Source organism: Crocuta crocuta, unplaced genomic scaffold (assembly GCF_008692635.1).
Source record: "Crocuta crocuta isolate KB4526 unplaced genomic scaffold, BGI_CrCroc_1.0 scaffold644, whole genome shotgun sequence".
In the NCBI taxonomy this organism is placed as follows: Eukaryota; Metazoa; Chordata; class Mammalia; order Carnivora; family Hyaenidae; genus Crocuta; species Crocuta crocuta.
The window spans coordinates 13,521-85,609 of NW_027529450.1; the positions used below are offsets into that span (position 1 = coordinate 13,521).

The 72,089-nt window shown below is 40.6% G+C and overlaps 2 long non-coding RNA genes across 3 annotated transcripts; both read left to right on the forward strand.

Moving 5' to 3' along the window:
* The first annotated feature begins 20,005 nt into the window (after positions 1 to 20,005).
* Positions 20,006 to 28,261, forward strand: LOC144228788 (uncharacterized). Its single transcript, XR_013334268.1, has 3 exons — positions 20,006 to 20,147; positions 25,348 to 25,471; positions 28,152 to 28,261. It is a non-coding gene; the product is annotated as an uncharacterized LOC144228788 (long non-coding RNA).
* Positions 28,262 to 38,887: 10,626 nt separating this feature from the next.
* Positions 38,888 to 44,841, forward strand: LOC144228789 (uncharacterized). 2 transcript variants are annotated; one of them, XR_013334269.1, is made up of 3 exons: positions 38,888 to 38,962; positions 39,952 to 40,083; positions 43,474 to 44,841. It is a non-coding gene; the product is annotated as an uncharacterized LOC144228789 (long non-coding RNA). The 2 variants fall into 2 exon arrangements; XR_013334270.1 differs by lacking the exon at positions 43,474 to 44,841 and adding an exon at positions 42,710 to 43,394.
* The last annotated feature ends 27,248 nt before the right edge of the window (positions 44,842 to 72,089 follow it).

Sequence of the window (72,089 nt, forward strand, 5' to 3'; positions counted from 1 at the left end):
TACGATTTCAGGTGTTATGTTTTCATCTTAACCCATTTCAAGTCAATTGTTGTGAGTGGCATAATATAGGGTTCCAATTTCATCTCTATGCATACAGTTATCCAGTTTTCTCAGTACCATTTATTAAACAGACCATCTTTCCCCAGGAGTTTTCTTAACTGAGAGTGACAGACAGACAGAGAGCAGGGTGGGAGGGGCAGAAGAAGGAGGAGGAGGAGGAGGAGGAGAGAAGAAGAAGAAGAAGCAGAAGCAGAAGCAGAAGCAGAAGAAGAAAGAGAGAGAGAGAGAGAGAGGGAGAGAGAGAATATCTACACTCTGTGCAAAGCCGATGCAGGGCATAATCCCACACCCTGGGATCAGGACCTGAACAGAACTCAAGGGTGGGATGCTCAACAGACTGAGCTACCCAGGTGCTCCATCCCCATGAATATTTGTTTATTCCTTTGTCAAATATCAGTTCGTTTATTTAGTTGGTGTGTATAGGTTTATCTCCCAGGTCTCCATTCTGTTCTTTTAGTATATGTATTTATTTATTTAAGTAGCCAGTAACATACGATTTTGATTACTAGACCTTATAATATACCTTGAATCAAGAAGTGGAATGTCTCTATCTTTATTCTTCTTTCTGAGGGTGACTTTGGCAATTGAAGACATTTGTGGCTCCACACTAATTTTAGGACTGTTCTTCCTGTAACTGTGAAAAATGCCACTCAATTTTTTTAAAAAAAATTTATGTTTGTTTTTGGGAGAGAGACAGAGTATGAGCAGGGGAGGGGCAAAGAGAGAGGGAGAGACAGAATCTGAAGCAGGNGGGAGTGGGGCAGTGTGAAAAACAGACATTAAAAAAATCCAAAGCAGGATCCATGCTCACTGTGGAATCCTCCTTGGATTGTGATCTAACGACCTTGGGATCATAATCTGAGTCCAAATCAAGAGTTGAACTTTTATTTGACTAAGCCACCCAGATGCCCTGAAGTTTCTATTTTAAATTTATATTTTAGGCAACTATGGGTGGTAGGTCAGTNTATAGAGGCTCTGAGCTGTCAGCACAGAGCCCGACACGGGGCCCGAACCCACAGACTGTGAGATCATGACCTGAGCTGGAGTCGGACACTTAACAGATTGGGCCAGCCAGGTGCCCCAAATGCCACTCAAATTTTGATAGAGATTACATTGAATCTATAGACAGTTTTGAGTAGTGTAGACACTTTAGCAGTATTAATTCTTTCAATTTATGAACACAAGATGCATTTTCTAATTTTAATTCCAGCATAGTTAACATACAGTGTGATATTAGTTTCAAGTATACAATGTAGTGATTCAACAATACCATACATTGCTCAGTACTCATCACGACAAATGAACTCCGAAATTTCCATTGCCTGTTTCAACCATCCTCCCACCACTTCTCCTTTGGAAACCATCCGTTTGTCCTCTATAGTTAACAGTTTGTTTCTTGGCTTCTCTCTCTCTCTCTCTCTCTCTGTGTGTGTGTATGTGTTTCCTTTGCTTTTGATTTGTTCCTTATATTCCACATGAGTGATATCATATGGTATTTGCTTTCTCTGTCTTATTTCACATAGTATCATAACTTTACGTCCATCCATTTTGTTGCAAGTGGCAAGATTTCATTCTTTTATATGGCTGAGTTATATAGTCATCTATGAATGGACTTTGTATTGCTTCCATAATTTGGCTACAGTAAATAATACTGCTGTGAACTAGTGGTCCACGTATCTTTTGAAGTACTGCTTTTGTAGTTTTTTATAGTTTATTTTAGAGACAGAGAGAGACAGAGCATGAGCAGGGGAGAGGCAGAGAGCGAGCGAGACACGGAATCTGAAACAGGCTCCAGGCTCTGAGCTGCCAGCACAGAACCCGATGCGGGCACAAACCCACAAATCGCAAGATCATGACCTGAGCTGAAGTCGGACGCTTAACTGACTGAGCCCCCCAGGCGCCTCCTGTTTTTGTAGTTTTTAGGTGAACACCCAAAGGTGTCATTACTGCATTGTAGGGTAGTCCTACTTTTAACTTCCTGGGAAACATCTATACTGCTTCCCACAGTGGGTTTACCACTTTCTTACTTGGTTCTTAACGTCAGAGAAAAGCTATTAGTCTACTTCTATTAAGCATGATCCAAGATGTAGGATTATTTGTAGTTGCTCTTTATCAAAGTAAGAAATATTCCTTCCGCTCCTCCTGGTTTGGTGAATGTTTTTGTCGTGAATGACTTAAATCTTGTTAAAACTTTTCTTGAAGACAGGAGAAAAGCAGAGCCAGGTGATGAATTTGGTTATCTTCCTTCCTCCAAGCAGAAGAAAAGGTCTTAAGATTCACAAAGGTAACCTGTGGATGGGAAAAAAAAAAAAAAAAAGTTAAAATTTCAGTTTCTCTCTCCTCCAACAGTAATGGTAAAAATAAATCAATTCCCTGACCTGGAGTAAACCTTTAGATAACACAGAAGGGAAAAAGGGGAAAACTTTCAAGCCTTTACTTCAGCTTTGCTGCTGCTGCTGCTGAGGCTACACCTATAGCATTCCAGACAGGATCTGCATTGGCAGCTGTCATCTTAATACTGGAATCGTAATGAGACAAAGAAGATAATAAGATTTAATAGTAGGGTTTTTTTTTGTTTTGTTTTAAGGCTATTGCATCTGGTTGTATGTTGAAATTGATATAAAATATTATCTACTAGCAGTATCATAAATGGTATAAGAACCATCCTTATCAGAGAAAGTTGAAATAAAAGGATATTAATGGGAGACAACTCCCTTGTGTTTTGATTCAGGTGAGCAGATTGGAATTTTAACTCTGTGAATATGAAAAAGGAAAACATGTTCCTATAGCTGATTATTTTTTCTCAGATTGTTGCCTTTGGAAAAACGGAAGCAGCATAAAAAGGAGGCAACATACAGATGGAGATAAAATTTCGGGGTTCAAAGCAGTTTTCTGTTTGTAATGAGCTCTTTTAAGATGAGTTATCTCGTCCACATAGAATCATGATTTGTCAGCCAAATGTGCATAGTTTTGGGTGAGTCCATTGGATTCTATGTGTAACAGGATAAATGGGGCTCAGGATAGCCTTGCTTGCTACTTGGACCTGGAGTAGAGCAGTCTAGGCTTGAAGGGTGTTTTGGCCTGGTGTTGCTACCAAAGAAAACCTTCTGGCTTCTTTGGAACCCTAACGTCACAAATCCTAATATCCTGATCTGACTGGATCCTGAAACCTGATGTGCCTCTTGTGGGCTCTTTCAGCATGAGCAGGAGCTGTGCTACCCAGAAAGCAGGCACAGGCTGAGCGAGCAGGACTGAGACTCTGCGACTGTTGCAGTTCTAAGACACCCAAGTCTGAGTCCAAAATGTAGGGAAACATCACACAACTGCCTGAAGTGTCCAAGCCACTGTACAAGGCAAAGGGGTGCTTTTCTGATGGGAGCATCTAAAATCAAGCTTTATGTCAACCCTATATTTCTGATGCAGATGCTAGCTGCATTCCTAATTTTTGATTCCTTCCAGAAGCTACAAGATGTGGGAGCACACATTACTATGTGTGAGAGTTTCACCCGCTGCTGACAGATCGGGATATCTCACTGCTATTGACTTGGGTTCCATTTTCCAGGTTAACAGCAGTTTGCAACAACGAACTGATTTTCCTGACTCTACTTCCCTCACCTTTTTCTTGCTGCACACTCCTTAGTAAGGAAGTTTGTTCATTCAATGCAGATGTCTCCAGCAATTGATTAATCCTACGGTTTATTCACTAAATAAAGGCTAGAGACAAGGGGGCCATGAAGTTATGTATGCTCATTCAAATGGTTTTCAAACTAGGATTCTAATCTATATCCATTCCTGAACCTAATGGGTTTTTCTGGTTGAGTTTAATAAAAAATATTTTTTAATAAAAATCCTTTTGTCCCTATTTCATACAATTTTTTCATTCAAAATGTCTAGAGGGGAGTACGAGATAATCAAAGAGATGTAGAATATTGATTTCAGGACAAGCCGCACTGATTTTCTAACAGTAAGAAATATATAAATCATGGCAGCTGGGGAGAAGCAACGGCAGAAAGCAAGGACACTAATGAGCTCTGTGTTACACAACGATTCTTGGAAACATGTCTTCCTGAAGAAGTATTCCCAGTGAAGCCTTTCCAATGTGCTGTGAACACTTTCAGTGCAAACAGACTGCTGAGGCTTCAGCCACACCTGTCAGAACTCTGACTTTGGGACAAAAGGTGTGGCCCCAGCTCCTGGACTCGCACACAGAGCACCTCCACATGTCTTCCACCCTTAGAAAGTAGATGGTCTAGGATCATGGGCAGATCAAAGTGCTTGGAACTGACTGTTTCCCACAGCCCCTCTGAAACCGAGGGCTCAAATGATTATTCCAACTGGGCTGGGAGTCCGAGAGAGGAAGGCCCCATAGTGGACGGCCACATGGGGCCCAGTGACCTGTATTGCATGATTCATGTATATCTAGCTCTTGGCTCTCTAAACATTGTACACACTGCTTCAGGAGTACCATCTGTGTCCTGTGGGACTGCATTTCTTGTGTGGTGCCCTGACTAACCCAAAACTGCCTCATCCTGGAAGGCTTTCAGGTGAGCTTACTTCCTGTCCAAAGTATGCTCTGCCGAATAATGATGGACCAGCTAAAAGAGTTTCATTCTCAAAAAAAAAGGTTTATTCAGAAACTTACAGAGAAATGCATTTCTAAGGTAGTCTTTTGTAATTAATGAGATTGGTTTAGCTAGCTGTAATGGTTAATTTTGTGTCCATTTGGCTACGCCATGCTACACAAATACCTATTCGATCCCTATTCTTGATGTCGTCATGAAGCTAATTTTCAGATGAAATTAAGATTTTTAAATCTAAAATTGAAATTTCTCTTCCATTTTAATGTGAGAGAGAGAAAGAGAGAGAGAGAGAGAGAGAGAGAGAGAGAGAGAATGTGGAAGCAGGGGAGTGGGGCAGTGTGAAAAACAGACATTAAAAAAATCCAAAGCAGGATCCATGCTCACTGTGGAATCCTCCTTGGATTGTGATCTAACGACCTTGGGATCATAATCTGAGTCCAAATCAAGAGTTGAACTTTTATTTGACTAAGCCACCCAGATGCCCTGAAGTTTCTATTTTAAATTTATATTTTAGGCAACTATGGGTGGTAGGTCAGTTAAGCATCCAACTGTTGATTTGGGCTCAGGTCATGCATGATCTTGCAGTTTGTGCAATTGAACCCTAAGTAGGGCTCTGCACTGATAGCCAGTTGCCTGGTTAGGACTTTCTCTTTCCCTCTCTCTCTGCCCCCCTTCCCACCTCTTTCTCAAAGTAAATTAATAAATGCCACAAAATTTAAAAGAAATGTAACATTTAAAAATGTAATTGCACAGGTGTGTTTGTGTGTATATATATTCATATGAACATACACATGCCATGGGTCCTATTTCTCTGGAGAACCTGAGTAATAAACAGGCTCAATTGTGGACTCTTAAAGGGCATAACTGATATGAATCCTGCAGTGTAGGCTGGTCTCACCCTGTTGCATGGGTTCTAAGACAAAGAGACCGGTAGCATTTCTCTCCCGTCCTCTGTAGACTGTCGACCATATGGTTCAGCATGATGACACAGGGTATGGTTATCTAACTTGTTAGGGTTTACTTTAATTCCACAAATGTGGAGTGGCCTCCAATGTGTGTCAGGTCCACTACTCAGCCCCGAGGACGCCAGGATGAGCTGGGTGGTTCCAACCTTCCAGGAAGGAGTTAAGGGTCTGGTGAAGGAAATAAACAGGAAAACAAAACTTCAGTGCAGTAAGGCAATGAGCATAGCTGGTTTTGCTAACTCAGGGCAGATGGCACTAGCAATATCTCACACTTAATTCTCCCCATCCATTAACAGTATACCCTCAGGAAAATCTGTCTGGTAGGTGTAGTTTCATTTCGCTCACTTTGCTTTTGCCAGGCCCGCACAGCTACACATGTCAACCAATATTGGTGTGTCATACCAGACTCAGATCCTAAAAAGAATTACCTTCACTGATGTGCTTTCCAAACCAGTCAGGGTTCTTTGTCCATTGCTAGACAAAGCAATATGCAAGCTTCCCTCGCTGTTCCCTCAGTGTCTAGGAAGTCACATTTATAAAGAATCCAGTTTATTTAAGTTTCTAGAGGGAAAGGTTTGTATCCCTGCCATGTTCAGCCTTTAAGGGGCAGTAACCATCTCCAGTCTTTTCAACAACCCAAACTACCCTCTCATTCACCTATATACCAATCCCATTTCATGAGGTGTGCTGCTGTACACACCCAACTTTTTGGTCAGCAAACACCAGTTCATGATGGAGAGCTCAGGTTCCTGACAGCTTGGTGGCCTATGGGCATGTTTTCAGTCTCTACTAAAGCCCACTAGAGGGCAAAAGCAGTTTCTCAAAAGGAGAGTAATTATCGGATAATGAAGGCATATCTCAACATGAACATGGAACATTGGGCACCTAAAAAATTCACTGACGTAGAAAACCCTTGAATTTTTGCCAGGTTTAGTTCACTCCCTCTGACACACAAGAATGTTACCAAAAAAGTCTCGAGTGACTGCAACCTCTCCCTTACTACGCCCCATCACCATAATGCCATCCATGTAATGGACTGGTATGATATATTGTGGAAGGGAATATTAAGTTCCTGTGAACTAAATTATAACACGAGGGAGACACTGATATACCAATGAGGTATGACTTTGAAGGTGTATTGTGAACCTTAGCAGCTGACAGTCCTACTACCTCTGGTGACACTTATGGACAGAAGTGGATAAAAAGGCATTTTCCAGATCGATAGCTGCATACCAGGTTCTAGGGCATGTGTTCATTTGCTCAAGCCATGAAAGCACATCTGGTACAGCCGCTTCAATTGGACTCAACACCTGGTTCAGCTCACAATAATGCACTTTCATTCTCCAAGTTCCATCTGTCTTATGTATGGGCCAAGTTTGAGACCGGTACAGGGATAGGTTGGAAATTACCAATGGTGTACTTTCACGTCTTTTGATCTCTGCAGTCCATCCTGGGATGAAACACTGCTATAGGTTTACTCTGTTCCTAGGAAGAACCAGTTATAATGGCTTCCTTTCAAACTTCCGCACCATAATAGCCTTCACCCCATAGGTTAGGAAATCAATTACAAACGTAGGAACTGAGTATACATATCCAATTATGAATTCCAGACTGGGAAAATAAAAACAAGACGGGATCGGGAGCTCACTGTGTTACTGTTTACTCGAACAGAACTACAACTCCATTGATCATCAGACCTCAAGAAGGCTCTCCTCAGACTGGAGGGTCACAGTGTCATTTTGGGTCCTCTGGAATCAGTGTCTGCTCAGAACCAGTGTCCAATAGGCCCTAAAAGCTGACTATTTCCTTATCCCCAGTATATAACTACCCAAGTATAATGTCCTTTTGAGAAGACTAGAAGAAACGTTTAAAGTCACAATTTCCAGAAGTTTATGTTGAGCTTCAAAAAACAAAAGAGCCCACTATTTTACCAGCAAAATGACTTTCTTCAGGAAAACCAGAGGACTTGCACTACTGGACAACAAAACTGTTGTAACCCATGCTCAAGTGCAGACAACACTCTTACAGTAGGCAAGAAGAAGCTGGGAGGGGCTGCTGCAGCTTCTCATTGCCTGAGCCCGGTGGGTTTCATTGGATGGACTATTGGTGGGCAAAGGAAAAATCTTCCTTCCCCCTGCTAGGGTTTGTAAACTAAACTCCTGATGGAGAATGAGAAGTGTGTTTATTAGACAGTGGTGGTGTGTGCAAGCCCCCTTTGGGGGATTCCTGACTCTATTTTTATGAAGTTTCTTTCACATGGAACAGTCTCCTTCCTCAAGGGATCTCAGTCTCCCCTTATTTTAAAGTGTTCCAAGTAGGTTAAAAGGAACTCAAGTGTGAGAATTGATTGAGGGCTCGTGACTCTCTTCTTACGATTTGAATTCGATTTCTTCACTGGCCTTAGTAGTTTTCTGCTTATAGAGACCAAAGGTCTGCATGAGTCAGACTACTACTTTCCACTTAGAGAGACGTTAGGACTGCATGAGTTAGACTGCTCTGATTGCTGCTTTGAATCTTTTGAATCTCCTGTATTCAAGGTAACAACAACAACCTTGCCTTTGGCAATGGAGTGCTGCCACATGGACATTGCCACCTCAGGATCTAAACACTGCCACTTTGGAACGTGAATACATACATTTAGAGTTTCCAAATGAGTGGCTCAGGGTCTCGCTGTAAAGTATGAACTATGCAGAAGAGCAATCACTGAGCTTCTCGGGGTTGCTGGGCCCCCCCCACACAAATGTTTTTTTCTCACCGTAGTGAGCAATGATATGTCTTCTCTACTTCCCAGNCTCACAACCCCCACTTCATTATTTCAGAACAACTAATATCATTGCATTCCTTACTTTTCTGAAAATGTTCAAAAGTATCACATACACACTCAGGTGTCTCCTTGCTTCTTATCAGTGGCGGATGACAGGTATCAAATGCACATACTTTGGGTATCTCTATAAACACGTCATGGACTCTCGGTGCTCTTTTCAGTACTGGAAATCGAGCCATTAGTTTCTTCAAATGGAATCATAGTAGACACTCAATTCCAACAACCAGCAATCAATTCAGAAAACTCATTCTTAAAATTTTGTTCCTCTAGAAACACTCTCAGCACCAAAATCTTCATTAGTCACCATTCTTCAGAGAAACAGTACCTACCAGATTTCATAGAGATATATAGAAGTGGATATTTATTATAGGAGCTGGATTATGTGATTATGAGGGTGAGAAGTCCCAAGATTTGCTCTCTACCAACTAGCCAACAAGAAAAGTCTGTGATGTAGTTAAGTCCAAGGATAAAGACCTGGTTACTGGGGGGTGTTAGTCCCACTCTGAGACCAAAACCATAGAACCAAAGGCATTGATGTCAGAAGACATGAGGAGGTAGGTGAATGCCACGCACTCTGTGCTATAGCAAAAGGACCCATCACCTATTGTACTCCCATCATGTGAGGCAACGTGAGAATTACATTTCAAATGATTAGTGATAACCATTTTGACCTCAATCAGCAGGAATCTGAGGTTAGTTACTAGCCATTTACAGTACACTGGAAAATGGCAGATGCCCAGAATCTGTAGAACTTGTTCCATCCCCACTCATCCTTGTTCCTAGAAAATCTGAATTTCTTCCTAGGTTCTACTGCTTGAAATAAGAGAAGCTCTGGTCACGCAGACAACTGAAGCATTCCCACAGGTACAGGAGTCGCTGGCACTCTCAGCTCTAACTCCTTGCTTAGCAGCTCAGACAGAACTCCCGGGGGCACGTACTACACAATTCGACCTGCCTCTTCAGTGTCTTTTTGACTTGCTGCTGCCTCCTGTGTGTCACCAGAGCTTCTTCACAACTTACTGTCATCTGAATCAACTTTAGGGCCCTACAACAAGCTGGCCAACAGTTATCTCCAACAGTAATGGTGGGAAAAGCTAAATATTTGTACCAGGTTGAAGTCTGCCCTTTGAAGTGGACTGTAACAATTCAGGAATCATCAAAACCCAGGTCCCAAATGTGCCCACGTATCTGATGGCAGGAATCTGAATGTTTGTCATTAAGGTGCTCACAGAAAGTCGAAATCCAGAAATCACTATGTCCAAAACTTTGAGCACTATGAGTGCACTACAAACAAAGAAACACACACACACACACACACACACAAGGGTTAAAAGTAAAAAAGTGAGTAAAATCTGGTAATCATAGTCTTGCTGATAAAGACCTTTAAAATTTATTTTCGTGTTTATTTATTTTTGTGAGAAAGAAACAGAGCATGAGCAGGAGAGGGGAAGAGAAAGAGGGGGACACAGAATCTGAAGCAGGCTCCAGGCTCTGAGCTGTCAGCACGTCGCTTGACACGGGGCTCGAACTCATGAGCGGTGAGATCATGACCTGAGCCAAAGCCAGACACTTAACGGATTGAGCTACCCAGGTGTCCCATTGTTGATAAAGATTTTAAAGATAAAAGATACAGTAAAACATTGAGAATTATGACTCTTCTTACTCTCAAATATTTTTGAAGAAAAACATTGCATATTCAAGTTGCTTTTTAAGAAACCAGAAACAGGGGCGCCTGGGTGGCTTAGTCGGTTGAGCGTCCGACTTTCGCTTAGGTCNCAGAAACAGAAAGACTGAGAAACTCTCTTGCCTAGGTCAAGGTATTTCCTTAAAGAAAAAAACAAAACCAACTAGAAGGAACATATTAGTTTCATAATATATCCTACAATTAGTTCACCAATGTACCTTAATTTATTTAGAAAAAGATACTTCCTGATTAGTTCACCCTTCTTGTCCTTCCCTTCCATATACTACCGACCACACAAAACTGAAAGGTTATATAAAACTAATAAAAATGGACAACTGCACTAGCTGTCTACGCTAACAAGGGTTTATATTCCACTGGTTTCATCAACATAACTTCCCTAATCTAGGAATGTCTTGCCTAAGAACAGAAAAGTCACAAATAACTTCTTGTTCATTCCAGGAATGACCTAAAAACACCATTATCCCTTCCATAAAAATGGCCAAATGAAATTTTCAACCACAAGAATCTTTGAAGCTTTGTTCTTAAAGCTCCTGCTCTGTCGTGTCTTCCAATCCTAAGTCATTCGATCACGATTCTTACCCAATCCTAATCACACCCTCCCCCAGTTTGAAAGACCTGCTGTATACCAGACTTCAAAATCTGAATAAATCTCTCTCCTGCCCTGCCACCTCCAAGACTCTACTAAGGCTCTCTCCAGGTAGTGCTCTCTCTTGATGTGATAAAGTCAGCTTTGCATATAAGATGTTGGCTGATATTTCGAAGTACAGAATTTGAGGAGTATAGTCACCACTGCTGTATGCCATGTGACCGTGGACTGAGCCTAAATCCTGGGCTCAGTATGTACGGATGTTTCTAAAATAGACCTAAGAATGACCGGTTATATAGAGAAATCAGTTATCAATGCAGAGATTTCTATTTTTTAATGTTTTATTTATATATTTTTGAAAAAGAGCGAGAGCACACAAGCAAGGAAGGGGCATGGAGAGAGGTAGACACACAAACCTACAAACCATCAGAACACGACGTGAGGCAAATTGGTCGCTCAACCGACAAAGACCCCCAGGTGTCCCACCAGTGCAGAGATTTAAATGTGCAGTAGCGCCAGAAAAAAATTAAACAGATGTAACAGATGAACATGGGGAAGGAAAGAGAAAATAAGATAAAAACTGAGAGGGAGGCAAAGAATAAGAGACACTTCAATCAGAGAACAAAAGTGGGGATTGTTAGAAAGGAGGGGGGTGATGGGACGGGCTAAATGGGTGATGGGCATCAATGAGAGAGCACTTGTTCCGAGGATCACTGGGTGTTGTATGTAAGTGCTGAATTACTGGGTTCTACTCCTGGTACCCATACTACGCTAGACGTTAACTACCTTGAATTAAAAGAAATAATCAATCTATAGAAAAGAAGATATTAGTTGAACCAAAAAGTAAACACGTGTTAATATGATTCTATATGAATGAGCAAATGGATTCAAGGATGACAGAAAATTAAAGCAAAGGAGGAACTGATTAATCAAAACAGGTATAAAAATAGGATTCTAATACTTAACAGGTATTTCTGTCTCAGCGTCTTTCTGAGCCCTATATTCCTCTAAAGGTACCTGGGGCTGTGTGTCCCTAAAGACTCTGGGTCCAGATGTGGGATGGGTGAGGTCTAAAAACAGACTCTTCAAGCCCTTTTCTTTTCCTCGGCACATCGTGTGCTTGGACGCCTCAGCCTCCCAGGCCTGACAACCTCACACTTCCCTGCAGGTGCCCAACCCTGTGCGCATGCCCGTTGCTAGGAAGGCCGGTGCCTGGGCGCGCGCCTTCAGGCCTGCGTTCGGCAGCCGAACTGGGCATGCGCCGTGCTGCCCACCTTCCATGAGTGGAGCTGAGGCGGTGGTGGTCATGTTCGCTCTTCTCTAATCGTTCTCGCTACCGGAACTCAGCTGGAGGCCCATGAATTCGTCCTTCCGGGACTGGAAGTGTGAGTGACTCTGAGGATCGTGGCAGTGGGGCTCGGGCGGTTCGGAGCAGTAGGTCTGTGGCCTCCGAGGTGTCATCAGGGGGACCCTGTGTGGGAGGCGGGCCAGGCAGTAGAGAACAGGTGTGGAAGGGGCGCCTGGGTGGGCCAGTTGGAAAGGGCCGACGGGCGATCTCAGCGCAGGTCTGATCTCGGGGTGGTGAGTTCAAGCCCCGCCTGGCCTCCGGGATGGGCGTGACGTCTACTTTAAAAAGGGGGGTGGGCTGGAAACGGGGACCACAGCGGGGTTGGAACTGTGTCCCCGAGATTTGTATCGCACTGTGCCTGGTGGCAAGGGAGGAGCTGCCCAAGGATCAGTTTTGAAACTAGACACGTGATCCCTAGGTTTGGGAAGACAGCCACCGGCAGTACGCAAATATTAAGACCTCTGTGTTCCAAGAAAATCTTTTTCAAGGGTGTAAAATGGGCCCATCAAATGGGAATGTGCAAAGCAATAGTGCCTCGGGTTGAAATTTCCAGCACTGTTTTCTCACATGCCTCTATGATGGGGAGTCTAGCTGTGGAAGTAAACCTCGTGTTTGATCCTGTCCGTAAGGTGATTTGCTTGCCAGTTTGGCTGATGTAAATGAGCTTTTACATTGATTTGGGCATTTATTTGGTGCAACCACAACATGTACAGTATCCTTAATGCAAGGTTGATTTTGAAAGTATTTTCCAAGTAAAAACAAATGAACACGTTTCGCCTTGGAAGTGGTATACCTAGCCTTGAGAGTACATTTTCCAAATACAGATATCCTACTTTCTGAGTGAAATATGAGTGGGCGAGTGAGAGCAAGATCTGAATCTAAAGAAAGAAAGGGTAATCCAAAGGCTAACCGGCCGGCTGCACCTTTGGCTGTGAGTCTTTCGATATCTGATGTTTTCAATACCATCAGTTTATTTTTCTGAAAATGTTGTTGAAGTACAAACATACAGGTTCAGTGATAAACGTTTCTCTGCCGATAAGGAGCAGGAAACGTTGAACCTGAAGGCGTCCATCCTTGTGTTGCCTGAGGAAATGTACCCTATGACTCCTTTGTTATGCTTATTAACAACAGGTTGTACATACCCGCCCCAGCACAGTGTAAAATAGCCTCCCAAGTGCTTGTGGGTACCTCTTCTGGAGTATCGAGGCTGTGGGAAGAGTAACTTTTTTTAACATTAAATGTCACTTAGAGTACAGTGCAAATTGGTTTCAGGAGTAGATTTCAGTGACTCATGACTTTCATACAACACCCAGTGCTCATCAGCAGTGGCGTCTTTCTCTCTGAGTCCCATTTATACTGAGAACAAGAAAACACGCTGTTTGATGTGGGTTTTTCTCTATGGAGATCCGGATACCTGTTGTTAAATTTGTCAAATTCTAAATCATTGTGGCTCTTACAAAACACATGCAGTTTGAAACCTTTCCCCCATGAAGGCTCAAATGACTGAGTAATAAAATGGCAAGAGATCGTTTAGTTTCTAGTTTCTGTGGCACATCAAGTAGGGAGAGCGCATGGGTGTTCTATGTAAGTGATGAATCCCTAAATTCGACTCCTGAAACCAGTACTACTGGTTACAGGTTCAGTATCTGGAAACTAAATTTAAAAATAAAAAATAAAACGACCTTTTAATAGGTTCATTTCGTTTCATCTGTTCTGACCTGAAGTGCCTTTTTCACTTCTTGTATCCATAGAAAGTGTGGAGTGTTCAAGAAATGTGGGTAAAGTATATGCTCTCATTTAGGAAGGATACTTCAGCATTAAAAATCTCTCCATAAAATCTTACAACTTTCTCCAAAGACTCTTGCAGTCCCTTGTTGGACTGACTCTAAGTACTAGGTGCTGTTAACAATTGTGTCGTGTTTTGAAACGTTATATTCTGATTCAGCTGGTAAGTGCAGATAGCTCTGTACATCGACACTCTCTCCAGCAGCCTTGCTGCATACGATTGAATGCCAGAGGTGTATGTCAGCATCCATTATGAGTTTCAACACACGCAATTCTATTATCTGTGAATACTAACAGTTTGTTTCTGTTGTTTTAATCATTATCTCCCGTCTTTGTTTTCTCACTCTACAATATTGGACAGACCCACCCAGCACAGTGCTGGAAAGAACTGATAATAGACATCCTTCTCTTATTCCTGATGGGAGTTAGACAATTTTAAACATTTGACTATATTTACTGTGACTTTAAGGAAGTTCCATTCTCCGTTTAGTGTACTACACTATTTATGTGGAATATATGTTGACNTTCCATAAAAAATGGCCACATGAAATTTTCAACCACAAGAATCTTTGAAGCTTTGTTCTTAAAGCTCCTGCTCTGTCGTGTCTTCCAATCCTAAGTCATTCGATCACGATTCTTACCCAATCCTAATCACACCCTCCCCCAGTTTGAAAGACCTGCTGTATACCAGACTTCAAAATCTGAATAAATCTCTCTCCTGCCCTGCCACCTCCAAGACTCTACTAAGGCTCTCTCCAGGTAGTGCTCTCTCTTGATGTGATAAAGTCAGCTTTGCATATAAGATGTTGGCTGATATTTCGAAGTACAGAATTTGAGGAGTATAGTCACCACTGCTGTATGCCATGTGACCGTGGACTGAGCCTAAATCCTGGGCTCAGTATGTATGGATGTTTCTAAAATAGACCTAAGAATGACCGGTTATATAGAGAAATCAGTTATCAATGCAGAGATTTCTATTTTTTAATGTTTTATTTATATATTTTTGAAAAAGAGAGAGAGCACGCAAGCAAGGAAGGGGCACGGAGAGAGGTAGACACACAGACCCACAAACCATGAGATCACGACCTGAGGCAAACTGGTCGCTCAACCGACAAAGACCCCCAGGTGCCCCACCAGTGCAGAGATTTGAATGTGCAGTAGCACCAGAAAAAAATTAAACAGGTGTAACAGATGAACATGGGGAAGGAAAGAGAAAATAAGATAAAAACTGAGAGGGAGGCAAAGCATAAGAGACACTTCAATCAGAGAACAAAAGTGGGGATTGTTAGAAAGGAGGGGGGTGATGGGATGGGCTAAATGGGTGATGGGCATCAATGAGAGAGCACTTGTTCCGATGATCACTGGGTGTTGTATGTAAGTGGTGAATTACTGGGTTCTACTCCTGGTACCGACACTACACTAGACGTTAGCTACCTTGAATTAAAAGAAATAATCAATCTATAGAAAAGAAGATATTAGTTGAACCAAAAAGTAAACACGTGTTAATATGATTCTATATGAATGAGCAAATGGATTCAAGGATGACAGAAAATTAAAGCAAAGGAGGAACTGATTAATCAAAACAGGTATAAAAATAGGATTCTAATACTTAACAGGTATTTCTGTCTCAGCGTCTTTCTGAGCCCTATATTCCTCTAAAGGTACCTGGGGCTGTGTGTCCCTAAAGACTCTGGGTCCAGATGTGGGATGGGTGAGGTCTAAAAACAGACTCTTCAAGCCCTTTTCTTTTCCTCGGCACATCGTGTGCTTGGACGCCTCAGCCTCCCAGGCCTGACAACCTCACACTTCCCTGCAGGTGCCCAACCCTGTGCGCATGCCCGTTGCTAGGAAGGCCGGTGCCTGGGCGCGCGCCTTCAGGCCTGCGTTCGGCAGCCGAACTGGGCATGCGCCGTGCTGCCCACCTTCCATGAGTGGAGCTGAGGCGGTGGTGGTCATGTTCGCTCTTCTCTAATCGTTCTCGCTACCGGAACTCAGCTGGAGGCCCATGAATTCGTCCTTCCGGGACTGGAAGTGTGAGTGACTCTGAGGATCGTGGCAGTGGGGCTCGGGCGGTTCGGAGCAGTAGGTCTGTGGCCTCCGAGGTGTCATCAGGGGGACCCTGTGTGGGAGGCGGGCCAGGCAGTAGAGAACAGGTGTGGAAGGGGCGCCTGGGTGGGCCAGTTGGAAAGGGCCGACGGGCGATCTCAGCGCAGGTCTGATCTCGGGGTGGTGAGTTCAAGCCCCGCCTGGCCTCCGGGATGGGCGTGACGTCTACTTTAAAAAGGGGGGTGGGCTGGAAACGGGGACCACAGCGGGGTTGGAACTGTGTCCCCGAGATTTGTATCGCACTGTGCCTGGTGGCAAGGGAGGAGCTGCCCAAGGATCAGTTTTGAAACTAGACACGTGATCCCTAGGTTTGGGAAGACAGCCACCGGCAGTACGCAAATATTAAGACCTCTGTGTTCCAAGAAAATCTTTTTCAAGGGTGTAAAATGGGCCCATCAAATGGGAATGTGCAAAGCAATAGTGCCTCGGGTTGAAATTTCCAGCACTGTTTTCTCACGTGCCTTTATGACAGGGAATCTAGCTGTGGAAGTAAGCTTCGTGCTTGATCCTGTCCTTCAGGTGATTTGATTGCCAGTTTGGCTGATGTAAATGATCTTTTACATTGATTTGGGCATTTATTTGGTGCAACCACAACATGTACAGCATCCTTAATGCAAGGTTGATTTTGAAAGTATTTTCAAAGTAAAAACAAATGAAAACGTTTCGCCTTGGAAGTGGTATACCTAGCCTTGATATCCTACTTTTAGGGTGAAATATGAGTGGGCGAGTGAGAGCAAGATCTAAGTCTAAACAAAGAAAGGGTAATCGAGAGGCTAAGCAGCCGGCTGCACCTGTGGCTGTGAGTACTTCGGTATTTGATGTTTTCTATACCATCAGTTTATTTTTCTGAAAATATTGTTGAACTGCAAATATACAGGTACAGTGATAAACGTTTCTCTGCTGATAAGGAGCAGGAAACGTTGAACCAGAAGGCGTCCATCCTTGTGTTGCCTGTGGAAATGTACCCTATGACTCCTTTGTTATGCTTATTATCAACAGGTTATACATATTTGTCCCAGCAGAGTATAAAATAACCTCCAAAGTGCTTGTGGGTGCCTCTTCTGGAGTAGCCAGGCTGTGGGAAGAGTACCTTTTTTTAAAATTTAAATTTTACTTAGTGTACAGTGCAATATTGGTTTCAGGAGTAGACTCTATTGATGTATGACTTTCATACAACACCCAGTGCTCATCAGCAGTGCCGTCTTTCTTGCCCATCACCCATCAATTGATGCCATCCCCCACCCACCTACCTCCATCAACCTTCACTTTGTTCTCTAAAGTTAAGAGTCTCTTGTGATTTCTTCCCCTCTCTCCTCTTTTTTTTTTCCTTCTCTCCCCATGTGTTCCTCTGTTTTTTTCTTAAATTCCGCAGATGAGTGAAATCAAACGGTGATTGTTCTTCTCTCATTGACTTCTTTCACTCAGCATAATACATTCTAATCCCTGTCCACATCGTTGCAAATGGCAAGATTTTATTCTTTTTCATGACTAATATTCCATTATATGTATACACAGCCATCTTCATTTTATGAATAAATATATACAATCATGTGTTATAAGTGTTTTTATACTTATTATTTGATGTAAAATGTGTAGTGTATGTTTACATTATTGGTATGTATTAACAATGCAATTTTTATTTGGACACACACACACACTCTAGGTAAGGCAGCCGAGTAATGAGCAACCTCAACAAAAGGAGGCACCCCCTGAGAGTCAGGATATTGTTCCTGATAAAGAGAAAGCAGTTGCAGAAGCGCCTATGGATCACGGTGAAGGTAAAGGGGGAATGAATGCTTACTGGAGGACAGGGTACATATTTGCATCATGCATTATGATATAACAGGTCGAAACAATTCATTAGAAGAGAATCTCTGTCATTTCCTGAAAACTCTTTGAGAATGTGAATAGAGTATAATTTGCAGCTCTGTTCACTCTACTTAATTTGCCCTCGTTCTTCCAATGCAGGCCTTCCTAAATCAGAGGAAACTGTTGACTACTAAAGTATACATTTCTTCATGAGTTTAGTGTGTTCTTCTCAGGACATTTTTGGGTGGCCTTTTTCTCAGTGCATCAAAAGTGTAAGCAATTTTTAATAGTATGTGCAGAGAGCCAAGTCAGCATATCTTATAACATCTGGAATAAAGATGATTTGCATAAGGATGGTAGCCTTGTTTTATAAATAAGAAAACTAAGGTTCAGGGATTGTCGCTTGCTAAAGACTGTTTGACACATGGAGACATAATTAAATTTCATTTCATGTTTTTTTTTTGTTTTTACTTCCTACCATCTGAGTTTTTATACCAAAACGTGAATGGTTTGTACAAAATGCGCAATACTAAAAAATGTGTACTGTAAAATTAGCTAAGTACAGCCACAGGATAAGTGAGGTTCAGTGGAGCAGGAGATAGACTCCAGAAAAAGGCTCAAGGAATGATAGCCACTGTTTCCTTTGCTGAATCATTTGATATGGTATATTTGGGAAAAGCTTGAGGCTTCAGGAAACTGGCATATAGGTAAACTATAGTAGTGTGGTTTGTAAGCGGCTTTACAGGGTGTTTAAATACTTTTCTGATTAGGAAAATCAAAAGAATCTTAAAATGATCATGAAATGGAAATTAACAGCTTCCAATGCAGCATTTTCCTCAAATACTTGTAGTGAACTATGGGCATCATTCAGGCCATGGATTATTTTAGGGATTTGCTGGGAAGAGATTTCTACAATAGGATTGATGACAAAGTCTCTTGGCTTTCTTTCCAGTCTGCTCCCTTTATTCTCACTGTTAAGATTGAAGTTTGACTATGATTCACTCATGTTTTGCTGTCATTTTTGATATTTTGTCATCTACATGACTCATGTATCGTAAGTTATAGAGACAGATTTGGCAACAAAATCTAACTGGTTAATTTTCACAAAAGAACTTTCAGGTGCCACAATAAGGCATGGATCTCACTAGTTTCGGATTTGTCGTAGGCCCACAAATGCACTCAGTTCATGCTTCAAGAAATTAAATTTTAATTTTCATTAAAATCGTATCCAACGTGCAGGCCCTCGGTGGCTCAGGCACTTAAGTGTCTGACTCTGGCTATGGGCTCAGGTCTGGATTTTGGCTCACAGTTTGTGATTGACCTACGTGTAGGACTCTGCACTGGCAAGCAGACGTGTTTGTGATTCTCTCTCTCTTTATCTCTCTCTCTCCCTCTCCCTCTCTCATCGCCTTCCCCTAGCTCTCCCCTCCATCCTTCCTCCCAGCCCCTACCCTGTTGGCTCACTCTTTCTCTCTCTCTAAAAATAAATAAATAATCTTTATAAACTCCTGTCCATGGTGTTAATTTAAGATTTCTTTGCTGATACTCTCTACTCTCAGTACACTGTGGTAATATAATGCCAGTATAGATTCAGTGTGGTTTCTTCTTAGATTGCTATTTGAAATGAGGTTTCATAATGCAGAAAAACAAAGATGTGAAGTCCTCTTGCCATCATTACTTTTTTGATTACATGAATTGTACAGGCTTGTATTACATATAATGGAAACAATAAATGTGGGAGCCCGACAGTGACCCCAAGAAAGCGTGGTTAGGGACGCGGGGATGTGCCTGTACACGGGGCTCCCTGCCTGGGCAAAGCATGCCTGCAAACAGGATGCTCTGCCAGGAGGCCTGCACACAATATCCAAGTTTAATGGTCCGCTCGTAAACAGGGGAACATGCCCTCCTTAGAAATAGGGAGGAGGCTGGAATTGTGAGCAGGCCTCTTAGTAAACATGTTGTGGTCGCTTCCTCCCTTTGCTCACCCCTTGTCCTTGAAATGTGTTTGGCAACTTGCCCTTAATTGGTAAAGGAATGCATCTTGTAGATTTCAGTTTGTATCCAGTTACCGGGGTATAAAATAAACCGCAAGAGGGGCTTGCGTAGAATTGTTCCTCCCGCCGGAGTTGTGTCTGTGTCTGTCTTTTGTGTGTGTCTTGTCCTTTGTGTTATTTCATCCGCAACAATAAATATTATCATCTTGTTCCTTAGATTTTAAGTTCACCCTTTCAAGTGATAATCTTTGTCTTGAAGCACTGGAACTGGAAGCTGGTATCCAGAAATTGCCTCTGCCAAAGAATGAGGATATTAGTGAAGATGACACTGATGTGAAGGGGGCAGATTTCCCAAATGTGGAGCCCATGCAAATGCCTGAAGCAGGTATGGTATCCATTGGGAATGCGAAGTATGCGGATCTTTTCCTGAATATTATAGTTTTCATTATGTAGATGTACCTTCACCGATAGATACTTTAATAACAGACTTTACACAGAAAGGTACTTTCACAAGTAGTTCAGACCCTAACTTCCTGACTGCCTGACTCACACCCTATGAGATACAGAATTAAATTGGGTCAAAGCCTTATTAAATTATGAAATAAGAAAGCATTTCCTTTTTGATAAAGTATAAATACTGGGGCACCAGGGTGGCTCAGTCAGTGAAGCATGTGACTCTTGATATGGCTCAGGTCAGGATCTCACAGTGTGTGAGAACGAGCCACATTTTCGACTCTGCGCTGACAGCATGGAGCCTGCTTGGGACTCTCTCTTCCTCTCTCTCTGTCCCTCTCCCATTTGTGCTCTCGCTTTCTCTCTCTCTCTCTCTCTCTCAAAATATGTAAATAACCTTTTAAATAGAATAAACAGTAAATACTTTAACTGATAGGTGATTAAATTCAGAATCTTCTGTAATTCCCTCTTTTATGAAGCACAGAATGCATTTGGAGTAAATACCAGTTGCATGAAATATGGTGAGGCACTGGAGTAGCATCCAGTACCAGCTCTAACATAAGTTGTGTGACTCTGAGAGAATCCCTTGACTTCTGAACCCATCTTGACGCATGTACTTAGTGATTTCAAATCGGATATATTGCATTCATTTTTTTGTATTCTGTGGTTCTCTTGGATAACATATATGGAATACAAAAATCGTCCATTTTGTTTGATTTAATTATCATCAAATAGCTTCTTTGATCAAATTTTAACATCTGAATTGAGATTTTTGTGTCGCTGAGAACAAGAAAACATACTGTTGTGGGTTTTTCTCTTTGAAGACGTTGATACCTGTTCTTAAATTTCGTCAAATTCTACATCATTGTGGCTCTTACAAAACACGTGCAATTTGAGGGGCGCCTGGGTGGCTTAGTCGGTTAAGCGTCCGACTTTCGCTTAGGTCATGATCTCGCGGTTCGTGGGTTCGAGCCCCGCGTCAGGCTCTGTGCTGACTGCCAGCTCAGAGCCTGGAGCCTGTTTCAGTCTGTGACTCCCTCTCTCTCTGACCCTCCCCTGCTCACGCTGTCTCTCTCTCTCTCTCTCCTAGAAATAAATAAAAACATTAAAAAAAAAAAAACACGTGCAATTTGAAACCTTTCCCCAATGAAGGCTCAAATGACTGAGTAATAAAATGGCAAGAGATGGTTTAGTTTCTAGTTTCTGTGGCACATCAGTTAGGGAGAGTGCATGGGTGTTCTCTGTAAGTGATGAATCCCTAGATTCGACTCCTGAAACCTGGTTTCAGGTTCAGTAACTGAAATCTAAATTTAAAAATAAAAAATAAAACTACCTTTTAATAGGTTCATTTCGTTTCATCTGTTCTGACCTGAAGTGTCGTTTTCACTTCTTGTATCAATAGTAAGTGTGGAGTGTTCAAGAAATCTTGATAAAGTATATGCTCTCATATAGGAAAGTTACTTCAGCGTTAAAAATCTCTCAATAACATCTTACACCTTTCTCCACAGACTCTTTCAGTCCTTTGTTAGACTTACTCTAAGTACTAGGTGCTGTTAACAATTGTGTCGTTTTTTGAAATGTTATATTCTGATTCACCTGGTAAGTGCAGATAGCTCTGTACATGGACACTCTCTCCAGCAGCCTTGCTACATACGACTGAATGCCAGAGGTGTACGTCAAAATCCATTATGAGTTTCAACACATGCAGTTGTATCATCTTTGAATACTAACAGTTTCTTTCTGCTGTTTTAATCATTATCTCCCCTCTTTGTTTTCTCACTTTACAATATTGGACAGACCCACCCAGGACAGTGCTGGAAGGACCTGATGATAGACATCCCTCTCTTATTTCTGATGGGAGTTAGACAATTTTGAACATTTGACTATATTTACTGTGACTTTAAGGAAGTTCCATTCTCAGTTTAGTGTACTACACTGTTTATGTTGAATATATGTTGACTTTCATCAAACACGTGTAGTACATTGATTCAGATGACCGTAGGATTTTTCTCCCATTAATGTGATAATGCAATGAATTTCATACATACATTCCTATGTTTAAATCAACCATACACTCCTGGCAGGGAATGTTCATGATACATTATCTTTGTGAATAATCTACATCATATTAGTTGGGTTAGAATTTTTATTACTATCTTCATGAGTGATATTAGTGTCTACATTTAGTTCATATACTCTCTTGGATTTTAGTATCAAGGATATATTGGCTTCATAGAATGAATTGGTATGTAGAATCTCTTTTTCTTTTCTCTGGAACTGAAGACTCTGAAAGGCTGTGAGTGACATAGGACTAGACTTTCCCGTGTTCAGCTGTGTCTGGATTGCACCTCGTTCCTTGGGAACTGGACCCTGCAGAAATGGCAGGGAACCTCCAGGTCCCCATCATTTCAAATTTGGTGAGGTGCCCAGCTTCCCTGCAAGTAGTCTATACTGATGCCATCACTCTGACAGCTACCTGCTGCAGGATCTATGGTGTCATTCATCTTTTGTACCCAGAAAGTTAAAAGTCACGGACCTATTAACTAGATACTTTGATCTGTGCTCTATCATTGTGAATAGCTGGCCTTCCACTAGGTGTGTGCACTTAGGACAATACCTCCATTTGTTGAGTTTTTAGAGAATAAGTTAGTATAACAACTCCTCTATTGATAGCATGTATACTCTATGTTAGCAACTGCTTTCTCCAGGGTTCCTTACATTTATAACTTCATTTAGTCTTCCCAAAAAGGGGTGTCAGAGTGTACCCACGCTTACATTTGACTCTGATAAGCAGTAGATTTCGGGATTCAGTTCTAAGTTAGAGCCCTTACTGTTCCTCAAAGTAAATACATCTGAAAATGTGGGCCAGGAAACCTGATGGTGTCCATGATACCCTGGGCCAGGCTCTGTGCTGAGAGCTCAGAGCCTGGAGCCTGCTTCAGATTCTGTGTCTCCCTCTCTCTCTGCCCCTCCCCTGCTCATGCTCTGTCTCTCTGTCTTTCAAAAATAAATAAACGTTTAAAAATATTTAGATAAGGGATTAAATAAAACTTCGTTTTTAATAAAAAATTAAATATAAAAATAAATAATTAAAGCTATTTGGAACAATTTATACAAACAAAGACAAAGAATTGCGTATCAGTCCCATGGTAACAAAAAATCTCAGCTCCCCTGCAAAACTTCTTTTTCAAACGTTATTTAAAGGCATGGATATTAGAAATTCTTACAGGTGTGAAGTTATGTCTCATTGTAGTTTTGTATTACCCTAATAACAAGTGATGTTCAGCATCTTTTCATGTGTCTGTTGGCAATTTGGAGGTCTTCTTTACAAAAATGTCCATTCATGTCTTCTACTCATGTTTCAAATTGGGTTATTTGGGGGGTTTTGAGTGTTGAGGTTTATACATTTTTCCTCTATTTTGGATACTGACTCGTTATCAGATATGCCAGTTACACATATCTTCTCCCATTCTGTAGGTTGCCATTTCGTTTTGTTCATGGTTTCCTTCCCTGTGCGGAAGGTTTTTATTTTAATAAAGTCCCAGTNTGATTGTTTTCAGTGCGATTGTCAATGGGGTTGATCCCTTAATTTCCCGTTCCGCTGCTTCACTATTGCCGCATCGAAATGCAACAGATTTCTCTATGTTGATTTTGTATCCTGAGGCTTTATTAAATTCATGTATCCGTTCTAGCAATCTGGTGTGAAGTGCATTTTGGGTTTTCTTAAACAGAGTATCATGCCGACTGTCCAGAGAGAGTTAGGGAGGGCTAGAGAGAGAGGGAGAGAGGGGGAATCTAGCACAGAGCCAGACGCAGCGCTGGATCTCACAAACCTTCAGATCATGACCTTAGTCCAATGTTTAACCATCTGAGCTACTCGGGCACTCCGGAAGAGTCAGTTTTAAGAATAAATAGATAGAGTCATGTCTCATTTGTGGGCTTATACTTTCTTAGTATTTGGCATAAAAATCTGTAATATATATTTATAGTGCTGGCATGTATTAAGAGTACTATAATTTGTGCACACACACACCCACATCCCTAGGCCCAGCAGCCCAGCGATGAGCAACCTCAACGAGAGGAGGCACCAACTGAGAGTCTGAATATTAAGGCTGATCAGAAGAAAGAAGTCAAACACATACTTGTGGCTCAAGGTGAAGGGAAAGAGGGAAGGAATGCCTATGGGGCTCGGGGTATATGTGTGCATCGTCATTATGACATACCATGAGAAGACAAAACAAAACATTACAAGAGAATCTCAGTCATTTCCTGCAAATCGCTGGAAAATATGAAGACAGCACGGTCAGCATGGACCCTGACTTGGGGCTCAATCCCACAACCGTGAAATCATGACCTGAGCCAAAATCGAGTCAGACGCCTAAGTCAGTGAGCAAAACAGGCGCCCCAAATACTTCTATGATTTGGAAAATCAAAAATATCTGAAAATGATTATGAAATGGAAATTGGCAGCTTCCAAACACAGTATTTTCACCAGATATTTGTAATGAATTATTGACATCAGTCAGGCCATGGATTATTTTAGGACTTCACCTTAAGAAGTTTCTCCAGTACGACTGACAACAAAGTCCATTCACTCCTTTCCACCCTACTCCCTTTATTCTCACTCTAAGACAGAAGTTTGGCCTTTATTACTAACCTTTTGCTGTTTTTTTTTTTTTTTTTGTTATTTGTTTTCTTCATGACTTATTTATCACAAGTGACATAGAGGGACATCGCACCTCCAGGTCACTAGGTAATTTTCACACAACCTTAAGCCTGACCCAGTAGGGGATGCATCTCCCTAGTATAGGATTTGTCATAGGCGCATAAATATACTCAGCTAATCATTCAGGAAATTACGTTTCAAGTTTCATTAAAATCCTATCCGTGGTGTAGATTTCAGATTTCTTAGCTGATGATCTTTACTCTTAGTATACTATGGTAGTACTTATATTTTTATTTGAAATAAAGTTTCATAATACAGAAAAAGATGTGAAGTCCATCTTTTCTCATCACTATTTTTACATAAAAATGCTAAACATACAGGCTTTCATTTCATACATTTGAAATAATATTATCACTTCTTTATATTTTATGTTTACTACTTTAATTGATAACCTCTCTTTTTTAAGGGCCTGAAATGAAAGCCGATACCCAGGAACTGGCTCAGCCACAACCTGAGGGTCAAAAGGAAGATGGTCCTGTTGGGAGGCAGTGAATTTTTAGATCTAAAGCCCATTAAAATGCCAGAAGTAGGTACGTTATCCATTAAGAATGTACGTTACTTGGTTTCTGTTTTGTTGAATATTCTAAGAACAGAATTCACAAAGAAAGATACTTTCACAGAGAGTTTAGACCCTATCTACTTCACTGACTGACTTATAGACTATCAGATACAGAAACAAATTGGGTCAAAGCTATATTGAATTACAAAGATGAAAACACTTTCTTGTTTTTGAGTAGCAGTGCTTTAACCAAGTTCTAATAACTTTCAGAGTCTTTTAAAATAATTTCAGCCTTTTAACAAATTGGGAACAAATATCAGTTTGCGTGAATTATGCTGAGGCACTGTAGTAAGTTCTAGTACCTACTCTGACACAACTTGTGTGATTCTGGGAGAACTGCTTGATTCTAAATCCCATCCTTAATCTTATATAATTAGTGTTTGCAAAGCAGATATATTACAGTCATTTTTAATGCTGATTTTTGCTTTCTATGGTTTTGTTCAAAGAATAAAAAAATAGTCCATTTTACAGGAGTTATTTCTTAAAACTCACACCCTGCCTAGATCAAATTTTAACATCTGAACTGAGATTTCATTGCTACTGAGATAATGAATAAACTCTCTCCCTGATGTTGGTTTTTCTCTGTGGAGACCTGGATAGCTGTTCTTAGATTCGTTCGAATTCTAGATTATTCTGACTACTCGGAAAAACTATTCCAATTTCAATCCTGTCCCCAAAGAAGACCCAATAACTGAATAATAAAATGGCAAGAGATAGTTAAGTTTCTAGTTTCTGTGGCTGATCAAGTAGAGAAATGCATGTGGTCACTAATGCTCAAGTCAGCTCTAAGATACCTATGCGAAGCACACTCCTTGTCTCCACGGTCAGACTTCATGAGCGATGGATGCTATGACGTAATCCTCTCCGACACATGGCATGTTACAGATTTTTGCCTTGAGACATGAAAGGATAAGATTCGAAGTCCTAAGACAAGAACCCTAATAATTCCTGACTCATCAACTTAAGTATGTTTTACGTGCATATTGAAAATTCCTGACCAGTAATTACAAGAGCTTCTGAACTTAAAGTAAGCACTTGATGTTTAAGGTATAAATCGCCATCCATCAGTGTACTAAGCTTTTTTTGCTCTACATTGCTGAACTGTTCCTTTAGACTATTTACATTAATTTAGACCACTTCCAGGAGCCTATTTTACATGGCTAGAAGGTACTCCTAGGAAGATAATGGCCTTTAAATGCATGTTTTTAAATAGATAATACATTGCATGATCATTCTATATAACGGTAAGGAAAAAAGTGCAACAGAATAAACCTAAGGGAAAAAGGAAGAGGTACTTAATAAAAGGTGTGAATCCTTAGTAAAAAGAAAGGTATACAACTAATACATCAGAAGCATTATTCATTTAAAAAATACTTATGAAGAGTATCCACTAGTTTACATAATCTTAAGGAAAATGGAAAAAGTCCAAATGCATACGCCCAAGCATATACAATATTGAAAATGAACAAGACACTGACAGACATTGAGTATTTTATGTAATGGAAAGTGATGCGATCTTGAACTCTACTGTTTTCAAGATATGGATTAAATGGTTGCTTTATCAGGAAAACATAGATTAATAAATCCCAGTAGCACCTAATTATCTAAACACCACAGTTACCATAGGAAAACTTAGGAAATGTATCAGAGTTGTCCCTCAAAAGTATTTGCTTTTAGTAAATAAGATGGTATTGTATACTTGAAAGGTGATGAGAGTATATCTTCAGCATTCTCACCACACAAAAAAAGAGTTAATTATGTGAGGTGATGGATGTGCTAATTACAGTGTACATGGAGCACATCATCTTGTACACTTTAAATATATACAATTATACTTGTGAGTCATTCCTTAGTAAAATTTTTAAAAAGCACTGACTTTTAGAAACAAATGTCTGACTTTTCTAGGTATCTCTTCCTCCCTCTCCCATTACCTCTCCCTCCTTGTCTGCATTCATTTCTTCCTTCCTTCCTTTTTATGGTTACCTTTCTCGTAAGGTGTATGTGAGCTTCACATTTTGATGTCAGAAAGGAAGGTAATGACTCGAAACTACTGTGACCAAATAGTTTATTATACAAACTCAACACTCTCAAGTGTGAAAAGGACATTAATTCATAGTCACACGAGGACTGCAGGTGGAAATAGGGACAAATGGTTACCCTACTTTAGCAATCACATCAGCACTGAACTAAACCGAAGAAACACTTTTGCACCTCTGCGTGATGGAGAAAAAACAGTTGTTGTACTGAAATTTCTATTTACTTCAACAGTGACAAATGAGACATTACTGTTTTAATATCTTATATTCAGAATATTTTTCAATTGTTTTATTTAAATAATACTGATGGGTAAATTTCTTTTGTTTCTTGGGTTGTTTGGTGTGTTACTTGAATTTTTAGTAAAAGTACACACAATTGTGCTTTCATTTAAAACTACCTTTGAATAGATCCACATCATTTAATATGTTCTGAACATGAAGAGCCCTTTTGTTTCCTAATACCAGTAGAAAGAGTGGTGTGTTTAAAATACATTAGTAAAATATGTTTGGAAGACTGTCTTCTAAAAGAAAATCTGTGGTTTCCTTGTATACCATGAATGCCATCTAAATGAGGTTCTGCTAAGTAATGTTCCCAACTGTGATTTTATCTTGCAGGTGAAGGGCGCAGATTTAAACAAAGACAAGCTGAAACCTTGCAAACTGCTCTTAGGTTACCTATTTGACTATTAACATTCTCTTAATAAAGTTTTAAACTATCCAAAAAACTCTGGTATCTCGTTTGTAAAACTATTATAAGTACTTGATGCTATTGAAAATTATCTTATTATTTGAAATTTTATATTCAGATGGAACTGCTATACATAAATATATTTGAACATTGATATTCTTTCCAGCACTCTTGGTAATAATTAAGACTTAATTCCAAGAGTTTACGTCTACATCTTTTTTTCAAAGGCTTTTTTAATGTTTATTTCTGAGAGGAGAGAGAGAGAGTATGAGAGAGCATAACAGGGGAGGGACAGAGAGAGGGAGACACAGAATCCAAAGCAGGTTCCTGGCTCTGAGCTGTCAGCACAGAGCCCAGCATGGGGCTCAAACTCAGGAACTGAGATCATGACAAGAGCCAAAGTCAGATGTTTAACCAACTGAGCCACCCAGGCGCCCCTGTTTACATCCTTTTTTTTTTTTTAATTTCAAAGTACACAGTCATATTATCATATTATCCTTGAAGAGTAACAGTTTAGTTTTGCTATTGTAAATATTACACGTTTCATCACAAGGTGCTCTGCCAAGAGTCAGGCCATCCTGCAGCGTAGCTTTACCTATAAGCCTAAGTGGGGACATGCAAAGTCACCAGAGCACTAAGGCAGAGCTGCAGTGTCTGGCACAAGACAAATGGCCATATGCATGGTCTCTACAAAAATAACATCTATCCTATTGACCCCAAAATGGAGGAGATGCTTTTCCTGTCAGGGTCATTACAAGTGATTAACTAATTCAATACATATGCATTGATTCCCAGCATGTTTCAGGAAATATCTGGGATGCTGGAACTGAAAAGACTAATGACCTGCGGTCTTAATTATGGGGGATAGTACACTGGGGCAAAAAGTCTTATAAACAGAAACGTGGTTGAAATGTAAAATGGAAACGGAAAGGACCTAGAAAAAAAGTGAACGGGTGGCCAGGAAGCAGGAGGAAAACCAGGAGAGGAGACTCATTGTTAGTCTGGATTCCCACATTATCTGGATTCCCACATCAGCTGGTCACTGGGTTTGCATACATGATCCTGCTGACATGAGGCTAGGTAACATCTATGCTTTATGCTTAAAACTAAAATAACTGGGGGCACCTGGGTGACTCAGTTGGTTAGGCGTCCTACTTCGGCTCAGGGCATGATCTCATGGTTCCTGAGTGCGAGCCCCGCGTGGGGCTCTACCCACAGCTCAGAGCCCGGAGCCTGCTTCAGATTTTGTCTCCCTCTCTCTCTGCCCCTCCCCGACTTGCACACACGTGCACTCTCTCTCTTTCTCTCTCCCTCTCCCTCTCAAAACTAAATACTGAATACTTAAAAAAAAAAAAAAGAACTAAAATAACCAGATGGACCTCAAACATAAAATACAATTGACCCTTAATGCAGAGGTTAGGGATACTGACACCCTGCATAGTCAAACGTCAATATAAGTTTTGACTCTACCAAAATTAAGCTATTAGTTGACTACTTTTGACCAGAATCCTTATCAATGACATAAACAGTCAACACATACTTTGTTTTCATATGTATTGTATCCAGTATTAGAATAATGTAGAGAAAAATGTTAAGGAAATAATAAGAAAGAGAAAATATATTTACAGCGCTGTACTGTATTATCAAAAAATTCTTCTGTATAAGTGGACCCACAGAGTTCAAACCCATGTTATTCAAGGGTCAACCGTAATCAGAATGGCCCCTTTTCATTAAAAATATATATCTATCCCTTCAGTTATTTCCATTTTATGAAGGAGATAACTGAGGATCAAAGAAGATAGGATCTTTTTTTTTTTTAATATTTTATTTATTTCTAGGAGAGAGAGAGAGAGCGTGAGCAGGGGAGGGTCAGAGAGAGAGGGAGTCACAGACTCCGAAACAGGCTCCAGGCTCTGAGCTGGCAGTCAGCACAGAGCCCGATGCGGGGCTCGAACTTACGAACCACGAGATCATGACCTAAGTGAAAGTTGGACGCTTAACCGACTAAGCCACCCAGGCGCCCCAGAAGATAGGATCTTATTCAAGGGCTACACGTTGTCTTTTTAGTTACCTTAGTGTTATGATCTTCACTGTAGAGCCTTTTGCCTCCTTAGTTATATTTATTTTATTTAAAAGGTTACTTTATTTTTAAAGCATTTGATTCTTTTGATGCTATTGTAAGTGGGATAATTTTATTTCCTTATCAAATGTCTCACTATTAGTGTGTAGAAATAAAACTGATTTCTCTATGTTTTTTTACATCCTGCAATTTTACTGAAGTCGTTGATTAGTTACAAGTGTTTGATTCAGTCTTTGGCGTTTTCTATTTACAAAATTATATCATCTCCAAATAGTAACAATTTTACTTCTTCCTTTCCGATTTTGATACCGTTTATTACTTTCTCTTGCTTCATTGCCCTAACTGAAATTTCCAGTACTATATTGAATAACATTGGTAAGAGTGGGCATACTTGTCTTGTTCCTGATCTTAGCAGGAAGGCTTTCATTCTGTCTCTGTTGAGGATACTGTTAACTGTGGGTTTGCTGTAGATGGTCTTCATTCTGTTGAGTTACCTTCCTTCTATTTCCAGTGTGGTAAAGGTTTTTGATTGCGAAAGGGTGTTGAATTTTGTCAAATCTTTTTTCTGCACCTATTGCAATCATCACATAATTTTTCTCTTTCATCCTAGTAATGCCAATAGTACTCGATTAATTTCTGTATGTTGAACCGTGTTTGGATACCAGGAATAAATCCCATAGGTCACGGTTTATAATCTTCTTGATGTGTTCTTGAATTCAGATGGGTAATATTTTGTTGAGAATTTTTACATTTATAGTTAAGAAATAATTGGTCTACAGTTTTTCTTCTCATGTGTTGTCTTTCTTTTTTTTTTAGATGGTCTCTTTTTGTATATATATTTTCTACAAATAGTTTATTGTCAAATTGGTTTCCATATAATACCCAGTGCTCATCCCCACAAGTGCCCTCCTCCATGCCCATCTCCCCCCTTCCCCCCCACCACATCCATCAGTCCTCAGTTTCTTCTCAGCATTCAAGAGTCTCTCATGGTTTGCCTCTCTCCCTTTCCCCCACCACTTCCCCCCTTCTTCTCCCCCAGGGTCCTCCGTCAAGTTCCTCCTAATCCTCCTATACGTGCAAACATATGATATTTGTCCTTCTCTGCCTGACTTATTTCGCTCAGCATAACACCCTCAAGGTCCATCCATGTTGCTACACATGGCCAGATTTCATTGTTTCTCATTGTTGTCTTTATCTAGCTTTGGTTTAGGATAATGCTGGCCATGAAGAATGAATCTCAAAGTGGACTGTCTTCTTCAAATATTTGGCTGAATTTGAGAAGGATTAGCATTAATTCTTCTTCAACTATTTGGTAGAATTACCAGTGAAGCTATCTGGGCATGGGCTTTCTTTGCAGGGTGTTTTTTCTAATTCAACCTCCTAACTCTTTTATTGGTGTGTTCATAATTTCTAGTTCTTCATGATTCAGTCTTGGTAGATAGGATGTTTTGAGAAATTTGTCTATTTATTCTAGGTTCTCCAATTTCATGGAGTATAAATGTTCATAGTTTCTCTTTTGATCCTTTGTATTTCTGTGGCATCTGTTGTAATGTTTCCTCATTAGTTTCTAATTCTAACTCAATCTCGTTTACTTCTGCTAAAATTTATGTAAATGCAAAGAAAAGCAAACCAAATTGTAAAGACCAAAGTTGTTTATATTATACTATCAGTTATCAATCATTACTATAATTCTGTAGTAATTCAGATAGTTGTCTATCAACATGGAAGAAACAAGTAGAACAGTGCACTAGGTTAAGAAAGTCCAGAAACACTTCATTTTTAAAGTATTGATTTAAATTCCAGGTAGATCACATACAGTGTAAGATTGCTTTCAGGTATACCATATACTCATTCGCCAAATTCTTAACAACACCCAATGTTCATCATACCAAGGGCATTCCTTAATCCCCATCACCTATTTAACCTAAGCCCCCAACCCCTATCCTCTCTGGAAACTATCACATTGCCCTCTATAATTAAAAACAGTCTGTTTCTTGGTTTGCCTCTCTCCATTTTTCCTTCTCCCCATTTGCTTTCTTTTTTAAATTCCACATATGAGTGAAACTATATGATATTTGTCTCTCTCTGACTGACTTATTTCACTTAGCCTCATACCCTCTAGGTCTATCAGTGTTGTCACAGATGACAAGATCTCATCCTTTTTGTGACTGCATAATATTCCTGTGTGTGTGTGTGTGTGTGTGTGTGTGTGTGAATACCACATCTACTGACAGGTTGCTTATCCACCTTTGCTATTCTAAATAATACAATAAACATGGGGGTGCATATATCTTTTCAAATTAGTGTTTTCATGTTCTTTGGGTCAATACCCAGTACTAGAAGTATTGTATCATATGATTGTGAGGAGGAAACCAAGAGCCTTTGAGAGCATTTGGGTGGCATGACTCCTGCCCTCTGAGAAGGAAGGTTCTTGAAGTTGTCATCCTTCTCCTCACAGGTGTCACATCATGACCAAGAGAGGATTTCACTCATATGTGGAATTTAAGAATCAAATGAAATGAGCAAAGGGGAACAAAAGAGACCGCGGCAAACCAAGAAACAAACTCTTAACTATAAAGAACAACCTGATGGTTACCAGAGGGAGGTGGGGGGGGGATGAGTTAAATAAGTGATGGGGATTAAGAAGTGCACTTGTGATGATGAGCACCAGTCCATACCCCTAAGGTCCTACAGGTGGGAAACTGAGGGGTAAGGAAAAGAAAAAAAAAAACAAAAAACAAAAAACAAAAAAGAGAAAAGGCCAGGTCGGCTCTTGGAGGTAGGGTCAAGCCTGGGTAAGAATGACTACTCCCAACACCTTGCAAGACTGACAAGGCTTTGGCTGCCAACCACATACCTGCCAAAACACAGGGCCAGGAGACGAGGTTTCTCCTGGCTAGCTATCGGACATTGAAATAAGGGACAACTTTCTTCCTTTTTCCTATAAACAAGTAATTCCCCAACCAAGGCCATTACTCCTTTGGAATGTCTTATGATTTATTTTCGTTTGCACAAAGGCTTGGCTCAATACAAATTGGAAGAGGGAACCTGGCCTCCAGAGGGAACTATCAATGACAGCACTATCCTACAATTGGACTTGTTTTGCAAATGTAAAGGAAAATGGGGAGAATTTCCCTATGGTCCTTGTTTTGGGGCCTTAAAAAATCAAGATATATGTAGGCAATATAAGGTGGATTCTAATTCAATGCAAACCCTTTCTAAAGTCCATCAATCAGGAGGGGAAACAATTAAGGGTCCCTTACCTGTATCCAAAACACACCTGGAGAAGGAAGAAGGAAAGTCTTCCACCACAACCTCCTCCTCCTAGTACCTCAATCTATATAATTAATAATAATAATAATCATACAATTCTGCTCCCTGCTACCCACCTTATCCAGGCCTTCCCTGGAATGTAACACGCATGTTTCCCTTACAAGAAGCTAGAAGGCCAGAAGGGAAAAAAAGCTTTAAATTACGAGGCTTAAGACAGATAAAAACAGATCTAGGTCACTTTTGTGATTGGATACGTATATAAAAGCTTTTCAGAATTTTATATATGTTTTTTTAGTTGACCTGGAAAGATATAATGTTTTGGTTAAATCAGACTCTTCATAAGACAGATGTTTTGAAAAAAAGTAAGGAAATCTAAGACTTAGTTCTTAAATTATTTAAATTAGCCACTATTTTACGAACACAAAATGACAGCCCAATGGACTTCCTGGAGCAGGTGAGGGAGGCTCTTTTTAAATATATGGCTATCTCCCCTGACATTCCTAAGGCTGAGATGTTTTTCAAGGACAAATTTGTCACTCAATCAGCCCTAGATATCCAGAGAAAATGCAAAAATTGGCTGTTGGCCATAAAGGGACCGTGAAGGAGCTCTTACAAGCTGCCAACTGGGTATACTACAGACAAAACAGAAAAGGGGACTTAACAAAATCTGAGGCCTTAATTGTGGCCTTACATTCTATGTCAAACTGGACTTCCCGAGGTCCTGGCATGAAGTACCATTTATATGGCTGTTCAGAGCACTAAAATGAGAATGTCTTCAGGGGAGACAACCAAAAACAAACAAACAAACAAACAAAAAAACCCATAAGCTATGCCCCTTGTGTGGAGACAATCGCTGGAAACCTGAATGCCCTTGGGGACCTTATCTGTGAGGGCTCAGATAACCAATGACCCTGGAAGGGACTAACCAGGGCCTGGGGCTCTTCACGTGGCTCCCCTAAACCATCTGTCTCTCAGAAACACAGAACCTCAGGTAACTCTCAATATAGAAGGGAAACTGGTTGATTTGCTTCTTACCGCCAGAGCTACCTTTTCTGTCCTCCTTTCCACTCCAGGCCAATTATCCAAATGCGGCATGACAATTAGAGGCATCTCCGGAAAACTTACAGCTAAACTTTTCTCTCAGCCCCTGGAATGTATAAACCTATGCCAGAGAGGCGGACTTCCCTTGCTAGAAACGGACATTATAACTAAATTAGGGACTATGGTGCTACTGACTCCAGGACAGATAAACAATTATGTGAGTCTTTGAAAACTACTAGATATTGTAGGCTATAGATACAAAGGTTCAGGAAAATAGTTCCCTGCTCTATCAATTATTAAAGGAGACTCCATCCCACCTACTCTCCCCTCCAAACAAACAAACAAACAAACAAACTGGGATCTGACTCCTAGACACTGTCTCCAGCCCTTAAAATGGTTACAAACAGAGCAGGGCAATTACTATTACCAAGCTCACAGAGCTAAAAGATCATTAAAACAGGGCATCAGGCCTTTCATGTAGGGAGAAACAAAACGTATCAAGTGGCCCCAGAAATGTTTACTGGAAAAAGAAATTGTCAAGCACAGTTCTGCAAGTAGTATCAGCCTGTGAAGTATGTCTTAGAAACAATTCTTTCAACCACAAACTTGCTCTCCCAGGCAATCAACCAACTACTGGAGGCTATCCAGAAAGGACTACCCATCATGTTTCATTCATATGCCAAGGTCAAAAACATTCCAACATCTATTGGTATGGGTTAATATTTTTACTAACTGGTAAAGGCCTTCCCCTACAAGACGGAAAAGGCACAAAAAGTAATTAAAATCTCCTTTATAAAATAATACCCAGGTTTGGCTCACTTAAAAATTTACAGGTACGTAATGGTAAATGGCTGCTTTGACTCTTTCTCTAGTAGAACTCCTGGCTCTTAAAAAAGTTTTACACCTCAAAATAAAACAAACTGTGTGCTTCTACTCAGCAAAACGCTAAATAACACTTCAAAGCATTAGATGCTTTAAGAGTTTTAAAATTAAGTTAGGGCTTAAACTCTTGGAAACGAAGCCACCACTAATTACTTACTTCTCCTGATCCTCCATCACCTGGGTTATGAGAGATTCCCTGACACATGTTGTTTACAAAGTCAGGGTCTCTCCTAGATTATTTGACAAGTTTGGAAACTGTCGACATTATCTTCAGATGCCATCTTGTTGGTCAGCATAATCTTTACTTTGTATTTTTCTGTTTGTATCTGCTAATGCTTATGCTGCCTCATGCCTGCCAGCCTTCCTGTAAATCCATACTGTGTGCCACTCGACTTATCCTTCGGTAGACTCTAACTGCTACTGTACCCCCACACTGCCCCTCATCAGCTTGAATAAGCCAGGACGGTCATCGTCCCTGTTCCCTAACAGCAGGAACAGGTCCTATTCCAAGGGAGAAAAAAATAGGGAAAGGGTTCACATTAGGCGGGGAGAGATAAGGGACCTTCAGGGAGGCAGACTGCAGCTGCAGGTGGGAGGCTAAAGAAGCAGATGGGGTTCTCCCCTTATAAAATCCTTTATGGGCACCCTCCCCCCATTAACAAGGGCATAAGAGGGGCATCTAAATGAGAAAAGCTATCCAACTGTAAGACAATAGATGCGGGCCCTTGGCTCTACCCTAACCACCTTACACCACTGGGTTAGGGAGCAATTACTTGTAAATCTGACCACAGAGGCTCACCCCTTTGAACCGAGAGATGCAATATGGATAAAAGAGTAAAATCTCCAACCCCTAAAACTACTCTGGAGGGGCCCGCTCACTGTCATTTTGTCCATCCCTACTGCAGTGACGTTAACAGTCCCTGGATCCACTACAGCAGAGTGAAGCTAGCATCTCAAAACTGGGAGTGCATTCCTGATCCATTAACCCCGTGCAAGCTGACCATAGAGAAGAAGCAATCTGCATTTCCAGAGGCTCTGGGAGACTGCTGTCCTGCTTTAGTCACTCCAGAAGTTGGCTAATCTAAGCACAACAAAAGCTTAAGGAGTTGATGGTGTGATGAAACAAAAGACTGTCCTTATTTCCTATATGTTTCTTTACTGTAATACACTGTCACGCCTTGTTTCTCACTATTCTTGTGATTCTGCTCTACTCTTTGCCATAGAATTGGCTGAGGCCACCCAGGTGGGCTGGAAATGTGATGAGCGGTTTCTGTTAACACTCATCTTCCTTTTGTGGATACGATACTTCATCTGTACCAATATGGGAAAACAATGGCCATAAGAGACTAAAAAATTAGATCCCCGCAAACCTTACAGTAAAACAAAATACCCCAGTCCTACTCCTGGGCTTTGGCTTCTCAAAAGCTCAATTATTGGGAAAAACTGTCTTGCCTAGTGGGGAAAATGTTCACCATCATCTCTGTTAAAACTTGCCTAGGCCAAAGATTTTATAACTCAACTGCCCAAAAAACCCAATGGTGGGGGACCCCAAATCACCTTGAGCCAGATCCCCCACCCCTTGTCTAACTTCTCTCATCTCAAAGAGAGCTGGGACAATGTCAACGCAACTATCAAATGGCAGGCCCCAGATGAACTCTTCTAGATGTGTGGAAGGACAGCCTATATAAACCTCTAAACCAAGATGATGCTCTTCGACCCTAAATTGAGGAGTCGGTGTATCAAAGTAGGGAATGTGGTAGGGTCCCCTCCCTAAGGAAAAAACAAAAGACCTCAAGGCAACCTGGCTATACACGACAACATCCCTCATGACCTTGTAACGTGAGACTACTTAATCCGACTGCATGTTTGTGTGTACCCATATATGGGAGAAAAAAATTAAAAAATATATTTAAAAAACTACGCCTCGTGGCGTTCGGGGCTCAGTTCTTTGGGCATGAACCCAACTGAGCAGTGCTGGCAAAAATGAAGTTGCTTCCTAGAAAAAAAAGCCTCACTGTCATGACTCTGTAGGAGAATCCTGCTACAGCGCTTGTCTAAGCAGGCGACCGGCACAGACCAGTGGTTGAGACAAGTGCTGGGAAAAGAGGAGTCAGAGCCCAGCAGTTGTTCTGAAGACCCTGGAGCTCTGGCTGCCCACCAGACAAGAACTTCCAGAGGTGCTAGCAGAGGGGTTCGCAGCGAGGGTACAGGCAGCCACCCTTAGGCTTTTGACAACTCATTTGACTGCTTCTGCCTTCGTTATGCACCTCCCCAGAGTGAAGGACGTGGAGCACGTAGCCACACTGACCCGTGTGAAGGCAGAGCAGAATGTCAACAGATCGGAACTGGCTCTTTGCCTAGTACTTGATGCCCAACGAATATGTCCAAAATTCGTTGGACATTTCATCTTCTGATCCATAGGAAAGGTTTTGGTTGCATTTGTACTCTTGGATTTGTGATGTGCCTTTCTGCAACATGTTCATGTTTCCAAAAAAAATTGTGGTGATATTTGTAAGCCAGTGTTTCCAGTTTACAGGTTATTTGCTTTTTGAGACAGAATAACTGACAGAAGAATTAAACTTTTATCTTTTAACGTACTGTGGTGTGTATAAATTTTTTTTTTATGATTTTTCTTTTATGTCTTGGAATATTTTATTTATTTATTTATTTTTTCATTTTAAGAAGTTTATTTATTTGTTTTTTTCTTTCTTTTTTTTTTNTTCGCACTCATGTTAGAAGGCTCTCTCAGTGGATTCTGCGTCCTTTGTCTCCCAATCTCTCAGGTTTTGTAAGGTTCCCAATGGCTTCAGATCTTTTCTGTGTGATGTATGGGCGCGAGTGCAAGTACGGAGCTCCTTACTTCTCCGCCATCTTGCCCCCTCTCCTGTGGTGTGTATAAATTGATGTTAGTTTTACCAACTAACAAACTGACAGTAAACTTTAATTTGGTAATGTGGAAATAAGTCGATCCCACTCACGTTTTTTGCATCTCATTAAAAAAGGGAGCCTTCTGGTCCTTTCCCATTCCTTTGTTTGTTTTTTCACCAGAATAGGTAGTGAGGAAGGAAACCTAAATGTAAATTGTGGAATTTACAAAGGATGCCAGAAATTATTAACTTTCTCAGTTCTACAAAGTTTTATTTTTATCAAGGCCACAACTTCCTGGTAGAATAAAACTGATGATAAATACTTCTTTTGACAAATTACAGGCAATATTTTGGGTGTTTAAATAATATGTTTCTCAGGTACTACTTAGTAAGAAACTGCTTAATTTGAATACAATAGAAGATGCACAAAAGGAAGATATTATTTACTTAAACTTCTAGTGAAAGGCTTTATCTTGGCGTGTCTGTGGTGCCAAAGTTAATTGGAAGTTTCTTTCACACAGGTGTTTGAACAGTGTACTGGCCTCCCGAAGAGTAGACTCTCTGCTGCAGTGCTCTCAGTGTCGGACCCACCTTGGTAAATTATGTTTGTTAGGGAACAGGAACCAATACAAGTATATTCCTTTTTTTATTTTTTTTAAATATTTTTTAAAGTATGCTCCACACGCCAAGTGGGGCTTGAACTCACGACCCAGAGATCAAGCGTCGTGTGCTCTATTGCCTGAGCCAGCCAGACACCACGAAGTATGTTCATTTTATAAAGAGAGAAGAGAGCAAGGTTTGGAAAGATTGACTTAATCATACTTCAGGTTACTTTGTCACCCCAGGGGGAGCAAAGAACTAAGATAGCCTTTCTCTAGCCTGGCTGGTTATTATCTGATTAATTGTAAACTATTTTGCTTGAGCACCATTCAGCCCAGAACCCTTACTTTTCTCTCGCTAGCTCTTGCAGGAAAAAAAAAAAAAAAAAAAAAGCCAGACCTAATGAAAAAAAAAATTGTTTTCATTAAAAGCAGCTCTCAAGGCACCTGGGTGGCTCAGTCTGTTAAGCATCTGACTTTGGCTCAGGTCATGTTCTCACAGTTTGTGGGTTCCAGCCCCACATCCCTCCAGATCCTCTGTCTCCCTCTCTCTCTGCCCCTGCCCCTCTCGCACACAGGCGTGTGTGCAGGTGTGCACACATGTACCCTCGCCCTCTCAAAAATAAATACACGTTAAACAAAGTAATTCTCATATGACCCAAGAAATGTGATTTTTCTGGACAAAACAGACACTGTAACAAACAAATGGAAGAGAATCAGAAACCCTAATAATCCTACCACCTAGTGATAACCACTGTGAAAACTTTGTTGTTTCTCTCTCCCGATTTTGTGTGTGTGTGTGTGTGTGTACAAATATATAGCTTTTCACAAAAAACAAAATAACAATATTCTATTCTCAGGGTGAAATATGAGTGGGCAAGTAAGATTAATGTCCAGATCTGGAGAGATAATCAAGATTGTTCCTGGCTGGTTGAGTCTGTGGTTGTGAGTGCTTTAACATTTGATGTTTTTTTTTTATTAACAGAAATTAATTTTTGAAAGAATGATGTTGAACGGTACAATAAATTGATAAAAGCCTTCCATGATGAAAAAGTATGACAATTGACCTTTTGAAGGAACAACGATCCAGAACACCATTCTGTTGTTGCTTGGAATGGTATGCTGTTGTGTTCCCTGGAAATATTCAAGATTACTTCCTTCTCATGCTTATTAACAATAGATTACACACATCCATCCCAACATAGACTTAAATAGCTCTCAAGGTCCTTGTGGGTAACTCTTATCAGAGCTAACTCTTCTCTGAGGGAAGCAGAACTTTATCAAAAAGAAGTATATAGCATTGTGCTGCAAACGTCTTTAGGCTTCTTAAAATTATACATATCTATGTATTATGTATATTTAGGTCGTGACATATATTAACAACAGTTTTATGTACACTCATACACACTCCACTAGAGCCAGGAACCCAGTGTTGAGCAACCTTGTCAAAAGGAGCCATCAACTGAAGGGATATTACACCAGAGAAGGAGGGAGAAGGTGAAGGAAAACATTGGTTCAATGTGAAGGAAAGAGGAAGAAGAATGCCTATTGGGTAAAGTGTATGTGTGCATCATTCATTATGACATAATCAATAAGAGGATGAAAGAAAACATTAAAAAGAAATCTCAAACATTTCCCCAGGGGAGCCTGGCTGGCTCAGTCAGAAGAGCATGGGACTTTTGATCTCTTAGGGTCATGAGTTCGAGCCTCGTGTTGGGTGTAGAGATTACTTAAATAAATAAATATTTTTAAAAATACATTTCTCCAAAATGTGGCTGAAAATTTGAAGACAATGTAGTTTGTAGATTAATGGCATCCCTTGCTATAAAGAATTCCACCCCCCTTATTCACAACTGAATTTGGCTGCTTAAAAGTCTTTCCTTGCCAGGGCTCTCGACTGACAAATCCAAGGAAGTTGCATTTCATTTTAGTCATAAAATTATGCACTATTTCTTAGTCATAGCATCAAAAGTGTAAGCAACTGTTTATAGCATGTGTAAATTACTAATTCAACATACCTTACAACAACCAGAATAAAGCCCTCTTACATAGGGATTTTAACCTATTTTTTTTTTCTTTGAGACAGAGAGAGAGAGAGAGAGTACACAGGGGAGGAGCAGAGGGAGAGGGAGAGAATTTTAAGGAGGCTCCATGCCCAGGGTGGAGCTGGACACGGGGCTCAGTCTCCCTCTGTGAGATCATGACCTGAGCCAAAATCAAGAGTCAGACACTTAACCAACTGAGCCACCCAAGTGTCCCAACATTATTTTTTTATTTTTTGAAATCAGAAAATTGAAGTTCAGGAATTATTTCATTAAGGAGCACTTGGAGTTGGAGACAGAATTCATATTTCATTCCAAAGATAGTATTCCTCATATCATCTGAGTTTTTGTAGGAAAAAGTGAATGATTTTGCTTAAAATACTTAATACTCAAAATGTGTCTGTACTGCAAGGTAGCTTAGTACTGATTCAAGAATAGATGTATCGATGGAGTAGGACATAGACTCCAGAAAAGAGTTCAATGAATGATGGCCAATATTTTCTGCGATGATGCTTTTATATAGTAACTTTGTAAAAGCTGGATAACTCAGGATACTGGCATACGGGTAGCTGTTTTAGTATAACTTTTTTTATTTTTAAGATTTATTTATTTAAATTCAAGTTAGTTAACATACAGTGTAGTATTGATATCAGGAGTGGAACCTAGTGATTCATCACTTATATATATAACACCCAGTGCTCATGCCGAGTGCCCTCCTTAATTTCCAATGCCCATTTAGCCCATCCTCACCCATCTCCCCTCCAACAACCCTCAGTTTGTTCTCTGTACTGAAGAGTCTTTTATGGTTTGCCCTCCCCTCTCTGTTTTGATCTTATTTTTCCTTCCCTTCCCCTATGTTCATCTGTTTTGTTTCTTAAATTCCAAATATTAGTTAAATCATATGGTATTTGCCTTTCCCTGACTGACTTATTTCACCTAGCATAATATACTCTAGTTCCCTCCATGTTGCTGCAAATGGCAAGATTTCATTCTTTTTGATTGCCAAATAATATTTGATTGTACACGTATACCACATATTTTTTATCCATGCATCAGTCGATGGACATTTGGGCTCTTTCCGTAATTTGGCTAATGTTGATAGTGCTGCTATAAACATTGTGGTGCAAGTGCCCCTCCAAATCAGCATTTTTGTATCTTTTGGGGAAATATCTAGTAGTGCAATTGCTGGATCATAGGGCAGTTCTATTTTTGAGGGACCTCCCTAATGTTTTCCAGAGTGGCTGCACCAGTCTTCATTCCCACCAAGTGCGAAAAGGTTCCCCTTTCACTGCATCATTGCCAATATCTGTTGTTTTCTGAGTTATTAATTTTAGCCATTCTGATGGATGTGAGGTGGTATCTCATCGTTGTTTTGATTTGTATTTCTGTGATGATGAGTGATACTGAGCACCTTTCCAGGTGTCTGTTTGCCATCCAGATGTCGTCTTTGGAAGTTTCTATTCATGTCTTCTGCCCATTTCTTCACTGGATTATTTGGGTTTTGGGTGTTGAGTTTGATAAGTTCTTTATAGATTTTTGGAGACTAATCCTTTATCTGATATGTCATTTGCAAATATCTTCTCCCATTCTATCGGTTGCCTTTCAGTTTTATTGATTGTTTCCTTCTCTGTGCAGAAGGAAGCTTTTTATCTGGATGAGGTCCTAATAGTTCATTTTCGTTTTTGTTTCCCTTGCCTCCAGAGACATGTCTAGTACGACGTTGCTCCAGCCAAGGTCAAAGATGTTGCTGCCTGTTTTCTCCTGTAGAATGTTGATGGTCTAGGGGTGCCTGGGTGGCTCAATCGGTTGGGTGTCTGACTTCGGCTCGGTTCATGATCTCGTGGTTTGTGGGTTCGAGCTCCACGTCAGGCTCAGTGCCGAAAGCTTGCTCGGAGCCTGGAGACTGCTTCGAATTCTGTGTCTCCCTCTCTCTCTACCCCTCCCCCACTCACACTGTGTCTCATTCTGTCTCACAAAAATAAATAAACGTAATTTTAAAAAAAATTTTAAAGAATTTTACGGTCTGGAACACTTTCTTACACCGTACACAAAAATAAATTCAGAATGGATGAAAGACGTAAATGTGAGACAGGAAACAATCAAAATCCTATAGTATGATTTTTAAAGTGACCTTATTGTGGTTAAATCCTTTTGTGATTCCCTACGTCTACTTTTGAGATCCAATATTTTCCATTCCCTCTTCTTTTAAGCTTAATTATTTTACATCATTTCATCCTCTCTATCACTTATTGATTTCTCTGCTTCTTCCTTGTCTTCATTACAGCCAGTAAGTTTTGCTTCTCGGTTATCGCATGTTTAATTTAAGACAGACTAGTTTTTAGGTCTGTTATCTCTGCAATAATTGAGTCCCTGGTGTCTTCTATGCTTTTCTCTGGTTCAGTGAGTATTCTTATGGTTGTTACTTTAAAGATTTTTTTTTTAATTTTTTTTTTATTTATTTCTAGGAGAGCGAGAGAGACAGCGTGAGCAGGGGAGGGTCAGAGAGAGAGGGAGTCACAGACTGAAACAGGCTCCAGGCTCTGAGCTGGCAGTCAGCACAGAGCCCGACGCGGGGCTCGAACCCACGAACCGCGAGATCATGACCCAAGCGAAAGTCGGACGCCCAACCGACTAAGCCACCCAGGCGCCCCTCTTATGGTTGTTACTTTAAATTCCTGTTCAGCCAGGAATAGAATAGTGAACCCAGAATTGGACCCACAAATGCATGACCAAGTCACCTTTGACAAAGAAAAGAGTATCCAATTGAAAAAAAGACAGCCTCTTTAACAGATGGTTCTGGGAGAACTGGACAGCAACATGCAACAGAATGAAACTAGACCACTTTCTTACACCATACGAAAATAAAACTCAAAATGGATGAAAGACCTGAATGTGAGACACAGTACCATCAAAACCCTAGAGGAGAAAGTAGAAAACAACCTCCTGGACCTCAGCCGCAACAATTTCTTACTCGACCCATCTCCAAATGCAAGGGAATCAAAAGCAAAAATGAATTATTGGGACCTCATCAAGATAAAAAGCTTCTGCACAGCAAAGGAAACAATCAGTAAAACTAATAGGCAACCAACGGAATGGGAAAAGATAGTTGCAAATGACATATCAGATAAAGGGCTTGTATCCAGAATCTATAAGGAACTCACCAAACTCCACACCCAAAACACAAATAATCCAGTGAAGAAATGGGCAGAAGACATGAACAGACATTTCTCCAGAGAAGACATCCAGATGGCCAACAGACACATGAAACGATGCTCAATGCCACTCATCATCAGGAAATACAAATCAAAACCACACTGAGGTACCACCTCATGCCAGTCAGGGTGGCTAAAATGAACAAACCAGGCGACTCTAGATGCTGGCAAGGATGTGGAGAAACGGGTACCCTCCTACGCTGTTGGTGGGAATGTAAACTGGTGCAGCCCCTCTGGAAAACGGTGTGGAGGTTCCTTAAAAAATTAACAATAGAACTCCCCTATGACCCAGTAAAAGCACTGCTAGCAACTTATCCAAGGGGTACAGAAGTGCTGAAGCATAGGAGCCCATGTACCCCAATGTTCATAGCAACACTTTCAACAATAGCCAAATCACGGAAAGAGCCTAAGGGTCCATCAACTGACAAATGGATCAAGAAGATGTGGTTTATCTATACAATGGAATACTACATGGCAATGAGAAAGAATGAGATCTGGCCATGTGTAGCAACATGGATGGAACCTGAGGGTGTTATCCTGAGCCAAATAAGTCAGGCAGAGAAGGACAGATACCATATGGTTTTCCTTATGGGAGGATTAGGAGAAACTTAAAAGAGGACCATGGGGGAGGAGAAGGGGAAAAATAGTTGGGAAGAGGGAGGGAGGCAAACCATGAGAGACTCTTGAATGCTGAGAACAAACTGAGGGCTGATGGGGGGGGGGAGAAGGGGAGAGGGGTGATGGGCATGGAGGAGGGCAGTTGTTGGGATGACCAGTGAGTGTTATGTGGAAACCAACTTGACAATAAACTGTGAAAGAAGATTAAAAAGAAGAAGATGTGGTTTATCTATACAATGGAATACAAGATGACAATGAGAAAGAATAAAATCTGGCCATTTGTAGCAACGTGGATGGAACTGGAGGGTGTTATTCTCAGTGAAATAAGTCAGGCAAAGAAAGAAAGATACCATATGTTTTCACTCATATGTGGAACAGGAGAAACTTAACAGAGGACCATGGGGGAGGGGGAGAGGAAAAATTAGTTAAGGAGAGGGAGGGAAGCAAACCATTAGAGACTCTTAAATAAGGAGAACAAACTGAGTGTTGATGGGGGTGGGGGAGAGGGGAAGTAGGGTGACGGGCATGGAGGAGGGTACTTGTTAGGATGAGCACTGGGTGTTATATGGAAACCAACTTGACAATAAACTGTATTTAAAATAAACAAACAAACAAATACATAAATTCTGGTTCAAGCAAATACTTATATCTGTTTCGATTAGATCCCTGGCTGTGACCTTTTCTTGTTCTTTCTTTGGGGATGAATTCCTCCAATTTGCATTTTGTTTAGGTCTCTATCTTCTGTATGTTAGGAAAGCATGTTATATTTCCTACTCTTGAGACTAATGACGATATTAAGAGGAGGTCATTACTAGCCAGGCCCTGGTGCTTCACGAAGTGTTTCTGATGTACACTGTGTGCATTCTGCTGTTGTGTTTTGGCTGCTCTTTCCCACGGTTCAGTCCACTACAAAGTTTCTCCTTGCTTGCGGTGGGGAGTGTTTTGGACTTTGTTCACTGTGTAGCAAGTTTTAACGTGGTGTGTTTTGGTCGGCTTGTTAAAATAGACTACATCCTATTCCCACTAGAGCTGAAGCTTTGCAGCACCCTATGGCCCGCAGACATGGGGTTGCGTCTGTAGGGGAATTGTCCTTGTCTTCTGGGGGAGGGGCCTGCTGTTGCTCTGGCTCTCAAGCACACTTGCCGTAATAAAAAAGCACCTTCAGAGTGCAGTGGGGCAGGGCTTGGTGTAAGTGGCTCAGGCCTCTACTCTGGACACTGTGCTGCTCACTGATGTCCATTGGTGCTGATGGTCAGTGGGTAAAATGGCATCAACACACTCTCTTATGCCCATCGAGGGGAGTTTGCACCCATTGCTGTTCAGGAAGCCCTCACAGAAGAGTGAACAAATCTCTGCTCATGTATCCCAGACTTTCCTTAGATCCTTGCCTTCTCCTTCTGTGTCCAAGCCCACCAGGCAGTTCATTGCTCCTGTGTTTCATCTCAGACATGCCAGCTGGGTTTCAAAACCCCAGAATTTAAGGGCCTGACACGGCACGGACTTATGCTGATCCTCTAGGGGAGGGTTTCTCTGCATTGGGACTGGTACCAGTTTGTCCCAGGAGGACAGTCGCTCAAATGCACAAGGGATTGGAGCTTATGGCAGAGGGCAACAAGAAGCCAGGATCCAGGTTAGCTGTCCTCATCAGGTGTCTCTGCGCCTATGCTAATGAAGTGGCAGTACAATTGCATCCACCAGCTCTTTTGTCCCCTGAGATGCATTGCCACTTCTCCCAAATACACTCCAAGAGGGGGAACTGTCTCAGTGCATGCAGGGGGTTGACTGGTCTCCTTGGGGAGGGGCCTGCTCTCGAGCACAAGCACATGTACCCTTGTAAAAAAGCACCTTCAGGGGCACCTTGGTGGCTCAGCCAGTTAAGCCTCCAACAATTGGTTTCGGGTCAGGTCATGATCTCACGGTTCGTGAGTTCAAGCCTGGAGTCAGGCTCTCTGCTGGCAGCACAGAGCCTGCTTGGGAATCTCTGTCTCTCGGCACCTCCCCCACTCATGCTGCCTCTGTCTCTCTCAAAATAAATAAATAAATAAACTTTAAAATTTTTTAAAAAATCATCTTCAGAGTTCAGGGGCCAGTGGGGCTTGATGTAAGCAGCTCAAGCCTCCACTGTGGGCACTGTGCTGCTCACTGATGTCAGTTGGTGCCTTGGGGAGGGCGGGGGGCAAGGAATGTCATCAGCCTGCTCTCTCCTCTGTAGAGAGGGGAGTTTGCACCTGCCACTGTTGACGAAGACTCCCAGAGGAGTGAACAACCTTCCATCGTGTGTCCCAGGCATCCTTCAGATCTTTGCCTTCACCTTATCTGTTCAAGATCTTTAAATTTTATATTAGGTGTATTTTTCAAAGCACGGAGATGATGCCAAAATGACCACTACTTGTTTTTCGGTGTTCTATGGGGTGTTTACTGTAGGTGCCCACACTTATTTACAGGGTGCAGTGAAATCAAGAAAGGTAAGTTCCTGACATTGAATACACTTGGCTAATAATATTGTCTCCATTCCCCACAAGATCTTGGCAGTAAATAAGAACATCCACATTTTACAGAACTGGGGCTCAGGGATGTTAAGAGACTTGCCCACAATCATAGAGCGTGATCTCACTGAATCCAAACACTGTCCTAGCTGTTCTGACACATGGTCCTGATTCAAGTTGGTCTTTTCCCCCAAATCTTCAGCATCCCAATAGGTTCTGACAGAAGATAATTCTGAAAAGTGACCATTTACTGGTCTTAACTGTCACTACGATATGAACTTGACCGAAGAACAATTGCAGGGACACAGGTTCTTTCTGTGGCCCACCCACTCCCATCATTTGTTTCACGTTCATAGCCTAGGCCATGATTATGTGAATCTTAGGAACTTGGAGATGTCCTGGGTCTGTTTTGCGGTTGCTCTAGTGTCTGTTCCAGGGAACCACACTGCTTTCTAACAAGGAGGTAGAGAGGCCTTCATCAAGTACATATCCCAGCACTAGAATACAGAAATCCCCATAAATATTTTTCTTTGGGGCACGAACAACAAAAGGTAACAGACCCTGAGTTCTGCCATTTTCAATCTCTGTGACCTTTAGCATTCAATCACTCTGAACCAATTTCCTCTTCTGTCATATGGGGGAAACATATGCCTTGCAAACTGGCTCTGAATATTTCAGGGAATAACTACCTGTCAGGTAATTTATGTGGAGGGAAGGTGCTAATAAACAGTATAGCTACGTCACGTCTCCCTCTTACCGCATATTCTAGCACTTAGCTTCAGTTACCAGCCCCAGGCTTATTATTCCTTGAACCAAATCTCTTCTTAAATCACTCCTGCCACAGGCTTCCTTCATCTGGTCACTCAACTTCTGAGAATAGGGGAGAAATTTTTTGTGAACCCAGAGGGACAGTTCCTGGCCCCAGCTTCAGTTTGGAAGACAAATTTGTCATTATATGGATCCCACAATTTGCCACATTTCTTTCTAGTTAGATCCTAAGGACATTTAGGCCTGGGCCTTTTGCCCTCTCTTGTCGTCTACGTTGCCTGAAGACCAACAGTTCACATTCTCTCCCTTCTTCTGTCTCTCCACAGCAAATGCTAGATCTTCTAGTCTCTGTCCCCTCCTCTGCCTTTTACCCAAGGAGGAGAATTTCCTCCTTTCTCTCAGAGGTCCCTATCTGCATTCTCACTCCTAGAAAATAGCTCTGCAAATAGGAACCCTCCTCAAGATGTTCACTCCTTAATAGTTCTCAGGAAGATATAAATAACAATTGCTTTATTTTCTTAGAAAGACTTAAAAGTATCCATTTTCCTCCGTTGTTCCAGCAGACCTCAGTGTTGGGTGTGGGGAGTGGCCTGTGGGAAGAGGAGCTGCTGAAAGCGTGAAGAAGAGGTGGACTGAAAACCAGAGGGCTGGATCCGTGAGAAAAGGGGGAAAAGAATCAGGAGGAAGCACTGGAGAATAATTGAGAACTGCCTACAGTGCGCTCCAAGTGGGCTCTTTAGCATCCGAAAACCTTGAGTTAGAGTTCAGATTCTCCCATATACTAGCTATGTGACCTTGAGAATGTTATCTGACTTCTCTGGATCTCAGGAGTCTCATCCATCACAGTAGAACTAACAGGACAGCCTTTGAAGGACTGTGATACAGGAGAGGAGATACAGGAAGTACATAGATTTATACAACGTTTTCTCTTCTGTGATTTTGTTTATTTACGCATTTATTTAAAATTTTTAATTGTGGTAAAATACATATAACAGAAATGTACCATTTTGACCACTTTCAAGTGTACAGTTCAATAGTCTTAGGTACATTCATACTGTTGTTCAACCAGTGTTCAGAACCCTTTTCATGTTGCAAAACTGAAACTCTTTATCGATTAACTCCTTGTTCATCTTTCTCCCAGCCCCCTGCGACAACCACTCTACACCGACTCTATGATTTAGAGAATTATAGCATTTTTACTACCCAATCTGAACTTCATTTGTAAAAATTTCATAGTGTTATTTTGTTTTGGCTAAATTTAATTAGTTGGGTATTTGGTGGTGGTTGTGGTTGTTGTTGTTGTTGTTGTTGTTTAAACCAAGCGGTGCTTTTTATTTGAAGAAAATGATCAGGTCACAGTTCAGGTGCACTGCAGAGAAAGCAATAACTCTGAAGTAATAATTCAAACACTTATTGACTGTGTTTTGGAAGTCATTCGCTTGATTGACTTAATATTCAGTGATACACAGCAGGAGTTTGGCAGTGTCCTGGAGAATTGATTTCCAAAGACCAGGGTCCTTGCCCTGGTGGTTCTTATAGTTTCGTGGGGGAGCCAGACCAATTTGTTCAATCTAGGCAGATTTATTAAGTGCCTACAATGTGCCAAAAAATGTTCTAGATGTTTGAGTTATAGCAGTACACAAAACAGACTGATTATCCCTGCGTCCCCAAAACCTTATTCCCTCAGAAGCGCTGAAGGGTGAACATATTAATAATTTATGGATCATCTGATCCAGACACACGTCCAATCTCTGTCAATAGTATTTGGGGCAGGAATATCCCATTACTCCCTGGTACATACTATGATATTTTTATTCCACCCTCCCCCCAAAGTAGAGGCATTACGATTAAAGAGAGATAATATGATGTGGTCCCCAAAATGGCACCCCTAGTGTGCCATACCAACACAGCCTTGTAATTGTGAGGTAGATCAGTGATGTCACTGGGTCCTAGAGGATTCACACGTGTGGAGAATCAGGGTGACTATCACCCTTCATCCCCACCTCAGCTAACTACCATCCTCACCACCAAGCTATCTTGAAGTTCTCTTCATGCATTTAAATTCTATTTAGAGTGGTAAGTAAAGTTTTATTATTTCCTTCTATGAAGTACTACAAATTTCATTTTGGATTTTCTCAGTATTTCATTTTAAGATACTTCCCAACTGATTCTCTTGCTTTTATGGGCATATAATATTGATACACAAAAGTCATATCTTTTCAATCAACCAGTGACTCTGTTTACTTCACATTGATTTTAATATAAGATTTGTATTATCTCATATTTTCTCTTTATTGTTCTCCTCTTCTACATGTCCACTGTTCTATATTTGCTCTTAAAGTTGCTGCATTTTAAAAGAAAATAACTCAATTTAACAATAAAACAATTTAACAAAACACGCTAGGTGAAAAAATGTATATGAAGTATATTTTAATGTTGTAAAGTATATATACATAGATCCATACCTACACATAGAGACAAAATGGTTGCATAGAGATATGTAAAAATGTTAATAGTGTTTGCCTGTGATCTATTTTCTTTTCTGTGTGTCTGGAATTATACGACTCTCTGAATATTGATTGTACCTTTATTTTTTATAGGATAAAATATACTATTTGGTGGAAAATTACAGATGTGTGTGTTATGTCTTAGGTTGCATATATCAATTATGTGAAAATTATATTTCTAATTACCTTCATATGAGCCAAAGTTAGATTATTTTTTATTCAGGGTTTTTGAGCCTCCATCGTATCCTATCCAGCAAAACTCTGTGAATTCTCACGCAGGTTTAATCTCCGTTTGTTGAATAAAAACTTAGCTAAGTATTCATATCTGCCTGTGGACCCAATCCCATCATTTGAAGTTTATCTATAGTACGGTTTCCCTCAAAAAAGTGTGAATGTTTTCAGGGTGCCTAGGTAGCTCAGTCGGTTAAGCATCCGACTTCGGCTCAGGTCATGATCTCATGGTTCGTGGGTTCAAGCCCCGCTTTGGGCACTGTCCTGGCAGCTAGCTCCGAGCCTGAAGCCTGCTTCAGATTCTGTGTCTCCCTCTCTCTCTGACCCTCCCCTGCTCACACTGTCTCTCTCTGTCTCAGAAAGAAATAAAAACATTTAAAAAAGTTTTTAAATGTGAATATTTTCTTGGAAATGTGTGAGACGAAGCTCACAGGTTGAACTGTTAGATCAGTGCATTGCCGCTTACTGGCTCTATTAACCTTGGTCCAGTCATGTTCTTTTGCTGAGTCTGTTTCCTCCTCAGTTAAATGAGCCTAATTAATCTTATTATAGTTTTATGTGTTCAACACTTGGTGATTGGCAATAATAATCATTCTTAGTCCTCCTACTTGTTCTTTAACAGAAAGAACACATCAGGTTGCAGTGAAAACGATTCTATTTCTCATGGTAACATATCTGTTGTTGATATTTACAGTCGAACATGGTATGACTAAGAATTGTAAGCACTTCAAATGCAAATGTGAGGTTTGATGAGATGTCATAGAGGAAACTATAAAGCGATCCGGCTCTTGCTTTCTGCCTCAGTGTCCCTTTCCATGCTGAGTGTGGATGGCTGACTAATTGGGACAGCGTCTACTCTGGGGAAGTGAGAGGCACCTACTTAGTTAAAAACAACTGCCAGAAATTATGATACTGGTATCAATTTGTAATAGCAAAACAGCAACAAGGGATAGCACCAGAGTTTCTCACATTATATATATATATATATGTATATATATATATACATACACTATATATACACATATATATAGGATTTATTACAAAATACTTTGCCTAGTCAAAAAATAAAAATAAAACCACTGCCAGGTCTGTGCTCTGGGTAGAACTAGGTGGATGGTGGTGACCACATCCAAGCAATTTCCTCCCTCTGAGTTCAGCAATTTGCACTGTTCTCTCACAACCACCCCTCCCAGCATCACTCGACCAAGAAAGCAGCGATAATAAAGCCTGCCATTTGCTGAGCATCTACTTGGCATTGGGCACTTAATTCATTCCAGCCACAAATTGATTAAGAATTATCTAACTCTTAAATACTGAGAACTGAGGGCTGAGGGAGGGTGGGGGAGAGGGGAAGGGGGGTGATGGGCATGGAGAAGGGCACTTTTTTGGGATGAGCACTGGGTGTTATATGGAAACCAACCTGACAATGAATTTGATTAAAAATAAATTAAAAAATGGAGAGAATTATCTACGTCCCAGGCAGTGTTGTTGGAGCAGGTGTGCACCAGTGAACTAAGCAATCTAAAATGCCTGCCCTTGTTGCGTTTATATTCTAGTGGGGTAGACCATGACAAATAATTAATATAAATAAATCAACAAATGATGAAATGTAGTAAAGGGTAATGTGCTGTTAGAAAAGTAGTGAAGGAAAGGAGGAGTGGGAGTGCTGATCAGTGGGTATGCAGTTTGAAATGGTGTGTTCATGGCCAGTCTCACTGAGAAGGTGACATTAAGCAGATAGATATTTGAAGACAGTGAGGGATCAGAGAACAAGGGGACGCAGAGGAACAATGCTGCAGGCATTGAGAAGAACCCTATGCACTCTTGAAGAGGGAGTGTGTGTTCTATGAATCGCAAGAACACTGAGCTGGGCACGGCTGTTACAACTCTGAAGTCACACGCTAGTGGGCTTGGGAGAGAGACACAATTGTATGAGCAGTTGCAACAAATTTGTAAGTACTTACCTAAGTTAGAGGGAATAAAGGGGATTTTGTCAGCATTCGTCTTTTAGAGAGGAAGTGCCCTGAACCTTAGAACTGAAGTGATAGAAGTTAATCAGGATGGGGGAAAGAGTTATCCAGACGGAGACGATAGCATGACTGCCAATCGAAAGTGCATCTCAGAACTCTGCACACAGGGAAGGTAATTGTCTGAGGACACCAGCTCTTGCATTCTGAAACCGATTTCTATGTTTTTATTAGACCACATTTCCCACAGGCTGCTCTCAGTCCATGACTGAGTGTGGCAGTGATCATAAGACAAGACTGTTCCTGGGAGGCTGCTTTTATCTCTGTTCCATATGCATTTTATTCCCTGTCTGCCTTTTTGGTAATTTTTTGTGGTTCCATTTGATCTCTTTTGTTGGCTTATAACAAAGCAATAACTTTGGTTGTCATTTGAGGGTTTGTTCTTGGGCTTAAAACGTACTTTTATTTTATCACAGTATACTTTTAAATACAGCTATTTTTATTTAACTTAAGGAGAACATTGCAGTAATACTCCAGTCCTCTCCTCCCAACCTTTGTGAGATTTTCTCCATACATTTTACTTTTACATATGTTTAAAATGTTTTCAGTGCTTATTTAGTTTTGAGAGAGAGAACACAAGCAGGGGAGGGGCAGAGAGAAAGACAGAGACAGAGACAGAGAGAGATACAGAATCCAAAGCAGGCTCCAGGCTCTGAGCTGTCGGCACAGAACCCGACACGGGGCTCGAGCTCACAAACTGAGAGATCATGACCTGAGTGGAAGTTACACACTTAACCGACTGAGCCACTCAGGAAGCCCTACTTTTACATATGTTTAAATCCCTACACTACATTGTTGTTGTTGTTTCATGAAGAATCAAATATTTTTGAAAGAGTTTAAATAGTAAGAATAAAATCTTATACCTCTACGTGTGCAGTTACTATTTCAGGTACTTTCCATTCCATTGCAGAAATCTGTATTTCCATTTGGTGTCATTTTCCTTCTGCATTAATGACTTGCTTGAACATTTCTTAGAAGAGGAGGGCTGCTGCTGATTAATCCTCTTCGATTTTGTGTCTCTGAAAAAGATGTTATTTAAGCCATGATTTTTGAAAAATATTTTCACTGCTTATAGAATTCCAGGCTCAGAGATTTTCTTTTTGCTTTAGTACTCTATTACTACACTGGCATTACTTGGGTTGTTTCCCTGGAAAAAATCCCTCTGGGCAATTAACATGTCTTACCTTTCTGTTTGCTTTAAGATTTTCTCTTTATCGGGGCGCGTGGGTGGCTTAGTCGGTTAAGCGTCCGACTTTCGCCTAGGTCATGATCTCGCGGTTTGTGGGTTCGAGCCCCGCGTCGGGCTCTGTGCTGACTGCCAGCTCAGAGCCTGGAGCCTGTTTCAGAGTCTGTGACTCCCTCTCTCTCTGACCCTCCCCTGCTCACGCTGTCTCTCTCTCTCTCTCTCTCTCCTAGAAATAAATTAAAAAAAAAAAAGATTTTCTCTTTATCACTAGTTTTGAGCAATTTGATTATCATATGCCTTAGTATAGTTTCCTTCCTGTTACCTTTGCTTGTGCTTTATTGAGTTTCTTGCCTTTGTGGGATTATAGTTTTCATCAATATGGAAAACCTGGGGGCATTATTTCTTCAAATGTTTTATCTGTACCCGCCTCCTGAATCCCTCCTCCAGAGACTCCAATTGCACATTTATGAGGACTTCTGGAAGTTCTCCTACAGTTCACTTTATAAAAACATTTCTTTTTCCTCTATGTTTACTTTGGGATAATTTATATTGATATCTTTAAAGTTCAGTATTTTTTCTGCAATATCTAATGTGCCTTTAATCACACCCAGTATATTTTTTTATCTTTCACATTGTACTTTTCATCTATAGTTCATTCGTGGGGTCTTTTGGGTATTTTACCTGTGCTGACTTTTTTCTATTTAATTGTTAAAATTTTAATTCCCGTATAGTTAACATACAGTGTTATACTAGTTTCTGGTGTACAATATAGTGATTCAACTATTCTATATATGACTCAGGGCTCTTAACTTTTTACACTTATTGAATATAGTTATAAAAACTGTTTTACTGTCTTTATCTGCTATTTCTAACTTCTGTGTCAGTTTTGGGCTATTCCCAATTCATTTATTTATCATCCCAGTATGAGTTGAATGTTCCTGCTTATTTGCATGCCTGCTAAGTTTTGGTTGGATGTCTGCTTGTGGATGTTACCTTATTGAGTGATGGATATGACTGTGATGCTAAAATTATTCTCATGCTTTTTTCTAGTATGCTGTTAACATACTTGGAAACACTTTGACTCTTTTCGGTCTTCCATTTAGGATTTGGTAGAACTAGAGCTGTAGTTGGAGCAGTAGATGGCTCATTACTCTCCATGACCAAGAAATGATCCTTCTGAGTACTCTACATAACATCCCATAAATCCTGAGGTTTTCCAGCCTGGCTGTTGGGAACAGGTACTTGTCTCATCTCTGTGAAAGTACTATATATTGTCTTCTCTAATCCTCGCACATGGTTCTTTCTTTGTCCTCAGAAATTACCTCACTTCCAAGTGTTGACAGGAACCTTCTTATGATCCTACAGATTTTACATTTAAATCTTGACATATATTCCTAAACTGCTCTCCAGTCACACCAGCTGTGTATGAAAGTAATGCTTATCCCTCAACTTCTCCAATATTTTTTATGTATTCACTTATTTCTTTGTCCATTCATTCACCTATTTACTTATGTTTTAATACTATTTGGTCAAACTAGAGCAGCACCAGGTCTGGGAATACTTACTCCCCACTACTGACAAAAGACTCTTTTTTTTTTTTANTCTTCTGAGTACTAACCCAATTACCCATGTATCCCTAAGTCTTCCAGGCTGACTGATTTCACAGGCACAATTACCACCTACTCCAAGCACTAGGCACTGTTCCTTCTAATCCTTTCAGATGGTACTTTCCCTGGTATCACATACATGTGCTGACTACATGAGGGAAACCCTTTGACCCCTAAGGTTTTCTCTCATTGCAGCTTTCTCCTCTCTGGTATCTTTTGAACACTAGTTGCCTCGATTCCTCAGAAACTCAGTTCTCTTTTCTCAACTCAGAAGGTCCGTTTGCTCCATCGGGGTCCCCCCTCCCGGACCCATGTGCCCAAGTGCTATAGCCTGAAAACCTTCTCTGAGCAGTCATTGTCCACATCTCTTTTGTTTCTTCTCTCTCAAGGATCACTATCCTTTACATTACCTGATATACAAGGATTTGCCAACAATTGTCTTATATATTGGGTCTGCTTTTTCATTGTTACAAGTGGGAGATCAAAGTTAATTATCCCATTTTGATTAGAAATACAAGTAGATGGCCAATTTTGACGCAAGGACTCCCCGCCCCCCCAGTGACTTTGCAAACTCTACTAAGAACTGATGTGTTGGGGCACGTGGGTGACTTAGTTGGAAAGCGTCCAACTTTGGCTCAGGTCATGATCTTGCGGTTTGTGAGTTCCAGCCCCTTGTTGGGTTCTGTGCTGACATCTCAGAGCCTGAAGCCTGCTTCAGATTCTCTCTCTCTCTCTCTCTCTCTGTGCCTCTCGCCCACTTCTGCGCTCTCTTGCTCTCTCTCTCTCCCTTTCTCTCTCTCTCAAAAATAAATACACATTACAAAAAAAGAACTGCTATGTAGTCAAAGATTCTTTCACCCAATCTATATTCCTTCTCTGTTCTTCACTGGAGTTCAGACCAGAATAAGGTTCTAAAGTCTCTCCTAGCTTCCCCTGAATTCTTGCTTTCTCTCACAGGTGTTTCCCCTAATACATTGTTTGCACTTTGAATTCTGTTTTACCATCAGTCCCTCCAAGGTTCTGAACTAATGTAAAAGTAAGATACTCTGATCCACAAGAGGGATATGTCCTTTGTGATATATTTTCTCTACAGAAGCTACGTCTTATTTCCTGAGTGTGGCCTGAAACCTTAAGTTTTAAATGCATATTACCCTGTGCATGGAAGTAGTCTATTTTCTTCAATCAAACATTTATGGATGTATATTTAAGTTCTTTCCAGTTCTGCACCTTTTTATTTTTATTTTTTTTTAAATATTTTTTTAAATGTTTTATTTATTTCTAGGAGAGAGAGAGAAAGACAGCGTGAGCAGGGGAGGGTCAGAGAGAGAGGGAGTCACAGACTGAAACAGGCTCCAGGCTCTGAGCTGGCAGTCAGCACAGAGCCCGACGCGGGGCTCGAACCCACGAACCGCGAGATCATGACCTAAGCGAAAGTCGGAGGCTCAACCGACTAAGCCACCCAGGCGCCCCAGTTCTGCACCTTTTTAAACATAGCTAGGGTAAATATCTTTGTTCAGAAGGTTTTGTACATCAATCTGATCATTTGATTAGAAGACGTTTTAAAAAAGAAAATGTATGGATCCTATGGAGTTTACATTTAAATCTTTTTTTTTTCAAATAGTTTATTGTCAAATTAGTTTCCACATAACACTCAGTGCTCATCCCCATAAGTGAGTTTACATTTAAATCTTGATGCGTATCCCTAGCCCGCCTCCCAGTCTCACCAAGAGTGTATGAAGGTAAGTGTCATCTCTCATTCTTTCCAGCGTTGCATATTTACTTACTTGTGCTGAGTAGTACTTTTCAAGGGATGAGATTAAAAAGGAAATAAAGCAGGTCTGTGCGTTTATAAAACAATCTTGTTCTATGGATAATAATGTTGCCCTCGTAACTGAAGCTTTCCTGCACTTCAGACTTTAGGGAGTGAGTGTGTCTTGAATCAAATGGGACTTTGTCATGGTTTCCACAACCACTCAGTAAAACATTTGGATTTATTGTGCCTGTCCCCCTAGGAAATATCTCACGACACAGATGTGCCTGCACTGACTCTGGTTTTGAGGAAAAGCATATCTGAAGCAGAATTCCAGCTGCATCACTTAATAACTGTGTCTGTGACCTTAGGTAAGCTGCTGCAGCTCTGGGTGCCTCAGCTTCTGGTACATAATTGAGGGGCAGGAGGTGTGAGAGGCATAGGCAAGTTTTGAGTCCTGGTCAGAGACTTGAACTTAGTTAGCACCTGAAGTTCCCTTCACCTGTGAGGATGAGGCCCTGAGACCTAATCCTTCTCCTCCTGCTCTCCCCAGAAGGAAACATAGGAGGATGCAAACAGCCTAGTTATGGTCTAAAAGATGCCATTAATGCCAGTCTTGGGAAAGTCACACATGAGTGAGGAGAAAAATTCCAGGACTCCTGACAATCTCCTTTAGTTTCACACACTCAGTGATTGCAGGAGTAAGATCATTCCAATTCATAAGGGCCGGTACAAAAACATCTAGGGATTTTACAAACCAGTTGTTAGATTGTCAGCAGTGTGAAATGAGCAAAGGCAGGAGTGTTCACATGACAGAAATTAGCTAATATATGTTACAGGCTGGTGCATTCTCCCCTCCCCCTACCAGAGCCAGTTTACCGGTGCACTACCAATGCGCAGAAGTCGATGGAGTTGGTGCCATCTCTATGCTTTTCTCTTAGTTTACCCATCTAAAATGCTCACTTTATTTCATCCTTGGATGAGTCGTTTAAGTACAGGTAAAATAATATAAGTAGGGAGCTAGCACCCATAGTTTATTCTGTAGCCTATTGTACCATCATTCAGGTCCCCGCCTTTGTATGAACATTGTAGAAACTGGCATACCTTGAGCGGGTTTAAGGAACCTGTTGGGGGATCCAAAGGTCATGGATGAGGTTTGTCAAAATCACTAGGAGGGTTCCCAGAAGTCAGCAGAAGACTTAACTTTGTCTCCCTGGTGACAAACGGGCACCAGAAATGAACCACTAGACAGAACTAGAATAACTTAGTTAAGATTCACTCTTGACATGGCAGAAAACATAATGAAATTAGTGTAACTTGTGATAAAAAAAAATCATGTCAGAGAAACAAAAGTCCATGTGGAGCATAGTTATAGACATGATTAACTTCATAAGTCAATGATGCCATAAAGTAACCAACTCCATATTTCTGAGCTTCTATTCTCACTGCATGGGCTTCTCCTAAGCCCATATCCCTTTGTGGCACAAAAATTGTGGTCACCGTTCCAGGCACCATAGCCAGACACATCAGCATTCAATGGAAAACAAGGATCTGATCCTTACTGTATGTATGCTATTCTGAGAAAGGAAGCCTTTCCCCCCAAAGCAGAGCTCTCAGACTGCATTTCCATTCATCTCACTTTGAACTTGAATAAAATGTTGATATACTTGTAGCTTTACAATGAATATCTATCATATTTCATCTATTAAAAATTAAATTTATTAGCTACACTCTTCTATTTCAGATTTAATCTTTGTTGGATGAACAGGATTTGATGTATGGTTTTATATTTGATTGTTTCTCCCTCCCAACATCTGATATTTAACTATAACACTGGATATAGAAAACATCATCCCAGATTCCGTTGGGATCTAGGATTCAAGAGAGAGAAAGACAACATGGTGTCTGACCTCAAGGAGCTCCTATTCTGTTGGGAGACATTCAAGAAAACAAGACTGACAAGGAACTGTGATAAGTGTTTTCTACTAGAGAGAAGATAATTGTATGGACTTTTCTGCACATAGCAGGAAATGACCTGATTTCAGAGGGTAGAGAAAGCCTCCTGAGAGTGAAGGGAACTAGCTATCAGCCAGATTAAGATGGAGGAAAATCATTCCCGACAAAGGATGTGTGAGGTTGTGCACAAGAGCGTGTATTAGGTTGTGGAAATTAGAGCACAGGCCATGTGATGAATAGAAAGGCTCAAATTTGGCTGAAACATAGAATGTGGGATGCTGACTCAGGATACTGCATGAAACATAGTGAGCTTTACTGAATATTTATTGAGTTAATTACTCTTTTATAATATCACTGATTGGAAGGATGTTCTCTAAATTCTTAGGTCAGTACTGATGGATTATTTGTATAGGCATCTGTCTGTAACAGTTCCTCGGACTTTTAAGGATGCCATATTGTATTTGACATTTGTTTCCTTAGTCTTCTAGAACCAACAGCTTCTCTTAGGAGCCCTGGTTCCATTTATCAGAAAATGGTATAAAGTAAAAAACGAAGACCTGCATGCTGGGTTTGCTCATTATGGCTACTAATACAAAACTATCCAAAACACAGAATAATAATTGCAAAACTAGTGGATTTCTGTCTTCCACGTTTACAGGAGAAAGATAGAGTCTGGATAATGAATGTCACTTTAATATGTTTTTCACTGTATGTTTAATCATTAATAGGCTTCATTATCATTGCTTTCATTCTCCATTTGGAAAATAAGGATATTTCTCTGCATTAAAAGTGTTCTGACGCTCCCTATTCTTTCTTCTCCTTGCCATCATTTTTTGCAGTTTGACAACTTTTGGCGGCAGTCCTTCTTCTTATTAATTTCAAGCAAACTGAGAACCTTGAGCTTCAATTTCCTGTCCAGCCGGAGATCCAAAGGTAGCTTGGAGCTAAGACTATACATCCATGGATCCTCCACATAGAGTTACCCCACCCTTTAATTCTGATTCATCACTGATTCCACCTAAAGAAATATCCCAGGAAGTTACAACTTCCCAATCATCTTTATCCAAAGTGCAAAACCTAGATTGTATTGACTTTAGCCCCAGTTTTAATAGCAGCTATCTCACCCCTCTACCAAAGGAAATGATCCAACAGGAGTACAAAGATGAGACGAGCCAACAAGAGAGAAAGTGGGAGAAGTCAGTGTTCCCTCAGAGGAAAAAGACATTCTTGGAGAACATAAGACAGAAAAGGTACAATCACATGGCACCTTATCGGGTTGAAAGGGAAGGAAAGACCCATTCCTCACATGATAAATATCAAAATAGGTGTAAATGTCATTACTGCACCATTCAAAGGGAAGCTATTTCCGGGAACTCTAAAGGGCAAAATCCATCCTCTTGGAAAATGTTAGTAGAAGGCTTCAGCCTCTTGAATATCAACTCTGATACCATAGAGTCCTGCTGTCCATCAGCAAAGCTTCCACGGAAGTAGAAAAGAAAGAGCCATCAAGAGAGGGAGAAGAAAATCAAACAATTCCTCAGAGGCTCGGAAAACAATCATTGAAATAAACCTAAACTCATCCTCATGTGATGAGATCAGAATTGATTCAGATGTGTGAATGTTTATTTTTATCCAAGTCCTTGGGTGGAACTTTTTGGGAACCAAACAATTAGGGATGGTCAGTAGGAGAAGCAAGATCCAGTGTCTGAAAAAAAAAAAAAATCATAGTAGAAAGAAACAATGTTTCAGTGACTTTAGGATGATTCTGGGGCATGCTGGAGGCAACTACTCTCAGGCTGGGAAGATGGTTAAACAATGGCTTTTAATTTGCCATTGTTTGGTTTTCATGATGCAACTTGCTTTTTCCCTCCTGGGGTCTCTTTTTCTCTTATATATTGCCATTAAGGTATAAAAGACCCACGTAGTGTGAATGTGTTTCTGGTTGCAAGGGCTTTTGCTCTGTTTTATGGATTGGCCACAAGAAAAAACACTGTGTCTGATGAAATGCATGTGTGTTTTGGAATTCTGAAGTTAATGATAAGGTGAGATCCCCATCTAAGGGTTTGAATTAAAAGAATGTGTTGTAAAGGGATGTGTGACTAGAGTTTATGGGCTTCACACTGAATTGTTTTGGTAGAGCATACTTACCATGAAGTAAATATAGTAAAATATTTTATGCTTCTTTAAAACTGAGTATTAATCTTTGGGATACCATAATCAGGATGGCATGAGGAGAAGCCATGCCATTGGATGGACCAACTTTTCCATCTGGGTAGCAATGGGAAGCAGAGTATCCTGCTGGAGTAAAAGCATCTGCATGTTGTTCAGCTATCACTGGCTTCAGCACTCCATGATACATTCTTCACTCTCAGGTGCTCCTTCTATGTTTAGCATGAACCACACTCCCATGCCTGCTGTAGGAAATTAAAACCCAACTCATATTGTTCGTACTTCTCCCCAAAACTATAACAGAGATTAGATATGTGGTTTGGATTTTCATGGTATGAAATTAGCTACATTTCTCAACTTCATTCCTATAGACATTTCTGACAGTACCCCCCCCCCCCCCACCCCCAGAACATAGTATTCTGCTAATGGGAAACAACTTTAGCTCTGGAGCTACCTCCTTTCCTACACAGTCTTCAGCAATGTGACTCACAAAAATCCATGATATTTTCACACATGAAAATTACTTCAAGACATACCAATTAACACGGACTGGATTCTAGCTTTGTGATTGCATCAGAGAGTATGGGAGTTAAACTAATCCTATATGGTTTATGCCACAATTCAAGGGGACAATGTAAAAAAACGAAAACAAAAGTTTATATATTCAGGATTTAATAGCCTACTTTCTTTATGTAATTCAGGGGAATGTTTGAGAGAAATAAAATAGTTTGTTTGCTTCATTTGAACCTGGCAATACTCTAAGTATTTATAGGTACATGTATATTGAGATATAGAACTAACTAGTCTTCAATTGACCCAAAACCCAGTAGGGTTTTTGGTATCGATATTGACATACTTCTGCTAAAACTGATGTGTGAATGCAATGAATAGCAAACACAAATTTGAAGAACAATGTTATTTAGATTATGTATGTATCAGTTATCAAGCATCACTAGAATTCTGTACTAATTCAGGTGATTCTGCATCAGCAGAAGAACAGATAAATAGAGTAGTGGAAGAGAATAGAAAGTCCAGAAAAACTTCCAGATTAAACACTATAGGTATATATTCCATTGCAATTCAGTAGAGCAAGATTATTTCAATGTGGAAAAAATGAACTTTGATCACTACTTTACAACATAAAAAAAAAAAAAACCATTAAGTTAAAATAGTTTGGGGAGAGACGCCTGGGTGGCTCAGTCCGCTGAGCATCCGAATTCAGCTCAGGTCATGATATCATGGTTTGTGGGTTCAAATCCTGTATCGGGCTCTGTGCTGACAGTGCAGACCTGGAGCCTGCTTTGGATTCTATATCTCCCTCTCTCTGTGCCCGTCTCTTTCTCTCTCAGTCTCTCCCTCTCTCTCTCAAAAAAAGATATTTTAAAAAATTAAAAATAAATGAATAAAAATAAAATGGTTTGGGGCACCTGGCTGGCTTAGTCGGTACATGATGCAACTATTAATCTCTGGGTCTTAAGTTCAAGCCCCACATTGGGTACAGAGCTTACTTAAAAAAATAAAATGATAAAATGGTTTATCAAACTAAATTGGAAAACCAAATCAGTAACGTTTCTAGAATAAAACATAAGATTATGTCTTCATGACTTTAGACATACAAAGATTTTTAAAGAGGATATTAAAAGCAGTACCTATGAAATCAAAGTTTGATGAATTGTCCTTAACAAAATTTTAAGAGATTAGGAATATGGCAAGTAGGAGGACCCTAAGTTCACCTTGTCCCATGGATACAACTAGATGATACATCAGTGTAAATAACCCAGATAATGACCCAAAGACTGGCAGGACAGACTCTACAAAGAAAGATGAGGTCATATAAAAGAGGGTATAAAGGGCATTGATGTGGTGGGGAGCTAAACACTATGAGTCTGTCCACTGAAGGGAGGAAGCATTGGGTGCAGAGAAGGGTGAGAAGCAGACTTTCATATTGGGGAGCCCACAAAGGGAAGATAAGTCCCCATAATATTTGGCTTTGAAAGTGAGAGGGGCCAAATTTCATGAATTCTGGGGCACCTGGGTGGCTCAGTTGGTTGAGAGTCCCACTTTGGCCTAGGTCATGATCTCACCATTCCTAAGTTTAGCCCCACATCAGGCTCTGTGCTGACAGCTAGGAGCCTGGAACTTGTTTCAGGTTCTGTGTCTCCCTCTCTCTCGGCCCCTTCCCCATTCACACCCTGTCTCTCGGCTCCTTGCCCATTCACATTATCTCTAAAAATAAACATTAAAAATTTTTTAAATAAATAAATGACAAAACAATTAAAATTCATTTATTTATTTGGGAGGAGGGACCGAGAAAGAGAGAGAGAGAGAGAGAGAGAGAGAGAATCCCAAGCAGGCTCCGAGCTGTCAGCACAGTGCAGGGCTCCATCTCACTAATGGTTAGAACATGACCTGAGCTAAAATCAAGACTCAGACGTTTAACTTACTGAGCCACCCAGATTCATCATCAGTATTGTTCTTTCAGTGTGAAATATGAATGGGTGTGTAAGATCAAGATCCAAATATAAACATGGGAAAGGATCAAGAGTCTTCCCAGCCTGCTGAAACTGGTTGTATTTTTATATTTGATATTTTCTATTACCAGAAATGTATTGCTCTGAAAATTTTGTTAAACTACTATGGATACAGTGATAAATTTTCCCATGCTGGTGACAGGAAGGCAACAATGATTAAGAAAAATTCCATTCTGCTTTTGCCTGCGGAAATGCACCCTATGGCTTTTTTTCATGCTTCTCAACAACAAAATACATACATCCATCTCAGCATAGTTTAAAATAACCAAAGTCCTTATGAGTACATCCTCTTGAGTAGCCACTCTGTGTGAAAAGTAGTTTCCTTTAAAAAAAAAAAAAGTATATACGATGTGCCTGGGTGGCTCAGTCGGTTGAGCATCCAACTATGGCTCAGGTCATGAACTTGCAGTTCATGAGTTCTAACCCTGTTGCAGGTTCTGTGCTGACAGCTCAGAGCCTGGAGCCTGTTTCCGATTCTGTGTCTCCCTCTCTCTCTGTTGCACACTCTCTCTCTCTCCCTCTCAAAAAAAACCACAAAAACAAAAAAGACATCCAGATGGCCAATAGACACGTGAAACGATGCTCAACACCACTCATCATCAGGGAAATACAAATCAAAACCACACTGAGATACCACCTCATGCCCATCAGAGTGGCTAAAATGAGCAAATCAAAGGACTCTAGATGCTGGTGAGGATGTGGAGAAACGGGCACCCTCCTACACTGTTGGTGGGAATGGAAACTGGTGAAGCCCCCCTGGAAAACACTGTGGAGGTTCCTCAAAAAATTAACACTAGAACTTCCCTATGACCCAGCAATAGCACTGCTAGGAATTTACCCAAGGGATAAAGGAGTGCTGATGCATAGGAGCACATGTTCCCCAGTGTTCATAGCAGCACTCTCAACAATAGCCAAAACATGGGAAGAGCCTAAGTGTCCATCAACCAATGAATGGATCAAGAAGATGTGGTTTATCTATAGGATGGAATACTACATGGCAATGAGAAAGAATGAAATCTGGCCACGTGGATGGAACTTGAGGGTGTTATGCTGAGTGAAATAAGTCAGGCAGAGAAGGACAGATACCATATGTTTGCAGGTATAGGAGGATTAGGAGGAATATAACGGAGGACCATGGGGGAGAAGAAGGGGGGGAAATAGCGGGGGAGAGGGAGGGAGGCAAACCATGAGAGACTCTTGAATGTTGAGAACAAACTGAGGACTGATGGGTATGGGGGGGAGGGGAAGGGGGGTGATGGGCATGGAAGAGGGCACCTGTGGGGATGAGTACTGGGTGTTATATGGAAACCAACTTGACAATAAACTATTTTTAAAAAAGAAGCTAAAATCTTTAAAAACAAAGATTTAAAAAATTAAAAAAGTATACAGAATCATGTTTGATAAATGGCTTTAGCTTATTTATAATTTCATATATAAATGTAGAATGTAGGGGCATCTGGGTGGCTCAGTCAGTTGAGTCCGACTTTGGTTCAGGTCATGATCTCATGATTTGTGGGCTCAAGCCCCATGTCAGGCTCTGTGCTGAAGGCTCAGAGCCTGCTTCATATTCTGTGTCTCCCTCTCTGCTCCACACCCTGCTCATTCTCTCTCTCTCTCTCTCAGAAATAAATGAACATTAAAAAAGGTTAAATGTAGAATGTATATTTTTATTGTTGGCATGTACTAAGAACAAAACTTTTTATTTACACACACACACACACACACACACACACACACACACACACACCTAGGCCCAGCAGCCTAGTGAGGTGCAACCTCAGATAAGAGGAGCCATGAACTGAGAGTCAGTATATACATGATCAAGAGAAAAAAGTTAAAGAAGCAGCTGTGGTCAAGGTGAAGGGAAAGGGAAGGAAAAAGCCTATGGGGGCAAGGGCTGTGCGTGAATTATGTATTTTGACATATGCAGGAAGAAAGAAAACATTAGAAGAGAATCTCACAGCTTTCTAAAACCTGGCTGAAAATGTGATGAGATTACAGTATGCAGCTTCATGCAGTCATATGCTATAATGAACTTCTTTTTCTCTAGGATATAATTGGCGTTCTTGAAAAATGCAGTCCTTACTAAATGAGAGGAAAATATGTTTACTTTTAACTACAAAAATGTACATTGTTTCGCTATTTTAATTTGTTCTTCTTAAAACACTGTTGTGTGGCCTTCTCAGCCATTGCATCAATAGTGAACTCAACTTTTTACAGCATGTGCAGAGTGCCAAGTCATACACTTAGCCGACTGTGCCACCCAGTTGCCCCTTTCTGAGAATTTCATTACAAAAGATTAATTAATTCAATACACATGCACAGATTCTTACCATGTTTCAGGAACTCTCTGGGATCCTGGAAATGAAAAGACCAAGGTACTTGCTATGGGGGATATCAAACTGGTGGGGCAGACAGACACATAAACAGAAAACCGGTTGAAATGCAAAGGAGAAACACAGGGAAGGGACCCAGAGAAAGAAAAAAACATTGAGAAAAGTGGCCAGGAAATAGGAGGAAAACTAGGAGAGGAGATTCATTGCCAGAATGAAAGAGCTCACCTGGATTCCCATATCCAATGGTCACTGGGTTTCTATATTTGATTCTGGTGATATAAGACTGGGTGACACCTATGCCTTACACTTAAAACTGAACTTGGCCTCCCACTTAAAAACTAAATACAACTGACCCTTGAATAATGCAGCAATTAAGGGCACCGATCCCCTTGCACAATTGAAAATCCATCTATAACTTTTGACTCCCCAAAAGCTTAACTACTACTCATAGGCTACTTTTGACCAGAATCCTTGTTGATAACATGAACAGTTGATTAACACTTATTTCGTATGAAACAGATGAACACAGTGGGGAAAAAGAGAAAAGCAAAACCCGTAAGTTTTTTTAATAGATATTAGAGTTGCTGGAGGGGGGAGAGGTTAAATAGGTGATGGCTATTAAGGAAGGCATTTGTTACGGTGAGCACTAGGTGTTACATGTAAGTGATGAATCACTGAAGTCTACTCCTGAAACTAATATGATACTATATGTTAACTAACTGGAATTTAAATAAAAACTAGAAAATAAAAAAACAACTTACTTCTTATGTATTCTATACTGTATTCTGAGAGTAAAGTAATCTAGAGGAAAGAAAATGTTATATAAAGAATCACAAGGGGCATCTGGATGGCTCAGTCAGTGAAACATCTGACTCTTAGTTTCAGCTCAGGTCATGATCTCACAGTTCCTGGGTTCCAGCCCCATGTCGGTCTCTGTGCTGACACCTCAGAGCCTGGAGCCGGCTTCAGATTCTGTGTCTCACTCTCTCTCTGCCCCTTCCCCTCTTGCACGTGCTGTCCTGCTCTTTCTCTCAATAAATAAATTAACTTTTTTTAAAAAAAGAATCATGAGGAAGAGAAAATACATTTAGAGTAATGTACTATATCACCAAAAATCTGCATATAAGTGGACATGCGTAGTTCCAACCCAGGTTGTTCAAGGGTCAACTGCAATCAGAATGGCCCCTTTTTATTATAAAACATCTGACTGCTCAGTGATCCCCATGTGATTGAGGAGATAACTAAGGATAAAAGAAGATCAATATCTTCCTCAGGGTCAAGACATTGGTCCCTTGAATTTCTTTGATCAGTATTTTACAGTTTTCACTGTACAGTCTTTCACCTCCTTGGTTCAATTTATTCCTAAGTATTTTCTTCTTTTTGAGGCTATTGTGAATGAGATAAATACAGTTTTAGATAATAAAGTTTTCTTTATTTACTTATCAAATGTTTCTATTAGTGTATACAAATGAAACTGATTTCTGTATGTTTATTTTATATCCTGCTTTACTGAAATCATTGATGAGTTCCAATGGGATATCATATCATACNCAAATGTCCATTGACATTTGGATAAAGAAAATTGAGGTACTGGGGTGCCTGGGTGGCTCAGTTAGTTGAGCTTCCAACTTCAGCTCAGGTCATGAACTCGTGGTTTGTGAGTTCAAGCCCCACATTGGGCTCAGTGCTGACAGCTCAGAGCCTGGAGCCTGCTTCATATTCTGTGTCTCCCTCTCTCTCTACCCCTCCCCCACTTGCACTGTGTCTCTCTCAAAAATAAATAAATATTTGAATTTTTTTTTCATGTGATGTATACATACAGTGAGATGTTATCCAGTCTTAAAAAAAAAATGGAAATCTTGACATTTGTGACAACATGAATGAACCTGAGGACATACTGTTAAGTGAAATAAGCCAATCACAGAAGGACAAATATCATGATTCCACTTGTAGAAACTATGGAAAGTAGCCAAATTCATAGATGCAGAAAACAGAGTGATGGTTACCAGAGGCTAAGGAAGGTGGAAATGGGGAATTTTTAATATGTATAAGCTTTCTGTTAAGCAAGATGAGTAAGTTCTAGGCATCTTCTGTGTAACAAAGCATGTCTAGTTAACAATGCAGTACTGTGTACTTTAAAATATGTTTAGGGTTGCCTGGGTTGCTCAGTGAGTTGAGGATCCCAGCTTTTGCTGTGCAGCCTGCTTAAGATATTCCTTGTCTCTCTCTCTCTCTTTCTCTCCCTCTGCCCACTGCTACATTTGCACACACACGTTCTCTTAAATAAAATAATAATAAAATGTATAAAAATTAAATAAATTATGTTCAGAGAATAGATCTCATGATAAAGGTTCTTATCCAAAATACACCTACACACACACACAAGAGAATACAATAAAATTTTTGGATGTGATGGATATCTTTACTATCTTTGTTGTGGTGGTGCTATCACGTGTGTATGCACATGCATAAACTCTTCTCAATGTATACATTAAATGGATGCAATTTTCAAGTATCTTTTATAACTCAATAAATTTTTTTTTAAATTCCAGTATAGTTAACATAGTGTTCTATTAGTTTCAGGTGTACAATACAGTGATTCATCAATTCTATACCTTACTCAGTGCTCATCATGATACATGTACTCTTTAATCCTTATCACCTATTTCACCCATCTCCACACCTTTGGTTACCATCAGTTTGGTCTCTATAGTTGAGAGTCTGTTTCTTGAGGGGCTCCTGGGTGGCTCAGTCGGTTGGGTGTCCGATTTCTGTTCAGGTCATTATGTCGCGGTCCATGAGTTCAAGCCCACGTCGGGCTCTGTGCTGACAGCTCAAGAGCCTGGAGCCTGCTTTGGATTCTGTGTCCCCCTCTCTCTCTGTCCCTCCCCCCACTCGCATTCTGTCACACTCTGTCTCTCAAAAATAAATAAACGTTAAAAATTTTTAATAAACCTTGAGGGGCCCCTGGGGGGCTTAGTAGGTCGAGCATTTTACTCTTGATTTCGGCTCAGGTCATGATCTCACAGCCGTGAGACGGAGCCTCACATTGGGCTCGATGCTGAGGGGGGCTTGGAGCCTGCTTGGGACTCTCTTTGTCTCCATCTGTTCCTGCCCCACTCCCACTCTTGTGTTCTAAATAAATACATAAACATTTAAAAATGGATTTTTAAAAGAAAATGTATGGTTCATGCAGAGTTTACACTGACTTCTTGATGTCTATCCCTAACTGGCCTCACAGTTTCGAGAAATGTAGCACAGTAACTGTTATCTCTCATTTTCTCCAATGTTATTTATTTACTTTTTCCTTACTTAGCTCTGCTTTATAGTCTTTTCCAAGGGATAGAATTAAAAGGGAAGTAAGCAGGGCTCAACCTTTATACAGAAACTTTGTTCTAGGGATAATAACGTGCCCCTTGTTAAAGACAGAAACTGTGCCTGAACCTTTCCCGCACTTCAGACTTTAGAGAGTATGTTTTGGAATCAAACATGACTCTGGCATGGTTACCATAACCAGTTGGCAAAATGTTCTGGTTAATTATACCTGGTCTTCTAGGAAGGGCCTCACAGTACAGAAGTGTCTGCTCCAATTCTGGCTTTGAGGCAAGGTGGATCTGAAGTAGAATCTCAGCTCCATGACTTACAAACTGTGTCTGTGAGTTTAGGCAGGTGGATGCAGCTCTGAGCGACTCAGTTTCTAGTACATATCTAGGGGTAGAAGGTGTGAGAGGCTTAGACAAGTTTCAGCCCAGGTCAGACTTGAACATGGCACCTAAAATGACATTCACCTGTGAGGATGAGGCCTGAGACCCAACCCTACTCCTTCTGTGCTCCCCAGTATGGGTCATGTGAGGATTAAAATAGCCAAGTTCTGTCTGAAAGATATCATGAGTGCCAGGCTTGTGGAAGACACACATCCGTGAGAAGAAGAAAGAATATGAAACTTCTATTTCCATTTTCCAACCCCTGAACCCAAAATTCTGGCTGTTGGGAAAATAGCTGCACATAGTGGGCACTGATTCAGAGCATATACAGCCCCTTGGATGCCCTTGCCCCACTCCTACCTAGCTCTACCTACCTGACACAGTAACAAATTCTTCAAAAGAACATGTCACCATTCTATCAAGCCACCAGTTTCTGAATAGTGAGGAACATGATATGACTAGTGAATTCCATGACCGTGGGCCCACTGCCACACATCATTTGCTTTCAAGTAAGTTTCCTCATCAGACCATGCTGCGTGGCATCCAGCCAGCAGTGGAAGATAAAGCCTTATGCACATCCACCAATGGTAATTTTGGCAGAAGCACTGTATGCTGGGAAGGCAAATGGGTCTCCACAGTACTTGTTTCTTCTAGTAAGAACAAAATGCTCCCATTCCATGATGGAAGAGGTCCAGGAAACTCAACCTGCCACCACCTAGTTGGCTGATAACCCCAAGGATTTGTGTCATATTAAAGAGTCCATGTATAACTTTGTCCCCTGCCTTATGGCCAATTTGTTCAGAAGCCCATTGGACAATGGACGGATGACAGATTAAAGAGGCTAACTAATCCAGAGAACCATTCATCTATTCAATTTACTTTTAAAACATTCCACTGCTGGGGTGCCTGGGTGGGTCTGTCGGTTGAGTGTCCGACTTTGGCTCAGGTCATGATCTCACCATTTGTGGGTTCGAGCCCCGCGTTGGGCTCTGTGCTGACAGCCAGGTCAGAGCCTGGAGCCTGCTTCGGATTCCGTGTATCCCTCTATCTCTTACCCTCCGCTGCTCATTCTGTCTGTCTCTCTCTCTCTCTCTCTCTGTCTCAGAAATAATAAAGAAAACATTAAAAAAATTTTTAAAAAATGAAAATAGAACACTCCACTGCTGAAGTTATGCTGTGTTGAGCATTCAGTTAGACAAGAGAAAGAAATAAAAGGCACCCCAATTGGTAAGAGAAGTAAAGCTTTCACTTTTTGCAGATGACATGATACTGTATATAGAAAACTTAAAAGACTCCACCAAGAAATTACCAGAACTGATAAATTACTTCATTAAAGTTATAGAATACAAAATCAATGTACAGATATCTGTTGCATTTCTAAACACTAATAATGAAAGAGCAGAAGGAGAAATTAACAATCTCATTTACAATTGCATCACAAACAATGAAATATCTAGGAATAGACTTAACCAGAGTGTTGAAAGACCAGTACTCTGAAAACTATAAAACACCGATAAAAGAAATTGAAGATGACACACACAAAAATATGGAAAAACATTCTATGTCTTGGATTGGAAGAACAAATGTCCTTATAATGTCCATATTACCCAAAGCAATCTATGGATTTCGTACAATCACTATCAAAATACCAACAGCACTTTTCACAGAACGAAACAAACAATCCTAAAATATATATGAAACCACAAAACACCATGAATAGCCAAAGCAATCTCGACAAAGAAAAACAAAACTAGAGGTATTACAATTCCAGGCTTCAGATGATATTACAAAGCAGTAGTAATCAAAAGAATACGGTAGTACAACTATATGGTCAATTAACCTGTGACAAAGAAAGAAAGAACATCCAATGGAAAAAAGACAGTCTTTTCAACAAATGATGTTGGGAAAACTGGACAGCAACATGCAAAAGTAAGAAAATAAATTTAAAAATGGATCAAAGACCTAAATGTGAGACTGGAAACCATAAAAATCC